Below are 72,089 nucleotides of genomic sequence, written 5' to 3' on the forward strand. Positions count from 1 at the left end.
ACCTGTATAGACTGTGCTGTAATATGTACAACAAAACCCTTTCTTTTCCTCAGTATTTTCTTTTGTAATTGACAAGACATGATTAATTTGTGCTATTTCAAAGACATCAGAAACATTCCTATTACATTCTTTCCTGTTGTTATGGATTTGTTTGTCTTCTCAAAAGATGTCCAATCCTAACCCATAGAACCCGTGCATATAGCATTATTTGGAAATAGGTTCTTTGCAAATAATCAAGGTAAGATGAGGTCATTAGGATGGGGTCTAATACAATATGACTGATGTCCTTATAAAAAGGGGAAATTTGGACAAAGAGATGGACGTGAGTAGAGGGAAAACCATATGTAGACACAGGGGAAATGCCATCCATAAGCCAAGAAATGGCTGAGGATACCAGAAGATAGGAGAGACATGGAGCAGCTTCTCCCTCAGAACCCTCAGAAGAAACCAATCCTGCTGACACCTTAATTTCAGACTTTTAGTAGTTACCAGAACTGTAAGACAATAAATTTGTGTTGTGTAAGCCACTGAGTTTGTAGAACTTTGTTATGGCAGCCACAGGAAACTTTTATACCTACAAATGTATCCTTTGTATGTTTCATTTACTATTAGTTTCCCATACCTTTCAAGGAGAATCTGGCAAAATTTTAAATAATTAACTTACTTTCAATCTTAGCTGCATTCCTTCTCTGCCTGATGCAGGAAAACACTATTTACTATTGAAGGATTATCTTCCCCTTCTCTTTCAATTTGTTTTAAGTCCAGATGTTTGTTTTACTAATATATTCCTCCTGATTCTGTGTTACAAGTCTTCTGGAATGAGATTCAATTTTTGAATTTTGACTGTGAAAAACATCCACTTCTTTCAAAAAAAAATTTTTCTTGCTCCCCTAAATAGAATAATTCCACTGAGAAGATCATCAGCTATTTATCCAGAATTCCAAAAAGCTGGATTTAACTTATTGTCTGTTTTGTTTAACTTTAGCATCTCATCATACATGAACTCCCACTTAGCATCTGGTGTTCTCCTACAGTGTAAGAATTACTTGGGGGGGGGGGTGCCTGGGTGGCACAGCAGTTAAGTGTCTGCCTTCAGCTCAGGGCGTGATCCCGGCGTTCTGGGATCGAGCCCCACATCAGGCTCCTCCGCTATGAGCCTGCTTCTTCCTCTCCCACTCCCCCTGCTTGTGTTCCCTCTCTCACTGGCTGTCTCTATCTCTGTCTAATAAATAAATAAGATCTTTAAAAAAAAAAAAAAGAATTACTTGGGGCACCCGCGTGGCTCAGTTGGTTAAGCATCCAACTCTTGATTTCAGCTCAGGTCGTGATCTCAAGGTCATGAGATAGAGCCCCACATTGGTTGGGCTCCAAGGTCAGTGCAGAGTCTGCTTGAGATTTTCTCTTTCCCTTCCCCTCTTCCATTCACTCAAGGGTGTGTGTGCTCTCTCTCTCTTCTATTCTCTCTCTCTCAAATAAATAAATAAATAAATAAATAGACTAGAATTACCTGCTTTTCTACTTAGGCTTCTATTTTTATTTTACTTCCTTTAGATTCTGTTTTTTTAATCAAGATACTCAACAAATGCTTGAGTTTCATGCTGATATTCTCAAACTTTCTTCCTGAAGTGTGTCCAAATCTTACCTAATAAACTAGTGCTATTATTCCAATAAACAGAGGATACCGTTATAAGGTATAATTCTATACTTTTCTACCTCCCATCCTTCTTATGGAAATCTTCTGATTTTGTTGTTTTTGTTGTTGTGAACATCTTGACTCATATATGAAATCATTTTGAATCCTGATCCAGAAAAGAAAGTATAACTTCAACTTTCCTAATTTTGATTTCAAAAGTAGTTAAGTATGGGCATATTATCTTTCTTTTTCCCTATTTTGTAGATTTCTATTTAAGACCTTCACCTTTTTCTAAGCAAATCCTCTCTTGCTAAACCAACATGCCTTCTTTGCTTTTTTTTTCATTTTCAACACAGTTCCAATTCTGACTAAAAAAAATAAAATAAACTGCTTTTTAAACTCATTTCATTCTTCACTATGTCTCTGTACAATCTTAAATCCAACTGACAAAGTGTTATGAGAACAGTATTTTTAAATTATCACTTAGCCTGTGGGTTTATAATAATTACAATGACTTTTTTTTTCTCTATCTCAGCTTAGTAGTATGATATCTCATGGTATCAAATCTCCATTCCACATTTTCTATTCACTGAACAAATCCATCCTACTGTGGTGTTGATTTATCCACAGACTGTGGGTTCCTGAAATCTACAATTGTAATCTGGGTGAATGTCAGAGCTATTTTGAAAACAGGGTGGGAGGTGACTACAGGAGCTTGTGGGAATGCCACAGGGATTTAAGACAGTTCTTTCTTTGGCTTTGAATGCTGTTCAAAGATAGGAAAATTGTGTAACAGGCCCCAAGCTGCTGTCAATCAATATCTTAAACTTTACATATCCCTAAAGTCATGTATTAGTACTCTTTGCTTTTTTAAATTTGTTTGTTTATTTTCATTTTAAAGTCTCATTTTGCATACCCGAGTAAGAAAAATAGGAACAAAGTTTGCAAAAAACTATCCCACTAATCACTATCACGGGATCTGCCTGTATTTGCTTTTCCTGAGATGAATCTTATCAGAATGAAAATATTTTCATCAATAACACAACAAACTTGTTTATGATATCATCTCTGCCACATCAAGATCTTCAGGCTCTTCTCACAGAAGTTTGCTTCAAAGTTAATTTCTTTTTAAATACACTCATATGGTTCCAAATCAACCTGTGATATATAAATTTTTCAAATGGCATATGATATCCTGATCTTCATTATTTTCTTTCTTCTCTGTCAAGAGAAAAACAAAGTACGATTTTTTAAATGGCTTTGCAAACCTTTGTACCATTTTCCCCTCTTTTTTTCCCGTCCCTGCCCCACCCCTGGTTTCAGGATTCTTTTGATTGAGTTGGCCATTGGCCAGTGGGAAGACTTATTTTTAGCCATTGATTTTTAACTCCCCAAACTAAAGGTAAATTTATACCACTGCAATAAATTAAAAGGCCAACCTTATGTTCAGCCCCATTTATAAAGTATATAGCAATAAAAGTATATTTTTCCCATTTTGGGTGCAAGTTGTCTTAGGGAACCTATCCCCTGACCCCTGAGCCTGGTGTACTTAGCTTAGAACTTGATAGTAGCTTGGCCTGCTGTTAATTTTGGGGACATTATAGCAGGGAGGAAATTGTTGGGACAGAAGAAAATTGTGAAAATATATGGTCACTTATTTGGATCAACAAATTTGGAAACAGGGAAGTTGAGGTGCACTGAGGAATGTTAGCATGTCTTATATGACATACATGTCTTAAATTCAGAGTAACAATGGAAAATGTATCCATGATATATAGAAGCATACTTCAGATCTGTCCACTTCTTTGTTGCTGTTGATATGTACTTCCATTGTCTTCCTCCCCTCATATTCCTTAACTTTTGTCTCAATAAGAACAAAGAAGGGGTCAGAGGCAGTTTCTTATTTCTAGGTATAGGTAAATACCTGATTTCCCTAACATAGCATCTGGTTAGCAAAAACTAGGAAGAATAATGGATAGGAGATATGCTGATAAATGGTTAATGTGCCCCTAAAAGCTGAATTTTAATTTTTGCTCATTTCTGTTGTGCAAATTCTCCCATCATGGCCAAAACCAAGCTACTAAAAAGATGTTGCTGAATGTAGAGTAAAACTGATGTCCACAGTTAATGGTCACAAGGTGGTACATACAGCTCTAATACACCGCTACACAATTTTGAGAGTTAAGGAATAGAGACTCTGTATTACATGCTCCTTCTGCTTGGCATGATAGACTATCAATTTATCTTTTCTTTAGCCAATGTTCCATAATGTTTCAAACACCTGCAACTTGACAGCACCTAATCTCAACTATATCTTATATCACTTGCTTCTGGATAGGAGCTTCTTTAAGGCCTCGACCTGCGATGCCTGTAAGAACTGCTAGTCATTTCTGTATTCATTAACTGGATTGCAAGGGGGGGTCAGCTTTGACCAATGGGCAATGGTTATGGGCAGGTAAATGATAATTTTTTTTTCCCTTCAACAGATAATTTTGAGTTACTCTTTACATCGATCATTACATGGGAGGTAGAGGGTTGTATGTGCTTCTACCAGGATTGGGTGGTAGTTTTCCATAGTGATTACTTGTCCCATAATGCAACCTGCACAAGAACATTTTGTCAGGCTCTGCTGTCTGGAGAAAATAGCCTAAGACATTCCAGTATCTTCCCTCAATTCAGTTATTAAAGTCCATGAGGGTAAACTGAGGTGACACTGAGCAATGTTGAGCCAGCTGGTCCTGTCAACTGCTGATCCACTTTCTGTCTCTATGGATATGCCTATTCTGAACATTTCATGTAAATGGTATCATATAATATGTGGCATTTTGTGACTGGCTTCTTTCATTTAGCATAATATTTTCAAGGATCATCTGTGTTGTAGCATGTTTCAGTATATCATTCCTCTTTATGGCTGAGTAATATTCCATTATATGACCATACTACATTTCATTTATCCATTTATAAATTGATAGACATTTGGATTGTTTTAATTTTGTGATTATTATGAATACTGCTGCTGTGAACATTTGTTTATGTGTGGACATATGTTTTCAGTGCTCCTAGATATAAACTAATAGTGAAATTTTTGGTAATTCTACATTTAACATTTTGAAGAACATCCAAATTTTTTCAAAGTGGCTGTACCATTTGCAAGTCTATTATCAATGTATGACGTTTTTCAACATCCTTACCAATTCTTGCTATTTTCTGTCTTTAAAAAAAATAGCTATCCTAGTGGCTGTGAAATGAAATCTCCTTGTGATTTTGATTTCCATTTCCCTAATGATATTGAAGTTTATTTCGTGCTTGCATTGCTTATTTGTATATCTTCTTTGAACAAATTAGATGTATCTTTTTTTTTAGTTGCTTGTGTGAGTATAAAAATGCATCTTTTTCATAATTTTTACCGTAGTAATGGTGAAGAAAGTTCTTTTTTTTTTTAAGTGGATTTTGCAAAACATTTGGTTATAGCTTTCAGAACAGCAGGGAAGACCTAGTGAGATTATGCAATAATAATAAGATCAATTCTAGCTCTTTATTATTTGAATATGTTTCCCACATGAAGAAGGATGATGGGACAAATTCATTACTGGCTTCTGAGAGCTAATATTCAGGCCCTATGGCTCTGTTCTTTTACAGAAAAGGCAATTAGCTGAAGATATGTGGCTTGCCTAAGATCACCCAGCAAGTTATTGGCATAGTAGGAATGTGAACACATGGACTCTCAGTTTCCCATCTGTTGCCTAGTTCATTTGGCTGCTTTATTAGGAGTGGGTGTACGTATGTATGTTTATGTAGTGTTTCAGGAATGAGCAAAGGAAAGTGGGATAGTTTGTGCATTGTTTCAAATAGACACAGGGAAGTGGGATGATAGCAATTTCTTTATGCACTAGCAAATATATGTAATGTGGTTCTAACAGTCTGAGAACTAGGATAGCATTGTAAATTATTATGCCCTACTTGAAGCATTTGGATATGTAATTCTACATTACTTTAAGTATATTTTAATAAACTAGTGAATACTGATTTTATGCCCCTAACTTTAATTCTTATGTAGATATTTGGAGGTGAAGTCAAAAGTTAATCTGAAGACAGATTAACATGTGGATATTGAAGGTGAAGTCAAATAAACATATGATATTTGAAGGTGAAGATACATAAACAGTGAACCCAGTTCATTCCTACCATGCTAATTTTAATTGTTACAATTAAAATAATTTATTTGCCTAAGATAAATGCCTCATGAAATGTTAAAATGTACATTATGTGTTATGCATTATTATGAAAGTACTAGCTAGATATACTATAATAGGTAGGAGAACAGTGTTCTGTATAGTAGGAAGAGAAAAATTTGTGCCTGTCCTGGACGGGGAGATTGAAAATAAAATCTCTTTATTCAACAACTACAGAAAGCACTGTATTAAACAAAGTTGCATATCCAATGAAGGGACAGGTGGAAAGTAGGGAAATAATAAGGAGGAGTTTCAATTAAAGAGAAGAAAGATAAAAAGGATTATGGAGAATAAACTAAAAGGAGGAGAAAACCGGAGGGTAAAAATGGGGGAAAGAGCAGTATGTTTGTATATATCTTTATTTCTGCAGCTTAGAAATGGTAATCAGAGTTTCAATGTGTTCTTTCCTTTAACTTCTCTTGGAACGAGAGCCTTATACAGTGATATAGAATAAGAAGGCTACGTTTTCTGAATATTGGTGAATATTGTACTATTGAGAGGATGATCGGCATATGCATATGGATTATGTGTATGTTGCCTATACCTCCTTTTTTTCTACCACCCCCCTCCAGCACTGAGAACAAGTACACAAATAAGGAAGAGAAAGATTATGGCTATATCATCCATGCAGAATAGTCTCCTACCTCTCCAAGTGACATTTCTCTCCTTTCAGCAATATGAAGATCATGAGGCATGATAATCATTTTAACTATATTGTACAAATGTAGGAGAACATGATCTAAAACTGGAGCACCAAAAGAAATATTATAATTGCTATGTTTTGTGTTTTTAAGAGAAATTATTATATTCATTTTCTATCTTTCTTTTTTTTAGTTTTTATTTAAATTCCAATTAGTTAACATACAGTGTAATATTAGTTTCAGGTATACAAATTAGTGATTCAACATTTACATACTATCTTTCTTTAGAATAAAAATATAGTCAGTAATGAAGTCAGTCATTAAGGTAGATTAAAGACTGATTCAGATGAAATGGTGGCAACTATGCAGTGTTAATTAATAAGTTCTTCCTAATTTCAAATGTCCCAAACTAAGAAGCTTTAAAGGGTAAAAATCTGACTTTTTTTGATGTTGATTTTTCAGAATATAATTCAATTTTCTATTAATGTACCACTTCATTTTAAGTGTTTTTATTATTTTTTTACTAGAAGTGCTTTATTTTAGAAGTGAATTAAAAAGACGAACACTATGTTATAAATCAAATTGAAGTCTATTGGGAATTTCCTAGTTAATTTTCATTTACTAATAGTTACTAATGACTAGATATAAAATTAGAAATGTCTACATAAATAATTACCAGTTTTTAATATATGAACATTAGAGTTGAAGTATTCTCTTGATAGACTTACATATCAGGCACCATGTCTTGATATAGGCTCTAATACTATATCCTTCTCTATAAAAAACCTTCGTAATCATCAGTAAACTGGGTTAGAAAAAAAATATGTGATTGTGTACCCATCATGTGAGCCTCCTTGATTTTTGAATACAAATCAAAATACATATCATTATATTTTAATCTCTCTAATTACTTGATGAATAAATATTGTACCAATAATCAAAATAAAATAAAGTCTAATGAAACTAAGAATGTAATGTAGGGAAACATGGTAAACAAACCGTACATAGAGAAGCAAGAAAAATTCAACACAGCAGCCTAACTCAAAAATTAATATTTGCTATTAGACTTTAAAGGTCTCTTTAAAGGTGCTACTATTTTATGAAAAGAACTATATGCAGTTAAATAAGGGACACAGATTAATTTGTTAGAGATCTTCAGCATGACCCCTGTGTATTTTCTGGGCCAACCTTGTCATTGATATGTATCCTCCAGAGAATGCCAGCTACTTAAGGTATTCCTTAACAACCTCCTTGTTATATTATGTAGTTTCTATTTTTACAATGTATGTGTCAACTTCAAGGATTTTAAGGTGATTCACAAACTTTAAATTAATAGGGTGAGTACAAATTCCAAAAACATGCCAAAAGGTAGAAACGAATACTTATTTTTGTTGAGTTGTAGCATTGTGCACAAAAGAGTGATTTGGCAGCAATGACAAGTGACTTAGCATATGACACTCTGAGGGCAAACAGCTTCCAGGGAGAGTAGGATTCCAGGTTTTTTCCTCCTAGATTGGGAGCTATAGCGTCTCAGATAAGTGACTTTCAAGCCTCAGGCAGCTGAAACTCAAGGAAACAGAAGATAACTGGGTTTGGCAATGATACCACATAAAAGAGTACAGTTGGACTTCTGGTAGCCTATTTTTATCTATCCCACTGTCTGCTGCTCTTCCCTAGAGATCTGCTTTCTTTTTCTCTACCATTTTCTATCCAAGAGAGTTAATGGCACACACAACATCAATAACACAACTAATCTGTGAAGTAGACATGAAAAAGACTATCCTAACAGAGGTATAGAATTAAAACATTGTAAAATAGGAATCAAGAGTATAGATTCCAGTCCCAACTATTTTTTTCTTGTGAAGGTCACTGAATATCATTTTTTAATATTTTTTAATGGGAGAGTTGTGGTATTTGATATATGATAACTTGTATCTCTACAATTCCCTTTCTCCTTTCGTTTGTCATAAATTTCTACAGTTCTTGTCATTATGTATGTGCTACTTGTTCCACCTACCTTTGCCATCAACTGTCATCTTTACATTAGTTCTTCTAGATATAACATATCCCCAAGTTATACTCTGTGTCTTTGCATACACTGGAACTAGACACTTCTTTTCATGTAACATGCCAGATGTTTTTATTAAAGTATATACTCTAATTTTCTAGTTATTTATACATAAAATGCATTCATATAATATACTTCCAAAGATTACAAATACATATTTTCCCACAATCACATATAGCCTGGTAGTTTATATCAAATAAGAAACCTAATAGTTTTGAAATTTATGGAGAGTATTTACTGAGTTAACACAAGAAATCTTTATGTAAAAAATCACGACTTAACAGCTCATGGAGCAAAATGTTTTCCTCAATAAATCCACCTCCCCTTCCTCTAATCCTGACATTTTAATGTCCCCTGCACTAAAAGTGCTGCAGAATTTTATGATGAATCATCCTGGTGTTCTACCAAATGTAAAAAAAATAAGACCACTATCCCTGTCTATTTTGAGTTTCAAAATTCTATCCTTTGCTTATCTTTATAGTATAGTTGCTTCTATTTTAATGAATCTATAAATGTATTAATTGCTTATGTGCTTCTGAATTTGACAGCCAATTATCAGTGATGCTACTTCAACCAAATTTCACATTGTTTTGATGTAATAGTCTTTCTCAATTTGTGTCTGAAATTATCCTTATACTTCAAAACATTTATTACCATGTGTTGCTTAGACTGAAAAATTCACTTTATTTTACTTTAATTATCTGTAGAAATTAAGTGAATTTTTATGTCTTCATTCTCAGTCACATGGCACTTTCCTGGGATCCTTCAGAAACTTTTCTTTTTCAAAGAAAGACAGGTTATAGTAAAGTAGGATCCAAGTATTTTATGATACTAATAACTGCAGAGATTTTTAATAGAATTATTCAGCAATATTATTTAATCTGTATCTATAAATTTGGAAACATTGTTGATATAGACACATTTCTTCACTTGTAAAATACTAACATTGGTAGTCGAAGTAATAGAAAACTTGAAAGTAGAAATAACTATTATATAAAGGAAAAGGTTAGGAAAAATACTTCCGCAAGTCCTAGAATCTCAGTCCTATAGACTTTTACAGGTGAGTTCTACTATGCTTTGAACAAATAAACACTATTTTATAGAAATTTTCAAAAAGGGGCGCCTGGGTGGCTCAGTTGGTTGAGTGTCAGCCTTCCGCTCAGGTCCTGATCCTGGAGTCCTGGGATTGAGCCCTGCATCAGGCTTCCTGCTCAGCGGAGAGCCTGCTTTTGCCCCTGCCCCTCACCCAGCTCGTGCTCCCTCCCTCTCTCTGTGTCTACCTCTCAAGTAAATAAATAAATAAATAAATAAAAATTTTTCAAAAATATAGGAAAAGAGGAGAAAGCTCTACAATATATTTTAGCAAAATAAGGTAAAGGAAAACCAAGGAAAGATAGTTAGCTTAATAAGCTAATTTCATATATTGAAAAAGATGCAAAATATCTAAATACATCAAGTCCCTTGATCTAATGGGAAATTAAAACTAATTAGCTATGATCAAGTGAAGCTTATCTCCAAAATGCACATTATTTATTATCAAAGATTTTATTAACATATTTCAACAAAAATGGACTATATCATGCAAATGAGAGTAAATGGTCAAATAGCACACAAACTGGACCTGTTCGAGCACCACTTAATAATTTTATTACTTTATATTTCATTTCATAAGCTACTAAAACCTTATGAAAACAAGAATAGTAGCAGTTTTATGGTTCCTCTTTGTCCATTCTACAGTAGAAAACAAGAGTCTCTAATGGGGCTGAATATCATGTTACAGGAGAAAAACTTCAGTCCTTAAGTTATAAGGCATTTACAATACATGTATGAGCAGGAGGAGTCAAAGCCTTGGGGTTAACCAAAATTTATTGCTTTAAGCATGGGATTGTATTTGTTTTTCTTGATTCTTTCAGAAGGGCAAAACAAAACCTTTATCTGGAGGTTAGCATGCAATGAATCATTGTGAATAAGTTAATACTTATCTTCAATGTAAAATTTTTTCTATAAATTTCAGTAATTTCTTACTATTATTTTAAACATAGAAAAAATAAAATAAAATGGAAGTAGAATTTATCTTTTAGAGCAATATTAGGTTTGAGCAGAAGGTATAGAGATTTCCAGTATACCTCCTGCCCCTGCATATGAATAACTGTCTCCATTATCAACACCCCCCACCAGAGTGGTGCATTTGTTACAATTAATGAACCTTCATTGACACATCATAATCACCCAAAGCACATAGTTTACATTTGGATTCTCTCTTGGTGTACATTCTATGGGTTTTAACAAATGTAAAATGACATGTATTCACCATTATAGTATCGTACAGAAAAGTTCCACTGCCTTAAAAATCCTGTGCTCTGCTTGTTCATCCATATCTCCCCACCCCCAAACCCTGGCAATCATTTCTACTGTCTATATAGTTTTTCCGTTTATAGAATTTTCATATAGTTAGAATAATAAATATATAGTATGTAGCCTTTTCAGATTGGCTTCTTTCACTTGAGACTATGATTAAGGTTCTTCTGTAACTTTCTGTGGTTTGATAGTTCATTTATTTTTAGTGCTAAATAATATTCCATTGTTTTAATGTACTGCAGTTATTTATCTAAAGTGGAAAGTTAAATATACATACATTGTATGCATATATATGTGTGTGTGTGTGTCATTAGTAGACATTAAGACCTTAAAGATGTAATAGTAAAAAGTGCAGTTTTTGTAAAAGAACTGACAAATAGATGAGAGAGAGCCCAGAAACAGATCCATGAACATGTGGTTACTTCATATTTGGTAAGAGGTAGTATATTGGGCGGTGAGAAAAGTACACATTTTTTAGTAGATGATATTTGGAAATTTGACTCAGTATATGGACTTTAAAAGTTGGATTACAAAGTCGGATAAAAAATTGCTTTACATAGATGTCAAAAGAAAATTAATGACATAAAAAAATAGGATATTTTTGTGACCACAGTGTTAGGAACATTTTTAAAAAACAAATCCTTATAGTATAAACAATGTGCAAATAATTTTTACTTTGGTTAGGTTAAAGTGAAAGATCTTAAATAAAAAAAACTTCATTATAGGCAAAGTTAACTTCTATATGACAGACTGGAAGTGATATAGGCAACGTGAAACAGAAGCAAATGATTAATGTCTATATTATAAAGGAAATCATTCAGTTCAATAACCAAAGGAAACATTTGAAAAAATGTACTCAAGACATGAATAAAAATAAGTTAGCATTTATATAACAATTATTGTGTACTAGACACTGTGCTAAGCATTTTACATGTATTAATTTATTTAACATTCTCAGAGTTATGGTTATTCTCATTACAGATGAATAGACTGGGGCACGGAGAGGTAATTAATGTATCCAAGTTTATTTTTATCTAAGTAAATGATGGAGGCAGGATTTGCCCTTAGACAGTGTTGGTCCAAGATCTGTGCTCTTTGTTAATTTATTACATTGCCTTTGAGGAAATATCTACATAGCTGATATATTCACAATCAGCTTAATCAGTAAATGTGGAAAAATATATAATAAAATAAAAATTGCATACCCTCTCGCAAGGAGCAGATTGGCAAAAATGTAAAGGCAGTACAATAAAATGTAAGAATATGGGGAAATTGGAAACTTTAAGCATTGCTGATGGGAATGTAAACTTGTACAGGCATTCTGGAGATGTTAATAACATATGGTAAAAACATATATGCAGATATCCCATGTCTACCAATTAGTCGCACAGTAGAGTGAGTATCCCCAAAAATCTTTCCCACAAGTCTACAGAGAGATATTAATAAAGATAGTCATCACAGTGTTGTAGTTTTAGGTAGCACGGAGGTGTAGGCAAATTACAAGTCCATTACTGGAGAGGTTCATTTACAACTGTGAGATCTATTTATGTGGTGGTATGATAAATGAATACATCAAACATAATGAATTATATTTATTGTATAAGAGCCTCTGTATAGTTCAAAAAACTAATGTTGAATGGAAAAAGTAAGAACATAATATAGTTTATAGGACAATACTGTTTATAAAAATGAAAACACATTTCAAAACAAAGCTATATGATTTTTAAAAGACATTTTTATATGTAATTCAGCATAATTTAGATGAATTGAAAATATATACATTAAATACATTAGAAAAGATGCCATGGGTGTGTGTGTGGCAGGGGTAGAGTATGGGAATTTACATTATGTGAAAAATGCAATTAAAATGAGAGTAGTTGAAAATGCAAGAAATTTTAACTTATAAACCTGAATATTTTCTGTGTTGTTTAGAGCATTAATATTTATATTTTGTTAATTGAAAATAAAATCATGAACACATTTAATAAATAAATATCCTCAAGTCCATTATGTGTTAATGAATCAAGAGTCAGTGTCTTTGTTATTTTTATTTTTTTAAAGATTTTATTTATTTGTTTGAGAGAGAGCACAAGTAGGCAGAGTGCCAGGCAGAGGGAGAGGGAGAAGCAGGCTCCCACTGAGCAGAAAGCCCAATGTGGGGCTTGATCCCAGAACCCCAAGATCATAACCAGAGCCAGGACCCCAGGATCATGACCTGAGCCGAAGGCAGATGCTTAACCAACTGAGCCACCCAAGTGCCCCATGTATCTTTAAATAAGCTTTTATAATCATATTAAAGTCAATAGCGAATGTTCTTGTAACAATTTAAAATTTATATGTATTTTATAGCTTCATACTTTAACATACCTCAACTTAATATCTTCCAACCTAAGGCTGCTAAAGCACTGGTCTTCCTTCAATAAGCAGCGTCACGAAGCAAACATTTATTTTAATAGGAGCCTAGTGTATTTTTATTTGATTAACAACAAAAAAATCTTTTAAAGAAAACAAATTTAAAATGAGCTTTTTCAAATTAAAGATAAAAATATTGTTATCATATATCTAAAGGTTTGATATTTTAATATAAGGCACTATGGAAATGAGATATTAAAATATCTATAGTCTTAATACAACTGATTTTATAACTTATTTTTTATTTTAATGCTAACTGAATGTAAACAGAATGAGAGTGTTTAATCCCTAACATTTCCTCTTGAGAGTTTTCCTTGATTTTAGATATGATGTGAATACTGGATGACTCATTCAATATGATTCAGTGCCCTTGAGGAAGGTTGAATAGAATAGCTCAAATAGGGAAGATGAATTCCCTATAGCATCTCAGAATGTAGCATTTTTAAAAGCTAGAAATATTTTTCCACACAATTAGCACAAAATCACATTGCCAGGGATTTGCCTTCAGGTCATTAACTAATATGTTCACTAACAACTTGCACAAAGTAGATTGAAAAAAAAAAAGATTTTTCTGTCTGAGTCAGAACTGTGACTGATTTGGAATTAAACCATGCTTACTGGAATTCTATCAATAGACTCCTATTTTCAGTATCTCTGTTGTAACCCTGTAATGACATTCAAAAATGTACTTTCTACCTCATATATTTCTTCAATATCTAAATATGCTTTAAACAAAATTTATTTAATTCTTTTGTATTTGATCCTTCTCTTACTAGGAAAGAAATGTGTCATTTATCATAGAATGGAAAACAATATGTGTGCTCTCTTTGTAAAACTTTAATGTGTGTTGATGTTGTGGTATTTATACTGTGTACAGAGGATCATATTAAATAATAATATTATGATAAAGAGTAAGAAAAGAGTCTTTAGGAAGAAAATTGTCTACAATTCATGATAAATTATGAAAAAATGTCCCCATTATCATGAAATTTCAAAAAACCAAAGCTTTAGGGATGATTTTGAGTGCTAATATACCAATTCACCCACTCTGTGTAGGATGAAAATTCTCTAAAATCAAGTCCTAAAAGGCTTGTCAATAGTCCTTGGATTAACATGATTTATCACTATAGGTAGGGCATGGAACAGTTTGGAAAACAACCTTATAGGGGCATAATCCCATGTTGCAGAATAGCAACTCAGTTCTTAGTCATGTCAAGGGGTGGAACCTGAAATTTTTACATATGCCAAAACTAGTATATAATATCTTCCCAGCTCATAAGGTATTATGAGAATTAAAAAGAGCTCATTTATTAGGAAGGAAAAAGTGATGTATAGTTGTGATTGTAAAGGATCTTAAGACCCACTCACCAGCAAAGTAACTTACTTCTGTAATTCAACCATTCAATTTAAGAGTGTGACTCAACAAGATTGCAGTTTAATTGCTCTGGATAGATAAAAAGCATTATAGCCCAAAACTCGTTCAGAAACATTTTTCACAGTACTACTGTATCCTAAAGATGTTGTGAAGACATTTTGGAATAGGTTGGGAACTTGAATCCCCACTTTGCACTCTTCTTAATGTATTCAGACAGACCATTGACACTACTACTACTACTACAGTCATCTGAGATAGCAGGAAATAATGGCAAGTGGCTGTAAGTTCCCATTTCCCAGAAGTGAACTGGAGAAACCAATCCCCTGCCAACTTGGACTTTCCTTTCTGATAGTGCTATCAGCCATCTTGATGATGATGATGTCAAGAGGACAGTTTAAGACGTTGAAACCAGCTGGAAAAAGAAAGTCAGCATCTCAGCCTTCTCTACAGAATGGAATGTGGTGGTTGAGAAAAATCCATCTTGACCAGAGAAGCTGATCTTATCTCAGAGATGCTTGGTGGGATTAGATCCAGTATACATCTTTCTCCAAAGATCATTGTCTTCTTCATATTAATATTTAGAGCTTTTCTATGGGATGTGTACTGGAACTGTTTTTCTTAATCTTTGTATATTAATCCATTTTACAATAGTAAATTTTGCTGTGGGGACTTTTTCTTTGTTTTAATTTAATAAAAACATAACTCTTTTTTGTATAGATTCTAGATTTTCTCTTTTTTATGATATGTCTAATGTGTTACATTATAATGTCCTGTATCTTGAAGTGTATCCATATGCTACATATGGTGTTACGGGCTGAAGTGTATTCTCCTAAAATTTATATGCTGAGTTCCTAACCCCTGAATACTTTAGAATGTGACAACATTTGGGGATAGGGACTTGAACGAGATAATTCAGGTAAAATGAAGTCACATGGGTGGGTCTTGATAAGAAACATTAAAATACAGACACACAGAGGGAAGACCATGTGAAGACACAGAAGATGACTGTAAAGAAGCCAAGGAGAGAGCTCAGACCACAATCCTGCCAACTTTTTGATCTTAGACTTGTAGACTCCAGAACTGTGAGGAAATAAATTAGTTATTTAAGCCTCCTAATCTGTAATACTTCATTATAGCAGCCCTAGCAAACCAATGTATATGGGTACAGATATCAATGTGTATATACTTTACATACCCATACAAGAATATGTTGTGTTTTGGTGGTAGTGATGGAAAGAAGTGGAGAATGTGCCTAACTTCACTTTATCAGATAATAATCTATTGTGAAGGTCACTAAGTGGCTAAGTCATCTTTTATTCGTTGTATTAAATAACAGTTATCACTTATTTAATTCCTTTATATATATATCTGCCTCAAATTTTGGAATTGTTCGCTTTCTGCACTATATAGGAGGCTGTATGGAAGTTTGCCTCTGGAAAGCCAAATTTTTGGACATGTCATCAGTGAAGGGGACTTGGAAACACAGTGAATTTTGTTGACTCTAATAGCTGACATCTGTGGGATTTAACCTAATTCCAGAGTTTACCCAGTGCTCTACTGCCTCCTTAAAGATTGGTTCAGGAACTGTGCGACACATGACTTAATGCTGTTGTGGAAGAAAATGGTTGGTCGTGAAGCCATTCAAAGAAGGCTAGATCATCTCTGATTTACTAATAATTGGCTATGTCTACCAGAAAAATAAATGAAGCCAATCTAGAATAACCCAGTTTTCTAAAATTAAACTGGACCCTTCTATCATATGCTGTTAACCGAGTATGAAGATAAACTTATAGATTATATGTGTCTGAATTTTGCCTATGTTGAATACAGATTTGAAGTATGATTTAGATGTACTTTAAAGTATTTGCACTTTTTTCTTGTCATATGTAAATAATTAGTAACACTTGTCATCTTATTTTCAGTTTAAAGTAATTAATATTCATTATTCTGAAATTTCATTTACTAATAGCATGATTGTTTATTCTTTCATCTAAATTAAAGAGCTTATTAAAATTTTAAATAATATTATCACTGAAGTTTTCAGTTAACCATGACATTTTCCTGATTTTGTAAAATGTATTTAAAGCAATTAATTTATAAGTGAATTTATTGTTACAAATGTATATAGCAAAACATGTCATTGTTTAACTGAAAATGCCTTAAACTTTTTTAAGTATCAGAATTTTCAATAAAATAAATTGCATAAAATAATAACAGAGAAGGAAGACAAATTTCAGTTTATCAGATGCTTATTGCCTTTATTGCCTCAAATTTTGTAAGAAGCCCAACATCAGTTTCTATAATTAATAAGCATTTATTTGGCTCATAGGACTGTGCGTTCGTGATTTAGATTTGGCTCTTCTGGGTTCTTCAACCTTATGCTGGACTTATGCACATGCCTGTGCTCAGATAGTTGTTGGCCTCCAATGGGATGACTGGTAGAAATTGAATCTGCTCAACAAGTCTCCTATCTCAAAGCAGACTAGCCCAGGAGTGTTCTGAGGGCAATGGTAGAAATAGTAGCATGTAAGTAGAAATAGGCAAATGTTTCTTTGAGGTTCTGCTTATGTCATTTGGTCACATCTCCATAGCTAAAGCAAATCAGGTAGTTTAGCTTAGATTCAGTGTGGGAAAATAATTGGAGTGAACATAAGGAGTGATGACATAATAGAACTGTTTTTGCAAACTATCACATTTGGGAAATTGAATCCCTAGTGTTCATAGAAAAGATTTCTAGAGGTCCTTTTGGTCTCATTTGTTATGGCATTATATGTTTTAGTGATTCAAATTTTACCTCTAGTTTTATATTCTAATGAGCTTAAATCAGAAAGGTTTTAATAAATTTTATCAAAGATATTAAAATTTTCCACTATGCAGTGGTAATAGTGATAGTCATTAGATATTTCTAGGAGGTGTAAAATGCATCTATAACACATGTGATTTTACTGTCTCAAAGATACATCCAAAGATTTTGGAATTTAAAAATAAAGGTCGGAGCAGAATATGGATAATACCAAATATTCTACTTTAATATTGTTGAGTAAACTTATCTTTTTAGTTATTTTTTTCAGAAATAATATATGTATCAAAATTAAGTAAATCATGATTATTTGTTTCATTTTGTTTTTATTTAGTAAAGTAAATAACAAGTAAATAAGCATAAATTTGTTCTCCTTTGTTGATCCAACTGTATATCCTTTGGCTTTTCACCATGAATTTAATTTAGTTTATTGTACCTAGTTCAGTGCAAAATCCGTAATTTCGGACAGCTGTATTATTTTCCTAGAATCCTTAACTGTACAGTGATTTCCTTTTGGAGACCCCCTAGTGGGCCATTTTCTTGGGGTTGCTGTCTAGCCTATTACAGTCTCTGAACATAAGGTATAGTATCCTAAACATAAAATAGCTGGTGATCTATTCTCAATTTCTTTTTCAATTTGTGCAATTTTCCAGTTACTTTATGCTTTTCATTCCCCATTACAAAATTATGTACTAATTATATTTTTTAAGAACATAACCATGATTCTTAAGTAGTTATATAAATATTAAAATATACACCTTGATAAAAATAAGATAATGATAATAGTGTTTTAAAGGAAAAAGGTCTTGCTTCATTGTTTCAATTATCCATTTATTTTTCCTGTTTAAAATATGAATCATTGGGGCTCCTGGGTGGCACAGCGGTTGAGCGTCTGCCTTCGGCTCAGGGCGTGATCCCGGCGTTATGGGATCGAGCCCCACATCAGGCTCTTCTGCTATGAGCCTGCTTCTTCCTCTCCCACTCCCCCTGCTTGTGTTCCCTCTCTTGCTGGCTGTCTCTATCTCCATCAAATAAATAAATTAAATTAAAAAAATAAAATAAAATAAAATATGAATCATTGTCAATAAAGTGTAGACCACTAATGTCTTATGAAATTCATTTGAAAAATAAGTAACTGATGCTATCAATATCTGAAATTAATTAGATAGTATTCTCTATTTAAAATGCACAAATTCAGGGATTATAAAACATATAGATTTCATTGTTTTCTTTAAGCAATTTTCAAGTACTTTGACTTTATATTGGTAAATGTTTAACAACTAGCTTTACTAAATAAAGAAAGAGAAAGAAAGAAAGAAAGAAAGAAAGAAAGAAAGAAAGAAAGAGAAAGAAAGAAAAGAAAAGAAAAGAAAAAGAAAGAAAGAAAGAAAGAAAGAAAGAAAGAAAGAAAGAAAGAAAGAAAGAAAGAAAGAAAGAAAGAAAGGGGAGGGGAGTGTGGGGAGGGGGAGAGAAGAGGAGAGGAGAGGAGAGGAAGGGAAGGGAAGGGAAGAAAAGGGAAGAAAAAGAAAAGAAAGCCAGCCAGCCTTAGTTTGGAGAATACAAAGTTGAAGATACCAATGTGACATCATGAATGCCAAGTTGGAAAAAGATGTGTACAGTCCTCCCTTTGAGCCAATTATGAACAGTCTCTCTTAGCAGGCTTAAGTACCCCTCAGTCCTTGAATATCTTGTCTCACTATTTTCAGATAATATAACAATATCTTCGGCTTATTCTTGTAGATCTTCGACAGGCACTGGGACTAAGTAGGGTACATTACAGGAACGACAGTGAACCGGAGACTGGTATTCCCTGTAGGTAAATCCCACTCTACATGAGCCAGAGACTTAGGTCAGAATCAGTGTACTTGCCAAACATAAAGGTGCTGAGGTATAACAATGAGGATGGAGACCGAGATGATACAGAGAAAATAGTTTTTGAAAATAAGATCCAAGATACTGAGTGGCACATTTCTGGGCTAATCCTCTACATGCAGTTTGAGGTCATACAGAGAAGGTAAAAGCGGGGGGTGGGGGGTGGGAGAGAAATATTGTGAGCCAGATTCCAAAGGTTTTAATGTCTGAATGAGGGCAAACAGGAAGTCTGAATATGAAGTACACGTAAGATAGAAGTGGTATCTCATATGTGCTTCACTGAGACAAATTCTTTTGTAGGAGGAAATAGGATAAAACTTTTGCAAACGGAGAAATGAGGAAACCTACACTAGCTCCATCTTTGCTGGTGCTTAAAAACTTTCACTTGAAAGGCATACTAAGCGAGCAGTATCATTGAGGTCTATCTAGGTTAAGAAGACATTGGAACTTTTAGAAAAGAGGTAAAGATATTGGAGGTTTGATAAAATGTTCAAGAGGGTGAAGAATGATGTGCAATTGGAATATATTAGAGGTTATGTAGAGCATCATGGAGTATAAATCAAAGTGAAGAAAGTTGGACTTGGGAGCCTGGAACTTGTGGCCTTAAATAAATGGGCATTGGTATATGGGTTTAGAGCTGATGGTGTCTTAAAGTTAAGCAACCTGTCATCTCTAAGATGATGTTTGGAGCATCCATGCAACTGTCCTCTCCTGCAGTTAATGACCACTGGACTGGAGGAAGGGCAATCCCATTGGAAACATTAGGTATTCAGGTGACCATCCTTTCTGGAAATGATGAGGAATGATCTAGAAATGAACAACGAAGAAAGAAAGTTCATAGATACTAACGTTCCTGCATTGTGAGCATCAGAATGCCCCTATTTTTCATCCAAAAGTATTTCCTCTTTTTAACACACAACTTCCATGAAATTGATATCTAACAAGAAATATGAAAAGTTTTTAATGTACATGTAAGTGTATCCAACTAATTATATGGGAAATATAGTTTTCAATATAGTATTTCATAAAGATAGTAACTGGAAATTTTAGTAGAAACTTTTGATTAGTCTGTAAGGGTAAAACATCAGACATTATGACAAGTGATACCAACATAAGTTGTTTTAACCCATTCCCTACTTACATAATTTTTCACTTGTAGAGTAGGCTATAAAGATTAATCAAAATATCTTTGGCAGTGCCAATTTTCAGGTTAGCATTTGAATTCAAAGAGGAGATATTGAAATTCTGATCAGTATGTACTAAGCCTACAGTTTAACCTGAGTTGCTGCTGATTTAACTATGATGCAATAATGACAGCTTTCTCACTGAGAGGAGCCATTGATAACTATACCCATGCCATGGACACTGCTCTTCTGACCTCATCACCAAAGAGTAAAATAATACTACGGCAGGGAATTTGTAGAGCAAGAACTCTTTTCTGTGAACAATAAAATATCAAAATTAATGTGTAGGCAATAAAGCCACATATTCGTGAATCCCTAGAACACCAAGGTGGCCATTCTCCTGCCTGCAGGCTCCTTCCATATTTTTTGAGGTAGAAACAATGATACAGGCTTTGCGTTTCTTCTCTGTCCCAACTGGACTGCACATCAGTCAAGCATACATCTACAAAGTTTACTTTTTAATCTTCTCCAAGGCTATTTTATTTAAATGGCAGCTATAAGTTCCAAGAGACAGTGGTCCGCAAACTGTTTTCACGCAGGTAGTCTTTCTTAAGGAATGAAGTAATAATGTTTTATCTTCTTTTATACTCTGTGGAATCATTAAAATCAGGGGACATGTCTTTTTTCACTTTTTATACCTAAGTGTAAACATCTTGCTTAATAGAGTGCTAATTACAGGCATTCAATAAATGTATGTTCGTCTTCTGCTGATGTGGCAGCACCTAAGGAAGACAAAAAAGTCTTCTCTTCGTATAGTTTTCTTATTCTCCCATTCCCTAACACCAGACAAGAATCAGAACGAGACATAACTTGTTATAGTCAATAAAACCCAATAAACATAGTGCTCAAATTTGCAATGACTAAAAATAAGGTACGGCACCAGCCCTCTACGCAGTTTGTATTCTAGTGTTCTGTAGCTACATATGTAACTCTAATAAATCCAGGAGTCCATGTGACTCCATTTTTGCATAAGTATTTTTTTTAAAGAGCATTCAATTAGATCAATTATCAACACTAATACTTCGGAAAAATCCATTTCTTCCTTCCCCAATTTGCATTTATTATGAACTACTCCACACATTCACATTCCACACTCCGAAACCCTGTTGTAAGCTTGGAGACTTGTTTTCTCACTCCTTCCTTTCTTTCTTTAACACATTTGTTAGATAGAATGGCCTCCCTCCCAGCAAGCAAAAGGACAATAACTGAAAGTAAAAATAAAGAGAAAATGAAGAAGTCGGTGAACACTCAATTTTTTGTATCGACTATTTTAAAAATTCCTCTTGTTATTTGATCAGCCTCCTCAACTAGATCACCAAAATAAGCATAAAAACACAGGATAGTCTTCTCCAGTAGATTTTTTTTTTTACAGTACGTATGAACAAAGTAGGCAAAACTTTATATTTCACTATATTCATAATTCTAAGAGCAAGTTTTGAGACAAATATTTCCACTGTGCTGTTAATTTCTTACAACATTCATCCAATGTTTTTGAAAGTAAAGGGCAAACCCCTTGTGCATTTGGTGTCATGTTTTGAGTGATATATCTTTGCAAAAATATTCTAGAATAATATATACCTCCAAGAGTAGTGTGAAATGTAATTAAACCCAAAAGAATAATTTCCATTTTTTTTTTTTTACTTTTCAGAACTTTATTTAGTTTCCAGGACCAGATAATGAGTACTGTAAATTTCGAGGCTTTTGACTTCAATCCCAACAACAGTATTTCACCTTCATAACTTTTATTGATTTTTACTGGAATGTCAATTGTCTTCATGGTTTGCTGGTTATGTCTTCAAGTCACAATTGTCCTGCTCTGTTTTATTCTTGTGCATTTTTCCAGCAAGTATGTTTGGTGTCTTCTCCCTGAAGAATCTTATTCCACTCTTCAAGGACCTTTGCCTCTTCCAGAAGGGCTTTTTCCTCCTCCTGAAGAGCCCTGTTTTCTTCTCTAAGAGCCTTGTTCGCCTCACGAAGAGCCTGTTCCTCCTTCCACAGAGCCTGTTCTTCCATCTGTAGTGCTATTCCTTCTTTCATCGGGGCTTGTTCCTCCATTTTTATTGCTCTCTCCTGGTGTTGCAAGGCTTTTATCTCCTCACGGAGAGACGTTATTTCTTTCTGAAGAGCTTTCGCCTCATTCTGGAAGGCCTTCTCCTGTTCTCTGAGAGCCTTGATCTGAGCTTCCCGGGCTTGATTCCGTTGCCAATAAGACTTTCTTTCTGTGTTCAAAGCATTAATTTTTTCGCCTGCTGTTTTTTGGCTCTCCAAAATCATATTTTTAAACTTCCATAGGGCCTCATTTTGCTGTCTCAAGGATTGATTTACCTCCCGGATCAACTGGTTGGCCATTTGGAAGAGTTTGTTTTCTTGCCGAAGAGCTTTATTTTCTCCCCAAAGGGACTTGTTTTCTTTTCTGAGAGCCTTGTTCTCGTCCCTGGCCACCTTATTGTCTCTCTGAAGATTTTTTTCCACCTCATGAGACTCATGTTTGAGCTTATTTTGATCTTGGGTGCAAGAGAAAAAAGAGGAAAACAAGTGCAATATTTTGTCTCTATTTATCCACTTTGATTGAGAGACAACCATTATTTCTTAGTGTTTTATCTGAGCAAAATATATACACTCCAAGTGTTCTGGGTTTGGCCGAAGGTGAACTAATGGTATTTACAACAAAAATGGTCCTAAATTTGTTGCGAATTTGTTCATATAGAATCGGTTGTTGTGCTGACTTGTACAGGTAATATAGCAGGGATCTAAACAAGGATCAGTCAGGCCCACTGCAGGAGAAAAACAGTCAAAATATGAAGGCAATTCAGTAGCTTGACTATTAGGTTGGTGTAACCAAGTTTAAATCTCAACACATGTAAATTGCAAATTAATAATTCTAGGATACATATTGAATATTGATCAAGGTTAACATATTGAATTGTTTGTGTTAAACTGAGTTAAGCTCTGAGTTAAAGTACTTCTACCAAGCTATTACTCTTCTTCTACTCTGTTAATTATTTATAATTATATTACTGGTTATTGATGTGGAAAAATATGTATTTATATAAACATTTCTGGCTTTGTAAGAATTAGAAAACATTTTTCAAAGAAGTTATACTCCGTAATTTTACCATATTTACTTAGATAGTTAGTAGTGTTATCAGATATTTAAACAGACATTCATGCTTACATTTCTGTGGTCTCTGAGTTCCCAGCAAGGCTGATTCCTTTTAATACTAGAAAACAACTAGGCAACATTTTATGTCATCTATAGTGATGTCATATAGTGTTGACACTAACGAGATAATGGGTGCTATATATAGTGTTTGGTTGTTTTTTTAGTCTGTTTTTTAGGAAAAATGTAAATTACAATGTAAGGTTATATTTAATGCTTTTCTGTATTATTAAATCAATATGTATATAGTCTTTGCTTTGATGTAAGTTATTATAATTAATTTCAAACATTGAGTTTGTTATTAGCAAAGTAATTTTATTTTATCCTAGAATTGACTAATATTAGGAAACACTATACAATCAAAGGTGAAAGTATTTTAAATGATTTTAAGATCACTGGTGAATAATTAGAACTGAAGGAAATAGCACTAGCAACATTTTAATTCTAGTAATCTTATCTAAGATAAATTTTATATTATTCAACATAAGTTCACTGCTAGAACATAAAGCAAAAGATTGTAATTTTTTGAAATGTAAACTTTGGATGAAATATTAAAATATTAAAATGTTTGTATTTACATACATGTCATGCTTTAACTATTTATACTTATAAATGTATAAGGTTTAAATTGGAAAATCAAGTATATAATAACATGTGTAAGACAAAACCACTCACATCTGATTAAGATTTGCCAATTTATTCACTGTACCAGATTTCTCAGTAGCTGCTTACATTATATCTGTTTAACAAGGTTGAAGAAAAGTAATTTTTTCTCACACATTTCTAACTCTATATTTAACTTAAAAATAGTAAAACAAAATAACAAGGAATGAAATTTAATGTAAAATTAAGAAAATCCATGTGAAGATTTTCAATTTCTTTGTTTTTAACTTGATGAGAGTGAAATATCCCTTTGATCATCTCTATCTATAATTGAATCGAGAAGGTATTTTATGTGATTATGTACCAGCTTCTTCTTTATATTACTGTTTCTGCTCTTTTGCTATTGCTACCATGGTAGCTAAAGATTCAGAAAGAGTTCCAAAAGACAAAGAGCTCTGGACATTCTGTATTGGAATGAATAACTTTTGAGGTTTAAGGGCAAACTAAGAAAGAAGAAAAAAATCTCTGTAGCCCTGATCTGTTGAATAAATTGAATTCATAATTTAAAACTTGTTCTCAAATTAACTACAAACCCAGATGGTTTCATCGGTGAATTCTTCCAAATGTTTAAGAAAAAAATACTATTAATATATCCATGAATCTTTTCAGATGATAGAAAAAAAATGAACAACTTTTTGTTTTGAGAACACATCACCTTACATAAAAATCTTACAAGGAGATTACAAGACAGAAAAACTATAGCCTAAAATATCTCATAAACACAGTTGCAAAAATCCTAAACAAAAGATAAGCACACAAAGTTCAATGATACATAAAATAAATTGTATATTATCACCAAACTGGGTTTAATTCATGAATGTAAGATTCAGTTAACACTGGGAAATCAATTAATGTAATTCACTACGTTTACAGAACAAAGGAAAAAACTTTCAGTTTGTACCCAGATGAGAAAAGTAATGTCAGGAAATTCAGAGAATAGCGTTTGATAAAACTCAACACAGGTTCATGATTAAAAACAAAAACCAAGCCAACAATTATCATCACCAACAATATTCTCTTAGTGTAATAGGAGTAGAAAAGAACTTAATTCAGTTATAAATTTAAAACAAAACAAAACAAACAAACAAAAACCTGCAGAGGCATACCAGATGATGAAATACCAATAGATCAGGAATATTCAGGATCACAAGCTCTGAGACGCGTGAGGTGATAACAATGAAGCCCTAAAATCTCTTAAATTGTTCCTAATCTTAAATTTTGTGTTCCACAAGTGATTTGAGCTCCCAAGATTGGGAAACTAGCACAAAGAAGACACAGAACAAGTTGGAATGAAGCATGATAAACATGATGTCATTGGGGTTTTGTGGAACCATTCCCAGTTAGCATTGTAATAGTCTGAATTGTGTTCCCTCCAAATTCATGTTGAAGTCCAAACCCTCAGTACTTCAGAATGTGAATATATTTGGAGAGAAGGCTGTAAAGAAGCAATTAAGTTAAAATGAGGTCATTGTGTGGGTCCTAATCAACATGACTGTGTCTTTACAAGAAAAGGAAATTTGTGTATAAGAAAGACAGAGAAGGAAGAGAAAAGACTACCATGTCCAAGCCTCAGAAGAAATGAACATCTTAATCTTGAACTTCTAGCCTCCAGGACTGTGAGAAAATAGGTTTCTGTTGTTTAAGCCACCCAATCAATGGGACTTTGTTATGGCAGCCCTAGCAAACTAGTAAAAACATCCTTCTTCTCTGCTTAAGTTTTGGAAGGAAAAAAAAATGGAAGATATTGACCGCCAACTGAGTGATTTTGGCCCTCTTACATTACCATTTTGCACAGTTTTCTAATTTCTAATTTCTCTTTGAGTCTGTGGTTTCTGACACCCAGTTCTATATTCATTTTGGTCTCTAGCTAGGAACCCAGTATTTACACTGCCTTTTGAGTGAGCATTTTCAGTCATGCACCACAATGGCTCCTTATTCTGTTGCCTCTTATGGAACTGTTTACAGTTAAGAAATCGGCCTCCTAGGGGGGTTTCTTTCTCATGTGAAATTAACCAATTTAGAACCAACTTGAGTTTCTGTGGTCTTTGCACTGGCTAGAAGACTCAGGGTATGCCCTGTTCACAGTTTCCTTCTTGACTGGGAATATTAAAAAAAAGATTTGGGGCTGCTAATCTAGCCCGACCCATATGACCTTTGTATTCACATTTTAAAGCTAGAACCTCCCTAGTATTGTGAAGTACACACAAACTTTAGCTGGCACATGATATAAAAGTAGCAAATATTCTGTAAATCAAATTTTAAAATATCTTTAAAGATGTAAAGTTCTCTTGCTTCATCTCTGCCTACTTAGGAAATGCTGAACTTGTGAAGTAAGCAATGAAAGTATGCATGCTGAAGCCACCTGAACTGACTACAAATACTGGTTGTTAGCTTGCAGGATCACAAGCAATCTAGCTTTTGCAGAGGGTAGCCACGAAGTCTCCATGTCTTTTGCTTGCTAGACCCCAGCAACCAGCCTTTACTTATCAGACCCCAATGGTCGGGTTCTGCTTGCTGTTAAGCCCCAGGAGGTCTGTCTTGCAGAGCACTGTAGACCACCTGGGGTGCTACAAGGTGGTCCCTTGTAAGCTTTCTCTGAGGTCCAAGCTACTTTGCCAAGTTTATAGATGTCCAGCACTTATTGTAAAGTCTAGGCATCTTTTCTTAAGGTGATGCCTTTACCCAAGGCCCTGCAGTCACCACAGAACTGGCTTGAACATCCTGCACAGACCTCAGAAATGAAAAACAACAACAACAACAACAACAACAACAGAAACCCTGCAACTGTAAAAATATCAGCTGGATAAACATAAGTCTCTTCCAGGTTTAAAATACCTTGCCCACAAAGTAAAATCCAAGGCCTAATGCCATTTATCCTGTACACATGGGTAGCCTTAATCACTTCCTTAAATTTCTTTTTTGTTTTATGTTTTAGAATGTCTAAAGAGAATATCAAAGTTTCAGGTCTCTGAAATTAACTCCTCAAAACTGCGGATATACCAGGGAGGGGATGGAACCTTGTAAAGCATAAACTTCTCAGGAAATCATTTAATAGTAGATACCTCCTGTGGGTAAGAAAAGTTATACAAATTTGAGTTAATCAGCCCACCTACCCAAGGCAGAATGAGTAAAGTGGTGTTGAGGGGTCAGAAAATACAGTAATTGAGAACTTTCCAATAGATATGAAAAGAAATGTCCCTTCTCACCCCCGAGAAGTAACAAGTGAACAGAGAACTACCATTGGGGAAAACTGTTGATGGAACGGCATGCAGGAACAGGTATGAGAGGCTTCAGTTCTGTAAGAATAGGGGATTAAGGATAAATAATGCAACCCTAAGAAGTTTAGGGCAGTAGCCAGAAAATCAGGAAACTTGGAAGTAGGATTTAAATTTGCCAGACCAGGCAACGACAGACTTTTGGTGTATCTGTTTGAAAAGGTCAACATTGACTTTGATTGTGGAGATCAGTTAGGATATGTTCCAATTTAAATATCACTTTCAACCTTAAAATTCCATTATTGCCTTAAAAAATGACAATCAAAGCCAGTAACAAGCAAAAACAACTGTTAATTTTAACTTGCATTCAAAGAACATTTCCTAAAGTTACGAAAACAAAATACAATCACCACAATGGTTTGTTTAAGTTAAGCGACTATCTAATTACTTTATGGAAAATTACCTTCCTTCCTTAAAACACTGTGAGGCTGCCAAATCTACTCCTCTTGTAGTGCGGAGCCTCATGCTATTTGGCTTCCGGGCTCCATCTGCATCTGTCTGCATCTGCTTTCATCCTCCTCAAACTCTTCTCAAAAGGAGCACAGAGAATCTGCAATTCATGTCAGGGCACCCAGCCAGATTAGAAGCTGCCAAATATCAACATCAGGTTTTGTGAGAAAAATTAAGTTACTTAAGCCTTCTCTCTAGCACAGCAATAATGTTGGATGAAAGGTTATGCAGTTGGAATCTCTATTTCTACCCTGCTGGGAAAAGATAATTTGGAAGTGAAAATGTGAGGTTATGATGTGATTTGGACATTTTATGGTGACCTAACCTTTTCAACTGCTATTCTTACTGTGTCTGGTTATCATGTTAGTGATTTTTTTTTTTTACTGTTTTTCTGCAGTTGTCACACTACAACATGGAAGGTAGAATGTGAATAGCTTCACATATTAGATTTTTAAAGGGTTTTGTGGTTCTCTGCACATCTTCAATAATTCTTTATTCTGATCAGCAAAAGTACTGATATGCATGCATTTTCATTCTTGTTATTTTCTTCCCAATAAATGATTTGGCGCTGATTTATGATAGCAATATTTAAAATTTGAGAATGAAAGCAATAGGAAACCTCAAGGGCCAGATATTGAATGGGACATTTGATTAATATTTTCAATATTAATTTTGCTCATCAGTAAATGTAATAATGATAGCATATCCTCAGGCTTACTTTGAGGTTTAAACAAATTAATATATGTAAAAAGTTAATAATAGCTAGTGATGAATAAAATTAGTTGCAGTTATATTAATTATATTAATGCATATTTTGAATTCCAAATGAAAATTAAAAACAGTAACAACAGCAGAAGTATTTTAAATGTTTGTCATAAAGGTAGGAACAAAATGAAATTCTAAATATAAATATCTATCTATCTATCTGTAAAATCTAAAAACAAAATATTTCTGTTACTTTCTCAAAGTCACTTGGTTACTATGAAAAGGCAGAACTCCAGATTTTGGGCTACAAATATGTGAGTGTTTTATGTTATGAATTTTCACAGATCAAATGGATATCAGAATCTTAGAAATCTTGGATGAACTTTTTCAGACTGCACTGGGTGGAGCATGATTTTTGTTTTCTTGAATACTAGGTATAATTAGCTGATACCTCCAAAGTACTTCATCATTGTATATTTGAGTATACGCATGATTTTTATAAGATGTCCCAGAAAAGAGGACTGATACAGTTTAAGATATAATAAAATTAGAGCAGATATACAGACATGCTGTAAACCGAGTGGCCTACTTGCTGAATAAAAAAAGGCCTTATTTTATGTATGAGTGTAAGCAATAAATTATCACAGGCAGTAAGGGAGTTGATTTGGTAACTTTATCACTCAGGATCTTCCGTAGGTCCTTAACTGTGTATGTGTGTGAATGTTGTGTGCATTTTCCTTTTTCCTTACGTATACCAAAGAACAGTTTTCATGCCTTATTTACTTTCTAAAGAAACGTTTTTGAATTTTTTGAGACCTTGACTACAGGATACTTTCATCATTTGTTCAGCTTTCTCTAAAAAAATATGTAGTTAAGAAGAGATCTTAAACTATTTCTAGCAGGTCACATTGTCAATATTAATATATCTCATTTAATGAGCCTTAGATCATAGATCTATGGCCCACAAGATCAGAAGACTGAAATTATAGAATGGGTATCTCAAAGTCTCAATCAAAAGAGAGAAGAGACATAAAGATTTTGAGATAAACTATTGCAAACACTTCTCCATATTCTTTCTAAATCATTTCTATCCCACAAATTCTTATAATGCAAAAGGCAGAAAGACAGGTTCATTTTAGTCTTGTTTATTATTAGGTCCCATGTCTCCACTGATTTTTCATAATGGGCAACTGCACCAATTGGTGCTGCCCTGTGCTTTTAAAAAATCAAGTTTTCATATTTAATGTTAATGAAATGTAGCCTAAAAGCTAAAAGCGAGGTGTACAAAAGGACTGTTATTCTAAAGTAATTGGTTAGGGTAATTTAAATAATAAAGGAAATTAATTATGTAAATGTCCAGCTCTTCTCCCCATTCAGCCTTGATGAGCTTCAGCAGAGAATAGGAAAAGTTGTGCATCTTTTTTTTTCCCTTCATACCCTATGAGAATAATATTCACTAGCTCAATGAAACCGATGCATTTCTGAAAATAAATATGCTGTAACATATATTGTATAGAACAGAATATATGAGTCTAACATATTTATAAAAGCAACATAGATATTAAAGGTTGAAAGAATAGAGGTATAACTTTAACAATAGAGAAATGGTTTATAACTCAGAGTAATAATAAGAAAGTGCCTTTTTATAGCATCTAGCATAGCTTGAAGGGAATTTAGAGATAATTGAATCCACCATCTTCACTTCAGATAGAGATGCTGATGTGGAGAAAAGGCTAAGCCTCATGCCTAAGGCCGTATAAATGGTTAGCAGCAGACCCTTCGCCAGATTCAAAGTATTTGACGTGGAGAACAGTCATAGCTAACTTCAGTTTGAGTGATACAGTTGTTTTATTTCTTCTTAAATAGTGAAAATTCTGCTACGAATTTTTATGATTTAAGGACAAAAAGGCATTTCAGTAAGCCAGATAAAATATAATTCTATAATTGCTTAAGCAACCCATGAATTCATTTCTCTATGTGATGTAAGGTCACAAAGTACTTGCTTGTGTTTGTAAAACTCCTGTAAAAATCCTTAGCCATGATTTACACATTCTCATATTTCTCTGAGGGAAGTAGAGAAGAAATAAAAGTAATTTTGAGCAGACCTACACTTGAGAATGACAGCTACAGGAGATGACGGAAAAGGAGAATGGAGGCAATTTGTTTTGACTTCATGATGGGAGAAAACCTATTTTTTTCAGGAAGTCAAATCCACTAAAGAAATATATATTGTACTTAAATCAAAAGCACATAGAATATTCTTGGGGTGCCTGGGTGGCTCAGTTGGTTCAGTGTCTGACTTGTGATTTCGGCTCAGGTCATGATCTCAGTGTCCTGAGTTCAAGCCCTGCATGGGCCCCATGCTCAGTGTGGAGTCTGCTTGAGATTCTTTCTCCCTCTCCACCTGCCCTTCCTTCTGCTCATTCTCTTTCAAAAAAAAAAAAAAGCATATAGAATTTTTTGAAGTGAATCAAATGTGATCCTTGTCTTTAAGTTATGAACAATTAATTGAGAGTATCAGGAAAAACATGAAGCAGAACATTAACCAAGAGCACTCTGAAAAACCACTGATAGAGTACATGGCACATAATTAGTGCTGAGCAGATATTCTCAGATACTAAATTGGAACGAGATAAACACCGTAATAATGATTGTAGGCTAACACAAGGAAAGAGGTATTTATGGTAGGGCTTGAATATATAGGTAGGATTTTAATTACTATAAGTTGACAGAATGAACACATGAAGGAAGCAATGTGAGAAAGACGAGGAAGACAAAAAAATAGTAGGCATTTCAGTAAGCAGAATTAAATATAATTTTAAAAGATCTCTTCCTTTACACTGATCATATACATTCATGTAAAGAATGCAGGTATGTCATCTCTTACCTGAAATGAACATTAAATTGGCCTAAATTCTTTAGTTTGTTTTCATTTCCTCTGTAAAATTGCTTTCATTTCAGAATTGTGCTTTTTTGATAATGTAGACCTAACTATGTAGTAATGGTCTTTAATACATGCATGGTTATTGCTTTCCTTTCTCATGTTGCTTATTCTTACGTATGTTACCAACATTTACATTAGTCATGTCTTTAGAGATAAAGCATGACCTGTAAATTTCCAAGTTTGCTTTGTGACAGCCTGCTGAATGATATTAGACTAATTGTAAGCAAAGAAAATCAGCTCTTTCTTACCAAAAGACAGATTGCCTTAAGTAGAACAACAGTTACGAAAATCAAAAAAATAAAAGGCTCAACCCAACAGATGTTGCTGTTTCTGCCAAATATTGCTCTCTCTAAGCCCCAGTTCTGAAAAAGTGTGTAAGTTAATCAGCAGAATATAATTTTATTTACAAAATTCATATTGATAATCCCTCTCAGTGTAATTTAAATTCTTAGAAACGTCTAATTGTTAATCTTGTTTAACACTATCTTAAACTCAAAAGTTATATGTGACCTTGTCTTTTTTAAATTCACTCATTGACAAAGAGACTTTTTTTCACTCTTTAATTAAATTGGTTGCAGTATTTTGTTGTGACCATATTGTTGTCGTTGTTGTTGTTATTGTTTGAGTAGACTCAAATGAGTTTTTTGACATTGAAGTGTCTCTTTCGGGACGCCTGGGTGGTTCAGTTGGTTAAGCGTCTGCCTCTGGCTCAGGTCATGATTCCAGGGTCCTGGGATTGAGTCCTGTATCTAGCTCCCTGCTCAGTGGGGAGCCTGCTTCTTCCTCTGCCTGCTGTTTCTCCTGCTTGTGCTCACTCTCTCTCCCTCTCTAACAAATAAATGAAGTGTCTCTTTCATGGAAAAAAAAGTCACAGGCCCTATGTATACCTGTCTTTCCCTTAAAAACTTGTACAAGTTACCTATTCTGTATACATATAAGTATGGTATAGGCATAGGTATAGATATGGATTGATATCAATTTATATATATATTTGAAAATGTCCCTATGTATACATATATATTTGGATATATTTGGTGTACATTTATGTGCATATTAAGGAGGGTTAGTGCTGTGATGCAGTGTGGTGTTCAAATCATGCTTTATTGAAATATATGTTAGTATAATTTCAATGAAATAGTATTGAAAAGAATTATTAGACTTGGTTGAAAGTGATTGTAAGTTTAAGAAATTGAAGCAAGAATTGTACAGAATTAATTTGAAGAGTTTAATAAGTATTGGAAGAAAAATGTTACTGGAAGTTGATATTGAGCGAACAGATTTTTTGTTTTAAATTAAAAATGCTTAAAGTTAATTAATTAATTAGTTTATTAATTAAAAATGCTTGACCAGGTGCATGAAGTAATCCTCTTGCAGGGAAGGAGAACCTACAGTGTGTGTGTGTGTGTGTGTGTGTGTGTGTGTGTTTGTGTGTGTGTGTTTATGTGTATATGTATGTGTAATTATATAGAAATATTTAGGATTCTGTGTAATTCATTTTCATTATTTGAACATCTCTTTTGAACAACTGTGAGATGTCTGTTACTTTTCTGGAACCTGATTTTCCTAAGTGCCCTTCAGTCCTACTAGTTGGACTTCTCTAAGAGTTTTCTCCATCCTTGTATTTGGCCATTGCAAGGGTAGAACAAGGCAAGCTGCAACCTCAGTGAGGTAAAGTGGTTAAGAATAAGTGCCCTGCTCCCACAACTTTTATTCAACGTAGTATCAGAAGTCCTAGTCACAGCAATCAGACAAGAAAAAGAAGTAAGAGGCATCCATATTGGTAAATAAGTTAAACTGTCACCATTTGCAGACAATATGATACTATACATAGAAAACCTTAAAGATTGCGCACACACACACACACACACAAACTACTAGAAGAAACAAATTCAGTGAAGTGGCAGGATACAATATCTAAGGCCCAGAAATCAGTAGTGTTTCTATACACTAACAATGAAGTTGAAGAAAGAGAAATGAAAAACAAAAAGCTCACAAACAAACAAAAACACCATTTACAATTGCACCAAAAATAATAAAATACCTAGGAATAAACTTTACCAAAGAAGCAAAAGACCTATACTCTGACAACTATAAAACATTGATGAAAGATATTCAAGCTGATACAAACAAATCGAAAGATACACCATGCTCATGGATTGGAAAAATTAATATCGTCAAAATATCCATAATATCCAAGGCAATCTACAGATTCAGTGAAATCCCTATCAAAATATAAACAGCATTTTTCACAAAACCAGGACAAATAATTACTAAAATTTGTATGGAACCACAGAAGACCCTGAAAAGCCAAAGAAATCCTGAGAAAGAAGAACAGAACTGGAGGTATCGTAATTCCAGATTCAAGTTATATTACAAAGTTATAGTAATCAAACAGTATGGTACTGGCACGACAGTAGACATATAGATCAATAGAACAGAATAGAGACCTCAGAAATAAACCCACATTTATATGATCAATTAATCTATGACAAAGGAGGCAAAAATATACATGAATTATTTTCAATAAATGATGCTGGAAAATTGGACAGCTACATGCAAAAGAATGAAAGTGGACTATTTTCTAACACCAAACATAAAAATAAACTCAAAGTGAATTAAAGGTCTAAATGTAGGGCCTGAAGCCATAAAAATCCTAGAAGAGAACATAGGCAGTAATTACTCTGATGTTGGCCATAGCAATATTTTTCTAGATAGGTCTCCTAAAGCAAAAGAAACAAAAGCAAATATAAACTGTTTGGACTACATCAAAATAAAAAGCTTCTGCACAGCAAAGGAAATAATTAACCAAACAAAAAGACAACCTACTGCATGGGAGAAGATATTTGCAAATGATATATTTGATAAGGGGTTAATATCCAAAATATGTAAAAAACTCATACAACTCAACACCAAAAAACAGTCTGATAAAAAATGGGAAGAGAACCTGAATAGACATTCTTCCAAAGAAGACATACAGATGGCTATCAGACATATGAAAAGATGCTCAACATCACTCATCATCAGGGAAGTGCAAATCAAAACTACAATGAGATACCACCTCATGCCTGTTAGAATGGCTAACATCAAGAAGACAAAAAACAAATGTCAGCAAAGATGTGGGAAAAAAGGAACCCTCTAGTGCTGTTGGTGGAAACGTAAATTGGCATAGCCTCTATGGAAAATAGTATGGAGGTTCCTCAAAAAGTTAAAAATAGAAATACCATATGATCCATTAATTCCACTACTGGGTATTTACCCAATGACAATGAAAACACTAACTCAAAAAGATACATGCACCCCTATGTTTATTGCATCATCATTTACAATAGGCAAGACATGGAAGCAAACTTGGTATCCATGAATAGATGAATGGATAAGGTATATATGCAATGGAATATCACACAACCATAAAAAAGGATGAGATCCTGCCATTTGAGACAACATGGATGGACCTACAGGGTATTATGCTAAGTGAAATAAGTCAGACTGAGAAAGACAAATACCATATGATTCCACTCATAAGTAGAATCTAAAAAAAAAAAAGAACAAAAAGCACAATCAGCAGTATAAATACAGAGAACAAACTAATGGTTGCCAGAGCCAAGAGGGGTGGAGTTTGGGCAAATGCGTAGAGGGGAGAGAGAGATACAGGCCTCCAGTTATGAGAAGAGTAAGTCATGGGAATAAAAGGTAAATCATAAGGAATACGGTCAATGATACTGTGATAGCAATGTAATGGGACAGATGATAGCTATACTTGTGGTGAACATACCGTAATGTATAAATTTGTCAAGTCACTACATTTTATACCTGAAACTAATGTAACACTGTGGGTCGACTGCACTCAAAAATAAATAAATAAATAAAAGAAATGAAAAAAAATTTAAAGTAAATAAAAAAATAAAACAAGGAAACAAACCAAAAAACTAGATAAATAAATGCCCTGCTTTGATCCAGAGGAATCAAATTACTTTTATCCTCCCTCTTGTGAATGCAAAGCAAAGTTTAAGGAATTACATAGGAATGTAAAACTATATATATATTTTTTATTTCTCAGCAGTCTCCAGAGGTCTTTCAGCATGGCCTTATAAATTTCTTAGGACACAGTAGCTGCAGCAGAAGACTGAGCAGGGACAAGGGTGTGAAGAAATATGGCCACCAAAAGCCATTACCCTTTGAAACTGATCCAGCAAATAAGAATAGCTATGTGTTGGCTAATTGAATTTAAATAAAAAAAAAAAAAGAAAGAAAAAGAAAAAAGAATAGCTTGTGGAATATGCTTCTACCAAGAACATCCAAGAACTATAAGAAGCAGGCACTATAAGCTGAGTACCAGGAGTTGCTACCATGAGAGGAATGAAAGCTTAGTAATGATTCTGCATGCAGCCATCTCAGGAGCCATTACTGACAGCCACAATGGGGAAAAGTGCTGCCCATGAGGTCTCTCTCTAGTATCAGAAAATTAATGGTTTGAATAAGGAGATATTATTGCTCAGAAATCTCTGCACCACTGGCAATAAGGAAGGACTATCTCCTGAAAGAGATGGCCCACTTTTTTTTTTTAACTCCTGTGGCACTTAAATTATTTATTAGTATTATTTTATTGTTATTATTTTATTATTATTTTGCTTTATTCGATTCACAGATAATAAATAACTATTCAGAGAAAAATGAAAAACCCTTTTTTCCTTAGAAACCAGATGTTTTGGATTCTTAAATACATAGACTTTTAAAACAATCTGAGACAGGAGAGAAAAAAAGACCTAGACTTTGAGGGTTGAGTTGATAGACCATACGGTCCAAGAAAAGATTTTATGAACTGTGATACACTGAGAAATAATAACAATTTCATGTTTTTATGTTTGATATGCACTAAAAGTACAAATATCAGATTATTTTAATTCAAATGTGTTTTAAACTTTATATGAAAAATATGTTTTTTAAGATTAAAATCTTTTCTAGAGGAAATTTTTACTTCTGGTTATGAAGAATAACTTACAGTAGACCAATCCTCCCACTAAGAACAACTGTAGAGGTTAGGTACAATTATTAAAAAACAAACAAAACAAAACAAATAAAAAAAACACAGCTGTTTGGAAGCTGTCGTAGAACAAAAAAACAGCCAGGATTAAGCTAATTTGAGTTTTAATTTCCCCATTTAGAGAATGGGACTAGTAGTTTATACTTTATAGAAAGTGATGATAATAATGCTAATGATTGCTTATATTTATGCAATACATACTTTATGTCAGGTATTGTAAGGAGTGTATTGATTGCTTTTGCCCAACAGTGCCATGTTACTATTACTATAATCTCTATTTTACAAATGGGAAAACATCAAATAAGTGTCCAAACCTGCACTTAAATATAATTTTCTCTGGCTCTAGGGATTTAGTGTTTAATCAGTTTGTCATGTAACCTATCTACATATAAAAATAAAATAGGTCTAGGGATTTAGTGTTTAATCAGTTTGTCATGTAACCTATCTACATATAAAAATAAAATAGGTCAAGCATCTAATGAATTGCCTGGCTCACAGAAGTCCTCTATATCCACAATAAGCTTGTTCCGCCTTACATACCTAGCTCCTGGTGTTTCCTCTGCTCATCCCTTGTCCTGTAATTAATGCTCTTTACTCATTGGTTTTCAAGATTTGTCTTCTCATTTTATTTACATTTCTACATAAATATCACCTCCTCAAAAAGTTCATTCCTGGCTCCAGTAACTAAAATTGCCTCACTGTTATTTCCACCTCCTTACTTGCTTTATTTGCTTACTACACCAACCATCCCTTAATTTTATTATCATGTGCAAATATACAAATAAACACTAAATATATGATGTGTTTCCTTCACACACTGTTAACTCTATATGGTAGGAACATTCCTTTTTTGTTTTGTTTAATGTTATATGCTTCATACCTAGCACAGTTTTTTTTTTTTTAAAGATTTTATTTATTTATCTGACAGAGATAGAGACAGCCAGCGAGAGAGGGAACACAAGCAGGGGGAGTGGGAGAGGAAGAAGCAGGCTCATAGCGGAGGAGCCTGATGTGGGGCTCGATCCCAAAACGCCGGGATCACGCCCTGAGCCGAAGGCAGACGCTTAACCGCTGTGCCACCCAGGCGCCCCCTAGCACAGTTTTTGATTTATAAAATGTTCAAAATATGTTTATTAAAGTAACAGTAACTACTGTCAAAAAATCCAGAAATAGCAAAATTAAAACTGTAGAGTCAAGAAAAATAGCATTTATTTATTAAGAGTTTATTGTGCATATAAGGACAGTTGATAAACTGGGAGATTTTAGATTCAAAATTTATTTGAAGCTCAGCGGTATGTTTCAGGATGGCTTATGAAGGGAAAATGAGGAAATTGTTTAACCTTTACAGTGATTCGTTACTATACTGGTGGCTTCCAGATGGCAGGTGATTGGCTAAAAGTGATTATTTTATACTATTTTTAGGAAGAGGACTTAAGGTTTTTTGTTTGTTTGTTTTTGATTATCAGAGGCATTTACAAGGAATAACCTAAATTAAGTCTCATGTTAATGAAATAAGCTAGATTCAGTTTTGCTTATGTGGCTTAAGTAGTTTTTTCTGCTCAGGGAATTTTTAAGCCCAGGCTCCATTTTGTATTAACACTACTTTTGTTATTCAAGTTATTATAAGTTGAATTAAGAAATTATGTATAAGAATAAATCATTATTTATTATTATTATTTATTGAATCATTATTTCCATTGAAATACTTTAGCACAGAATAAAATAATGGAAATACTATAAAGTATAATGGTTGTATTAGTCAAGGTTCTCCAGAGAACAGAACAAATAGAATATATTAATTATAGGAATTTGCTCGTATGATTATGGAGGCTAGAAGTTCCATGATCTACTTACTGGCTATAAACTGGAGAACTAGGAAAGCTAGTGGTGTAATTCAGTCTGAGTCCAAAGGCCCTAGAACCAAGAACCAATATCTGAGGGCAGGAGAGGATGTATATGCCAACTTTCACAAAGAGAGCAAATTCTCCTTCCTTGTCTTTTTGTTCTATTCAGGCCCTCAGTGAACAGACTGAATGATGCCTACCTGTGTTGGTGAGGGTGATCTTTACTCAGTCTACCGAGTTTAATGCTAATCTCTTCTGGAAATATCCTCACAGATACATCCAGAAATAATGTGTTACCAGCTATCTGGGCATCCCTTAACTCAATCGAGTTGACACATAAAATTAATCAGCACAATGGTAATGTCATAAACTGTGAAAATATTGTAATTCAATTTCTAAACACAAATATAGAAACTATAGATGTTAAAATTGTCTCAATCCTTTAGAGTTTTGAGTTAGTTGTTTTGTTTATTTGTTGGATCCCAAATAAAATAAATGATTACCATTCTTGTCACTCAATATATCATTTGCTTTTTGACTATACTAATTTATAAATGAGGAAACTAGTATTTTAAGTTGCTGAATTATTATGTGTACTTTAAAAGGTTTAATCAAAATTAAATTTATACCCATGTTATGGGTTTGAAATTTCTTTAATTTTGAAAAGTGCTACTGGGTATTTACCCCAAAGATACAGACGTAGTGAAGAAAAGGGCCATATGCACCCCAATGTTCATAGCAGCATTGTCCACAATAGCTAAATCATGGAAGGAGCCGAGATGCCCTTCAACAGATGACTGGATTAAGAAGTTGTGGTCCATATATACAATGGAATATTACTCAGCTATCAAAAAGAATGATTTCTCAACATTTGCTGCAACATCGTCGGCACTGGAGGAGATAATGCTAAGTGAAATAAGTCAAGCAGAGAAAGACAATTATCATATGGTTTCTCTTATCTATGGAACATAAGAACTAGGAAGATCGGTAGGAGAAGAAAGGGATAAAGTAAGGGGGGGTAATCAGAAGTGGAATGAAGCATGAGAGACTATGGACTCTGAGAAACAAACTGAGGGCTTCAGAGGGGAGGGGGGTGGGGGAATGGGATAGGCTGGTGAATGGGTAGTAAGGAGGGCATGTATTGCATGGTGCACTGGGTGTTATACGCAACTAATGAATCATTGAACTTTACATCAAAAACCAGGGATGTACTGTATGGTGACTAACATAATACAATTAAAAAATATTATTAGAAATAAAAAAAATAACAAATAATACCTTCATACAATAAAAAACATATCTAAATATTTCATGACTAAAGCATATATTAAACATATATACTTTTTTTAGTTTTCTGCCTATTGTGTTATTCTATTATATATTCAAGACATATTGTGTCAATATAGCATTTTCTCTCTCCCATGGTTACAAAATGTAGTTTGTTTGGAAGGGGACAGAAAACTGGGATCAAGTCACAAAGTCATTTTACCTGTCACAGACTAGGAACATACCACAGAGAGCAAAACTGATGGTACTGTGCATCTGTGCATTCAACATTTCATGGCTCAAAGCCACTAGACTCTTTTCTGCATGACCAACTGACTAATTGCTGTACTTGGCCTTTTCTATTCTCTTCAATTAATGCAATGCACAATTGCACATAGCAACAGAGTCACCCATACAGAACAGAATCTGGGCCAGAATTAGGCTCTAAATCCCAGAAGCACCTGTTACAAATATAAAGCATCCAGATGGTCCAGTCTTTGTGGGGAAGTGTCAAGCATTGACTTATCTGTCTTTCTTACTTTTGGTTTAAGGTCAAAAACATGATCTGTTGGAAGCAGGAAGCCAAATAAAAATAGGAAAAAAATACCTAGGATAAGTATAGAAACTTCTCAATTTGTTTATCTAAATCTTTATTGCCCAGTGGAGCTCATTGTTATCATTTTCTAAGCATACAAATGGGATTAGTCTATGATTACATGGCAGGCTTAAGTATAATTAGATAGATTTATTTAAACACAGCTGTAAATCATAAAAAAATGTGAAATATTTGATGATTGTAAATTCAGCAATTTGTGTATTCAAACTTTAGTCTTCAATCAACTTTATTGTTCTGATTTTGTTTGAGATTCTAGAAAATGCAAACTATTACCTTAGCTTAACTCAGCTTTTTATTGTTTTCATTTATTTCAAGCATACAAGCAAAAAAAAAATAATGATGTTACATTATGATAGGTTTCAAGTGAATAGTAACTCTCTCACTGTTATAGTATTTAAATTGTACCTTTTTGTGCTTTTGTCACATGCATAATCCTTACAATAACAATTAAAACTTTAGTGAACCATTTAGCTATTTTGTATTATAAAAAAAGTTAATGTGATACATAAAAATTTTGCTCCTTCTCCCTGTCACATTCTACATGGTTTATCCTAAACTTCTCCTGTAATTAATATTTTGTGAAATTTACCTACAAGAGAACAAATTTATTTGCTGAAAATAACCACTCTGCCCATTTGTTAAAAACTGAGTAATTTGCAAATACTGCAACCAACAGGATAAGTGATTTTTGTTTATTTTCCTGCTTATGCCAAAGCTCTAAGGAATTTTGTTACTAAAATGATCACACTAGCTGCCTCTTATTTCACAGTTCAAATGGACATGACACGTACGGTATATTCTACAGCTTTTATTCCAGATCACAATTACCAATGGACATTAGTTCTTTTCCCCCTTTGATTTTTTTTTCTTATAAAGGAATACATTTTTAAAGACAGTAACGTCTGAATCATTCTTTATTTTCTTACCAAGATTAAGTGATGATAGTAGTTGTCACTGGACATTCAAATCCCAAATAGATACACTTTGTTATCATTTGGAAATGTTACATATTCTGCTGAAGTGTACTATAATTTTAAACAGTTGAATTAGAATATCTATGGATATCGAATTGTTTAGATTAATAGATTTTAAAAAAGATTTATTTACTTATTTTAGAGAGAGAGAATGTGTGAGGGAAAGGGCAGAGGAAGAGAGAAAATCCCAGGCAGACTCCCCACCGAGCTCAGAGCTGGACTGTTTCATAACCTGAAACCTCAGTTTCATAACCCTGACATCATGACCTGAGCTGAAATCAAGAGTCAGACACTCAACTGACTGAGCCACCCAAGATTTTTCACTTTATAAAACCATTATGTAAGAGCTCAAAAGATTAAAAAGCAGTTTACTTAAAAACATGTAAAATGTATACCTATATGTACATATATGTAGAATATATGTAGAAATCTGTATATTCTTATAGAAAAAGAAAATAATTGTACTGAGGACTTAATGTTTCTCAGAATAAATTTATATAAGGTGCTCCAATTTCTAACCAGCATTTGTTTTGGTCACAATACCTTGTTTAATAATTGATTATAGGATAAGCAGTATACTTAAATGTGAACATTTAAAATCACATTAATAGTGAAACTATTTTAATATTATAGCAAAAATTATGGGACGCCTGGGTAGCTCAGTTGGTTAAGCCTCGGCCTTTGGCTCAGATCATGATCCCAGGGTCCTGGGATCGAGTCCCACATCGGGCTCCTTGCTCAGAGCGGAAGAGGGAGAAGGGAGAGGGAGAGAAGCGGGGAGTCTAGTTTTACCTCTGCCTGCCACTCTCCCTGCTTGTTCTCTCTCTCTCTAACAAATAAATAAATAAAATCTTTAAAAAATATTATAGCAAAAATTATAGAGCTTCTGCATTGAAAAATCAGATAAAATTTCTACTCAAGTAAAATCAAGAGTTTATTTTAATTTTATTCTGAAAGATAATGTGCAAATAGTACTTATTTATGAGCTGGACATACATGCTAACCTCACTCTAAAATAACAGAAATAGAAATAATCTCTTATGTATATTGCTTGGTACTTGTCAAAAATGAGAATGGAAAATAGAAATTTGGCTTCGCAAACTACCTACCTATCAAAGAAGGAGGGAGACAGCCAACTACCACTTCCAGCAATGACAGTAGGTTTTATTCCCAAATTTCTGCTGGAAATAACTAGAAAAGCTACATAAAATATATTAAGGTATATTTGAAGGAATCAAGGAAGTAGAATTTAGGAAGAAGTTACAGACCAGAATCTTTGAAAGGGACCAGGACTACACAGGAGAATGAGGCATTTAAAACGTGTCTATTTGTGAAAGCATGGCTGAAAAGATGAAAAGCTGAGCATAACTTTAAATACGTTTGATTTGGGAGAAAGGCTATACTATGAACTTAAATAAACCAGTCTATTTAGGGACTGAAGACTAATTTTGACACATCTCAAGTTCTCTGTGGATTAAAGTGATCTGGTATTGTTAGTGTCCATAGCCTACTTGTCTGGAATCCAGTGAAATGCTTTCTGGAGAAAGATAACATTACACAGAGCCTCCTCAAATTATATCTAACATTTTCGCAGTATCTAGTGTTGATATAAAAAATTACTAGATGCAAGATTGATTGTATGATGAAAGACAAGAAGACCAACAAATAATTAAAAAAATATAGAAGCAAGTCAGGTGATATCAATAACATTTACAAAATTAAAAAAAAATAATTTTGCTTGATATGACTAAGGAATTAAAAGGTAATATCAAGAATTTTGGCAGAAAACTAGTAACCATAAAAAAATGAAAATCTAAAATAAAGTACCTAATTATGGGTTTATCAATGGATTCGACAGCACTGAATATGTATTATCATACTGATATATACAGTCAGCTCTCACTATTTGCAGATCTCATATTTGTGAATTCACCTACTTGGTAAAACTTCTGTGTAATGCCAAAATCAATACTCTCAGTGTTTTCACCATCTTGCATGGACATGTGCTCGTGCAAAGTGGTGAAGACTTTGAATCGCCCGTGCACACATTCCCAGGTGAGCTCAAACAAGACAGCGCTCTGCAAGAAGGCTGTGATATGCCATATGGAGAAAATACATGTTAGGCTTCATACGGGCATATATTGTCGTACTGTTAGTCATGAGATTATTGTTAATGATTCAGTAGCGTATACTAAATAAGGTGTCTTTAAGCAGAAACATGCATAAAACAAAGTTATTTATCAGTTAGTTGATGAAAATGTTTTTAGGAATCCAGCCCTGTATTTCCGTAAGACCAGTGATTCGGTATTTACTAATTCAGTGTCCACAGCACCTTTATATTGAGCCTAACTATCTTGTGTAACAATAATTGACTGTATTACAAAAGAAAATTTCCAAAATAAGCACAGAGAGACAAAAAGTTACAGTATTCAGTAAATCAGGATGGCATTAAAGAAGAAGAGGAAGAAGGAGGAGGAGGAGGCGGGGGCGGGGGGAAGAGCAAGTGAGAGAAAAAGGGAGGGAGGAAAAGAAAGAGAAAGGGAAGAAGAAGGGGAGGATTGGAGGGTGGGAGGGAAGGAGAAAGAAAGAAGAGAAGAAAAAGAAAAAAGAAAAGAAAAGAAAAAAGAAAGAAGGAGAGAGAGAGAAAAGGAGATGGAAAGAACGAAAGGGAGAAGGAGAGAAAGGGAGAAAGAAAGAAAGGGAGGGAGGGAAGGAAGGAAGAGAGGGAGGGAGGAAGGAAGAAAAAAAGAAAAACAGTATGGAGATCCTCAAAAACTTAAAACTAGAACCACCATATGATCCAGCAGTCTTACTTACTTCTGGGTATATATCCAAAAGAATTGAAAATGGAATCTGAAAGAGTATTGGCGCACTCATGTTCATTGAAGCATCATTCACAATAGCCAAGATATTTGAAGCAAACTAAGTGTTCAACAAATGAATAAAGAAAATGCTGTATATACATACAATGGAATATTATTTAGCCTCAGAAATGGAGAAAATCCTATCATATGCTATAACGTGGATGAACCTTAAGGATATTCTGCAAAATGAGATAAGCCTGTTACAAAAAACAAAACGAAACAAACAAACAAACAAACAAAAAACAAATGCTGCATTCATTCACTTATATGAGGTATCTAAAATAGTCGGACTCTTAAAAAGAGAAAGTAGAATGCTGGTTTCCAGGGGAAGGGGAAAAGGGGATTTATTCAATGGAATTTTTTATTTTTTTTTGCAAGATGAAAAGCTTCTAGAGCTCTATTGCACAATATGCTTGTAGTTAACACCACTGAACTGTATATTTAAAAATAGTTGATGCTATATGTTTCTAAGCACAATAAAAAATTAAGTTAATAATTATGCTGGTGATTATTCTGTCAAGAAATTTTATACTTGCTTTACCCTACTCACTTGAAATATTTTTTTCTTTTTTATTTAAATTCAATTTAATTATCATATAGTGTATTACTAGCTTCAGGGGTAGAATTTAGTGATTCATCAGTTGTGTATAACACCCAGTGCTCATCACATCATGTGCCCTCCTTAATGCCCATCACCCAATTACCCTATCCCCCCTCCAACCTCCCCTCTAGCGACCCTCAGTTTGTTTTCTATAGTTAAGAGTTCCTTATGGTTTGTCTCCCTCTCTGTTTTCATCTTATTTTTCCTTCTCTTCCCCTATGTTTATCTGTTTTGTTTCTTAAATTCCACATATGAGTGAAATCATATGATACTTGTCTTTTTTCTGACTGACTTATTTCACTTAGTATAATACCCTCTAGTTCCATCCACTAGTTGCAAATGGCAAGATTTCATGCTTTTGAACAGTTGCGTAATATTCCACTCGTGTGTGTGTGTGTGTGTGTGTGTGTGTGTGTGCGCGCATGTGTGTGTGTGTATACTACATCTTCTTTATCCATTCATCTGTCAATGGACATCTGGGCTCTTTCCATATTTTGGCTATTGTGAAGATTGATGCTATAAATATTGGGGTACAGGTGCCCCTTCAAATCACTATGTTTGTATCCTTTGGATAAATACCTAGTTATGCAATTTCTGGGTTGTAGAGTTGTAAGGACCTCATTGTTTGTGTATAGAAATGCAACTGACTTCTGTGCATTGGTTTTATATCCTGCAGCTTTGCTGAATTCCTGTATCAGTTCTAGCAATTTCTGGGGGGAGTCTTTTGGATTTTCTACAATAGACTATCATGTCATCTGTGAAGAATGAGAGGTTGACTTCTTTGCTGATTTGGATGCTCTTTAGTTCTTTTTGTTGTCTGATTGCTGAGGCTAGGACTTCTGGTACTATGACGAACAGCAGTGGTAATAGTGGACATCCCTGTTGTGTTCCTGACCTTAGGGGCAAAGCTCTCAGTTTTTCCCTTTTGAGGATATTTGCTGTGGGTTTTTCGTATATGCCTTTTATAATATTGAAGTGTGTTCCTTCTATTCCTACACTGCAGAGAGTTTTTATCAAGAAAGGATGTTGTATTTTGCCAAATGATAAATTTATAGAAATTCATCACCATATATTTATTATATAAGGCTGGTATATTTAAAATCCTATCAGTTAAGGGGGCATCTGGGTGGCTCAGTTGCTTATGCATCCGACATTGGGTTAGGTCATGATCTTGGGTTCCTGGGATTGAGCCCTTTGTCTGGGCTCCGTGCTCAGTGGGGAGTCTGCTTCTCCCTCTCCCTCTGTTCCTCCCCCTGCTTATGCTCTCTCTCTCAAATAAATAAATAAATAAATAAATAAATAAATAAATAAATAAATAAAATCTTTTAAAAAATCCTATCATTTAAGAAAAATAAAACAGAAGCATTGTATAAAGAAATAGTTAAACAGCTTAACTAAAATGTTAAAATATTTAAGTCAAACTTGGAAGAGTGAAGTGCACATAAAGTTAAAATAGAAACAAATTGAAGAAATGACTTAAATGGCTAAACAAATATTATATAAAGAAATTAATTTAAAATGCTGAAATAAAAAAAAGAAATTCCAGTGGATTAAACACTAACTTAAACACTAAAAACTAATTTAAACACTATTCTAACACTAAAATAGAAGTACATACACATTTCAAATCTTGTATTCTCTATTAAAGACAAATCCTTAATTTTTTTCTTCCTAGGAACTTATTCAATTACATTAAAAAAATAGTATGACATGCATTTCTGAAAATCAATTTCAGGTTTAAAAAAATGAAAGAACATTCTAAAAACAAAGACCTGGATTTTAGTGGCTTATTATTCTCACTCTTTGCCCAAAGTCATTCAGCCATTCCCTTGGATGTGCATATATTTACTGCACATGCTTTGAGGGTATTGACATAAACGTGAATATAGCTGATGGCTATACATTTGGAATAAAGATGGACTTTTAGTTCTCTAAAATCTGTCATAAAATTATCAAATCCATCAATTTCTGCATAGCATGAGACCAAAGTGATGGCTGATGCATGGAAGAGTTCGTCCATCACCTTGGCTGTTTTACTTGTGAGAATCTGATAGTTACTCAGATGCTGTTATGGTTCCAAACCCATTTGTGTGCTCCTTGGTGAAAGTGACCATGTCACAGGCATCCTTATTGCAGGAATTTCATAGAGTATATTGTAATTAGTGGCCATTTGAATAAAAATTAAATGAATTATGAATTTTGAAAAAGGCCTTTTGGCATCAATAAAATAGTCACAGCCAAAAACTAAAAATCCAGATGTCTGGAAGGATAGTGAAAAAATGATTGTGAATACATAATTAAATACATAATTAAAATTATTATTAAGATGTAGAGTTAAACAAAACTTATAGATAGTATTTGGGTAACTTCTTAATTGTGTTCTTTTCCTTTTATTTATTTTTCACAATATGTTTACTATGTATTTTCTTAGCTCCTTACCCCCAAAATATTAGAAAAACTCATATTAACCAACACCCCTCTTTGCCATTCTGGCTAATTGAACTTGCCAGTATAACTTTCAAATAGAAAATTGGGGGCAGAATAACATACACTCCCCTTGGAATTTAAGGCAGTGATAATTAGGAAACTCTAACAGCTTCATAAGGCATTGCAAGAAACCATTGGAAGTCATCTTAATATTTCAGTACTTTTACTGAAAATTTTAAAACATAATAGGCAAAGAATATTTAGAATATTTAGTGGCATTAAATATTATTATAAGACCATAGCCAAAACATATTAGATAATTGTTGCTTTGTTTCATATATATAGATACATAATATTTGCTGCTATTTCCAATTTACATTCTGAGAACAGAATAAAGATACTTTTTGTTTAATTATTCATGTCTGTAAATTCAGGAAAGATACAGTAAATTTCCTTGATAGTGAATATCCAATCTACATGTGTTGTGCTGTATAATAACAGAACATATGTAACATTTTCTAGTATGATTTGCAGATAAAATTGGTAACAACAGCTTGATATAGTAAATATATTCTTTTATGTTTTTCAAAAAAATGACACTCAATCCTTAACTTCACAGATGTGATTATTTTTCTTCTTGTTCATTTATGCTATTGAATTTTATGTTCTTTTCAGTGTGCATAGTCAGATGATTATAATGGTATATGCTATTTCAGACTATAGTGTGAAACTAGTTGTGTGACTGACTGTGCACTTAGACATGTGGCTCCTGTGGTTAGGAGTAAGAATATCACTTATGATTATATATTGATTATATGCCCAGAAAATTGTGTCTCTGTAATATGAAAGGTTAAAGTTAAATGCTAATGTTAAAATTTTATGTTTGTAAAAATACTCAAATTGGTTTATGCTTGTGTTTATGATTGTGAATTGCAGTTCAAATGATCACCTTAAAGGAAGAGTTGATTTAGTTTAAATTTTAAGTATGAAAACACATACTCAATGTTATATGTGCCTAGTCCATTCAAAGCATCTGTTTTTTTTTCAGTGCTATATTGTTTTTTCTTTAGTACAAAGGAATGTAATGGCCAGCAAAATGCCCCAGGGGACTGTTATAGCTACATAATTCTAATATACCTATTGGAAATTCCTATGGTTAGCACATTACCAACTCAATGTATATGAATGATTAATTTAATAGCAATAGCATTTATAGTCACTCTATGTTTTCTAGCTGTCTTTAAACAGTTGACGTTATTGTCTTTCAAAATAATGCATGTTCACTATAGAAAATTTAGACTACTATAGACCAACAACAAAAATGAAAATAATTTATAATCTTTCCACAGAGATTATTTTTTTGGTGCACAGAATGGTTTTTAAAATAATTCGTGTATACACATTGCCTGATTTCATGGAACTTGCCATATTGTGGAGGAGATGGATGTTTAAAAAGATAAAATAATTGTTTTTTTTGGAGAAAATCCACGCAGAAAATAAAGTGTGAAGTTAGAATGGAGAGAAGGACCTGGATTTAAATAGAATAATCAAGGAAGCTCTTCTGTAAAGGTGATGTTCAAGCTCATAAACACATGATGAAGGAAGATTGCTGAACAAACAGAAGGAAGAGAGGAAGAGCATTATAGGTTGCAAATGTCCTGTTGTATGAAAGATCCTGGCATATTTGAGACAGTAAATCTAAATGTTAATGCTGTTGGGCATAGTTAGCAAGCAGAAAGGTGGGTAAGAGAAATAGGAGAGAGATAATGCAATGCATTCAAGGATGTGGTAAAGTTAGGATTTTATTTTAGGTGAAAGAGAACACCAGTCAAGGGTTGTGAGGAGAATATTTAGTAGGCTCACAAAGTCAGGCTCAGGTTGACTGTGGCTGGGACTAGAGTGGAAACAGATCTGATTTATTTTGAAGGAAGTATTGATAGGATGTGGTAATGGATTGGAAGCTGGTAAATAAGTGAGAAGGGAGATCATAGCTCTTCTAAATTTATAGTTTGAGCTAGAGGATGTATGCTAATCTTCTTTAGAGAAATCAGGAAGACTAGAGTTTGGAAAGAGGCAGATTTTGTGAGAAACAAAGATAAAGAGTCTCATTTTAATTATATCAAGTCTTAAATATCTGTGAGATAGCCAAATGCAGGTATAAGGGGGAAGATTATATATACACATAAAATCAGAGGAGAGATGTGACCTGGAAATATAAATGTGTGAATCACAGCATAAATATAGTCTTCAAATAGAGTGGAATTGAGAGCTCACCTAAGGAGTGTTGAGAAGAAAAGTGGTGAATTTGATAAATGAAGAAATTCAGTATTTCAGTGCAGGGTGATTCCTAGGCAGCAATGTAGGTAATAACCAGTCTCCTAGTTATAATGTTGATGGAAAGAAAGAAAGAAAGAAAGAAAGAAAGAAAGAAAGAAAGAAAGAAAGAAAGAAAGAGAGAGAGAGAGAGAGAGAGAGAGAGAGAGAGAGAGAGAAAGAAAGAAAGAAAGAAAGAAAGAAAGAAAGAAAGAAAGAAAGAAAGAGAAAGAAAGAAAGAAAGAAAGAAAAAGAAAGATGGAAGAAATCTGTACAATAAACCATGATTTGTTTAATTTTTTTCCTAAATTTATTTTTTGTTTTTGAAAACACTTGAAAACTGTATAGGGAGGCTTAAGCAATTCACTCATACCAACTGACATATTTATTCTCACATCTATGATTTTATATGATTTACCTCATATTTTTCTTTGCCTATATTTTTGGTATATTTTTCAAGTATTTCTCAGAAATAAAAGATTATTTAAGATCCTTCTGACTATTTAAGACCAAGTGCATACTTATGGCTCATTTCTCTAGCAGAAAGTACAGCTCCCAAGACTTGGTGAGGGAAGATATAAGCACGTATTTGTTGAATCACTAAATTGTCTGATGTCTATGTTCAGAGATTCCTAATCTTAGATAACATTTTCCTGTATTAAGGAATGCTGTCTTTCAAAACATGGACAAAACTTCACAAGTGGTAGCATTATCCCTTTCCTTCTATCTCTAATAATACCATTTTAGTATTGAAGTAAAATTCCTTTTTAAATAATAGATCTTTAGTTTGCTTTAATAATTATTTCAAAAAGTTCTAAACTTTTTTTTAAACCTGGAGAACTGATATTTATATTCTGCCTGGTCTTTAATGTAGGGAGGGTTGAGGGTGCTATTTATGAAGACATTGACAATATATACAGAGGCACATGCTGGCTCTCTGTGGCCCACTATAGTTGGGGACAATTCACTAGATTTGTGTTTGGAAGCTTTCAGGAGTACAATGCGCAAGAAAAAGCAACTATGATAATTTTTATGGAAGAGTTTTTCAAAGTGACTCTTTCCGTTTTGGAGGCTGATTTGGAGGTGAGTGAAGGACATCTGTATATAGAAGAGATTAACATGAATCTTGAAAGGAATGAAAGCAGACCCCTCAAACAAAGATTAGCCACGGTGTTTTTAAAATTGGATAAGCTGCTTATGAAGCAGGCTTATGTCAGTATCTTAGGTAAAAATAACAAGAGAAGACTCGCTGTGCCTTAAATGATCATTTAGATGATTATATAAAATACGGTTTTATGAAAGGTCGATGTCATATGCAGCATTGAATGTTCACTGTTATCAGTTTCTGTTAATGACTATTTATACTTTCTTGTTGAGAGTGCATGCACGGATGCAACACAAACTGCTTAGTATGTTTGAGGTAACCATATAATTTGTCAAAATTGAGATACTTTGGAAAACAAATTTGGCACTGTTAATAATCATGTTGGGCAACTGGCATAAACTGGAATCATCCTGGGTAAACAAAGATATATAACCATTTCAATTGTACAATTTCTCAAGTGTTCTGAGTATAGGGAGTAACTTGCAGTAACTCCTCAATGCAGTAACTTGAATCTTCCTTGTAAGGGGTCTGTGTGTGTGTGTGTGCATGTGTATGTGTGCGTTTGTGTGTGTATGTATATGCATTTAAAAGGCTTTTTTTTTAATAGGAAAGGTTTGGTTTAATTGAGAATTGATCAAGAAGTTATTCTGCAAATTAAGAAAAATTAATCAATAGCTTCCTTGACTAGCTCAATTGTGAGAGCTATAATTGTAAATTGTCTGTAATTGGGCACTTTTCCCTAAATGCATATTAAAATTTTGCCAATTATTGAACTGAAAATACTGCCATAATGAATTTAATCCTTACAAAATAACAAATCCATATGGATAAGCATATATCTATTTTATATCTGTTTTTAAAGTAAAACATTAGATCCCATATCAGAAATATCTAGAACTCAAGTCATTAATTCAAAACCATGCATTTTTTTTAACCAGAAAACAGCACAAAGATTTGTTGTGGAAGTAAATTAAAATTACAAAAAAATACAAATGGTTATTAATATCTTCACTGTTGCAGGCACCAATTAGTATGTTATCAGTCTCCGTCATGTTAAAGATAATTCTCTAGGCCATACCAGCCTGGAGGGGAAGTTAGGGCAAAAGATAATTATAAGTCTATTTCATTATAGCTCAGCTCCAGGGACTACTTGCTAAAAATGTAGTTTTGATCCATATCACTTTTTTACTCAAGCATAAGAGGACAGTGTGATTTCTGAGGTGTTGAAAGAACTTCCATTTCTTGGCCCATATGATTAAGAGTTCTCCCACTCTCTAGTGCTCCCTGTGTTTTCATTCAAATCTTGTTCCTTGAGACACCATGGTTAGAGGCCTTCTCTAGCACCATTGTTAGAGGCATTCTCCAGCTGTGTTCTGTGCATTTATATTTACCTGTAAAATGGACAACATTTCTCTCCATCATGACCATTTTTCATAAAAGAGTGATAATCTTTTCCAAACTTTCTTTTGTCAAAGCAAAAATTGCCCTGCACAATCTTAAACAGGCAGGGAAGAGTTTATTCAAGTCTATTGCACAGGAGAGAGAGACCAGAGCTCAGTCTGAACTTGATTCCTTTGGAACAAAGGGTGGGAGTGTTTTTAAGTGCTGGCGTGAGGTAGTAGAAACTATATGTGAGCTAGTAGAAACTATATAAGAATGTTAGTGGAGAGGTTGCTCCGTGAGATGTGTTGAACATATTGAGTTATTCTTGAATTTGCAAAAGGTTTCCTTTATGATTAGGCCACCTGTGTTTGCTAATTAGCCTTGTCAGTGTTAGGCTCCTACCCTCCCATAGAGACTGAGAGATAGGGGTGCCATCTTCTTTGATGTATTTCATTTCCTATAGATGGTTCCAGGTCCTTGAGAAAGATATTACTGGATTTTAAAATTGATGAGAATTTTTAAAGGATTGATATACATCTCAAAGGGGTAGAGAAAGAATTTATAATTACAAGTTTGTTTGTTTTAAGTAAATGCTCTAAAGAAAGAAATGTCAGGAGCCTAGAGTCAAGAAGCCTGTCTAAAGTCAAGCTGAGGGGGACATTAAGGTTGCCATTTTGGTCACCTTTATGTTATCACATAAGGAATGCTTATCTTAGGAAGCTCAGATCAGCTTAAGGGCCTATCTTTGGTTTTTCTTTAAAGTAGAGCAACTTAGTCCTAGTTTTTCTTCTCAGAACCACAGGCTATTGTACCTTATAATTGTCCTCATGCTTTATCGACCTCTTACAACTTTTCTAGTCACCTCAGCTCCTGCCACAAAACAAAACGCTATTATCATTTTCATCTACCAGCCAAAACATCTCTGTCCCCCCCTACTAGGTCAATCCAACTAAGTCTTGCACTACTTTTCAAAAATATTGTCATATTTTATCCCAGTCAGTAGCAAACACTCTATGGAGTAAAAATACTGTAGAATGTAAATACTTAACTTACAAATATACATCTTCAATTACAGATCAGTATGATATAATCAATCAACTAAATATGTAGAAAATATTTTAAGAATTTAAAATATTTTTTATTTTCTTTAAACAAGTGGTAACTGAAATGTCCATCGACTGATAAATAGATAAAGACAATGTGGCATATATATATATATATATAGTGGAATATTACTCTGCATAAAAAAGAATGAAATCTTGCCATTTGCAACAATGTGGATGGAGCTAAAGTATATTATGCTAAGCAAAATAAGTCAGAGAAAGACAAATACCATATGATTTCACTCATCTGTGAAATTTAAGAAACAAAACAGATGAACATGGGGAAGGAAGAAAAAAAAAAGAGGGAGGCAAACCATAAGAGCCTCTTTACTATAGAGAACAAACTGAGGGTTGCTGAAGGGGAAGTGGGTGGGGGATAGGCTAAATGGGTGATGAATATTAAGGAGAACATTTATTGTGATGAGCACTGAGTGTTATATTAAGTGATGAATCACTAAATTCTACTCCTGAAACCAATATTACACTAGATGTTAAGTAACTAGAATTTAAATAAAAACTTGATAGCTGAAAAAAAAAAAAAGCTAGTGGTAATTGTGCATTAATTGGGGAAAATGGTATGATGTGAAAACATAATTAAACATAAGAATTATGTCATTAATTAATTAATAAATGAAAACATAAGTGTTTGCTTGGCAAGGAGATGTAAAACAAAGATAACTACCCAATACAATTTAGATTGTTCAACTGATAGTTGAAGGAAGGATATTCTAGCCCGTAGAGTTGGAATACTAACCCAAATTAAAATGAACTCTTTATTATTTATTTCATTTCTTAATGAAAGTGAAATTATGTAGGTAATTAGATCTATGTACTTAGTAAATTATCAAGATACTAGGTGGACTACTTTAGATTAATTAACAATTTCATCTTTAAGGCTATTTCTCTGATAGCATTAGCACTCATAACATCAATAGTAGGCACATTGTTGAGATTTGGATGTATGTTGTGACCTCAAACACTTATTTATTAACTCTGAGTAAAATAATAGCAGAAGAAACATAGCATTTAAACTCAGACAATCAGGATTTAAATTCAAATTATGCCATTAGAGACTTAGGGTTTTGAAAAACTTGATGTTACTCTTAATTCCAGAAATATGAAATGGTCAATAAATATGAAAGTACTGTTTTTCAGCATTAGAAAAGAAAGATACATTTAAAGAGCAATAGCCATAAAAGATCTTTTTCTAATTTGTACTGAGAACAAGGTCAAGACAGAAGGATTCATTGTGATAACCAAGGCAGAATTCTTAGCCCACAGAGTTTGCCATACTGGGAGTTACAAACAAAGTAGGTAGGCAATTCCCATATAATGTCCTGAAACTTATAGTGTGGGAAGTAGAGTGCTACACTATCAGGTTATGGGAAGAAATTACATAGACTTAGTAGGTAAGACTCAAAGATAAATAAAAGTACTAGATGTTACAGCCGAAGGGGATGATATCATGTGAAAAAATCAGAAAGGTAAGAACTTGGGACATTCCTAAATTGATTTCGTTCTTTATGTTGAACTATTTAAACAGACAAATGATATTAAGCTTGAATTTATAAAAATTAACCTTCTTTTTTAGTGTAGTGGGTTCTTTGGAAATGGCCAAGACAGGAAACAGAAAATCCAGATAAGAAGCTGTGTAATTAATTAAGGGCGGATTCAATCTGTTGTCCACTCATTCCTTTCCAAAGTATTTTTTTGAAAGTCTGCTATGTGAATTAGTCTAAACTAAAGGAGACATAATGGATATAAAGCAAATTGAACAAAAAAATATGAGTAATTTCAGAATTAGAAATGGTTGGATTTGGAGATTGTATTTATCGTGTGTGTGTGTGTGTGTGTGTGTGTGTGTGTGTGTGTGTGTAGAGTGGAAGAAGAAAGAATGCTAATGATGCTGGAAAAACCAAAGGATGCATAATATTGAACAATTATCATTTATGTTCTAATTCTTCAAAATTTTAGCACTAAGAAGTTCTCTCTGGGGTATTTAGCACCTTATGGATACTAACGGGAAGGAGATCGTGTATCTGAAATTTAATTAGTGAAAAGCACTTTCCTAACCCCTCTCTGATAAAGCCTTGGCTGATTCATTATTAAGTCTATCAGCCAAAGATCACCCAGATAAATCTGAAGTCCCACAAATTCAGACTTGTTGATTCACAGCAAAAGAAGATGATTCAGAGCACTGAGGAATGCACTCAAAAAATGAGAACACAGATTCTTTTACAAGGTTCATGTTCTTGTTGAAGGATTTTGTGAAGGGCCTAGAGAAGCAGGGATTAGTTCTGAATTGGTTGCTTTTCTCAGAAGGATTAGATTGACTAGGGATTAATGGTTTAGCAAGTAGAGGTCCCTAGGAATGGACAGGAATAGCAAAATAGATGTGGAACATTATAGGGAAGAAAGCAATAATCAATCAAACAGGGATTATTATGACATTTTACAGCTGCTGTGTGACCTTAAGAAAAATGTTTTCTGTTTATTCTGCAGCTATTTGATCTATGTCCACGTCTACTCCTATGCTGATCAATGGCAGGGCTGCATTTTTTTAAAAAAATCTAACCTGATTTTCATTTATTTCTGAATGGTTTTCATTCCTTCTTTGCTTTCTGAAAATTCAGTCAGTCCTCTTTCCCCTCCCTCCCCAATTTTGATTCAGGGACCAGAGATTCAAGTAGAAGGAGAAGGTCTGTGGAAAACCCATTCTTCTAGTAAGCCCCAATAGCTGTGGTATCAACATTCATGTGGGAGGTGGGAGCTGGCAGAGGCACAATTTGTATACGCTCCTCTTACCACAACTGATAGCAGGTCTCAGAAAAATACTGTGATTTTGACTATCAGAGCTGCTTTGGTCTATCCCGAACTCTTATCTCTGCCCATTTCCCACTCTAAACATTTGCCCACAATGCTGGTAATGTCCTAGTGAACTTTGGACAACTCTTTTCTGTTACTTCCAATACAGTGTTGTACTTGCTTCCACAACATATATACCAAATTTGGAATAATGCAATGTTGTTCACAAGATAAGAGTAACAAAAGGGGTATCTGGATTTATTTCCTGGTAAATCTGGCTTTAGCATGGCCTGAAGCTTATTTATTCTAAATAAAATTATTTTAGAATTTTAAATATTACAAAAGCATCTGACCATGTGATACATTTCTAAGGCCCCTTTCAGTGGTCTTAAAAAGTATCCTTACAAATGAGGAGGCTGGATCTTAAGTTTTACTAATGTAAGAGTAAATCCAACCCAGACAATTTGGAAGTCAAACTTGGAGATTTAGACAGAATGCCTTATTCCCCATTGACTATTGAACCCTTATTTGGAACTAATATTTGCCATACATTCTTTCAAGTTCATTCTCTTCTATTCCTGGGCTACTCTATAGTGATGTGTCATCTAGATCAATAGGTTTCTTTGGACTAACTTCCCTATTAGGTATAGTTAAGACTTTATTAGATCTCTCCGCTTATAAGTATTTTTTTAAATATTTGTTCTAAAATCAATGAAAGAATAATGAAAACAAATTGTGAGTGAATGAAGATAGTGAAAAATAGGAAAGAAGCTCTTTTGAAGAACAGCAGAGAGGCATGGTTATCATACAGATCACAAGTCAAACGTTGTTTATACATATATTGCCTTTATTTCAGGTAAGATATAATAATATCTGGTTTAATTGCATAATTTCTGACTATAATCACTTAATAGATTTTTGCCAGTCTTTAAATAGTTTGAGTAATTCTACTTAATGAGAATATTATAACCAATTTGCAATAGCTGTCAAAATACAAAAAGTAATTATAAGAAACTCATGTATACTAGATTACCTTAATCCACCACAAGAAATAGTCAAATTGTTGAAGGTAGTGGACTCTTTTTAATGCAATGTACAAAACTTTACAAAACTAATGTATTATCTTTTGTAATAATATTAGAAATTTCTTTTCCATGATTAATATCATTTTAATGAATGTTTCAAGGTTAAACAAACTGGAATTATTATCTTATACAACAAGAATTTAAGTAACTTCGGACGTTACTGGATTCCAGGTTGTGATTTATTTAGTAATCATGAAGAAATAACTTATGCATGGCTTAAACTGAGCTATAGGCAAAGAAATAGCAGAGAGAGATTATTTCCTCCTGCTCTGTTATCCTTCTTCACTTCCAACTTCTCTCCAGTTTTCCATGCTCTTTGTTATAATATATACTAAGCCTTTATCTCAGGATGGTCCTCCCACTGTGGTTTACTATTTATATAATCATAACTTTGAGGCATCTCACTTTAATAATAAGCAAAGTAATCCTGAGGTCATCTCTCAGCTCTCCTTTGGAAACACTTGAATAATCCATTTTCTTGTACACACTTTTGGTTTCTTAGTTTGTCCGGGGTTTGTCAGAGAACACTATTGCTAATCAGTCATGTATAGTGCCTGTGTGTCTTTTTTGTTGTCTTCTGTTTTGTTTTGTTTTTTACCAGAACTAAGGGCTTACTTACAGGTATACTGCTTATACAGACAAAGACAACTACATAAATAGTTAATGTACAAATCAATACTTAATAGAAAAATAGAATGCTTATAAGTATGAATATCCATAGTCCATGGGCAGGCATAAAATCAACAGAAAAAAAAATTGTGATTATTCACTTTGTGTGTGTGTGTGTGTGTGTGTGTGTGTGTGTGTGTGTGTGTGTTTACCTATCTGCAACATGGGTACATAATACATAGAACTTACATTTCTACTTTCAAACATCATAATGGTAAAAAAATTATTAAGGGATGTTTGGCTGGCTCAGTCAGAAGAGCATGCAACCCTTGATCTTAAGGTCCTGAATTTGAGTCCCAGATGGGGTATAGAGATTACTTAAGTAAATAAAAAACTTTAAAAATTTTTAAAAAGAGAAAAACTGAAGCCTCATTCTTTACCACTAAGTGAAAGTGTGTTTCCCCCCCCATGTGGTTAATTAAATATTTTAATTACTGAGAAATCATGTGTAATGTAAATGCTGCAAAATAAATTCAGACGTGTTATTATTAAAATGAATGATTTTAAAAGTAAAAAAAAAAAAAGGTGGGGGGCACCTGGGTGGCTCAGTTGGTTAAGCCTCTGCCTTTGGCTCATGTTATGATCTCAGGGTCCTGGGATCGAGCCCCACATCCCTCTGGTTCTCTGCTCAACAGGGAGTCTGCTTCTCCCTGTCCCTCTGTGCCCTTGTGTTCTCTCTCGCTCTCACTCTCTCAAATAAATAAATAAAATATTTAAAAAAATGAAAGTAAAAAAAAGTTAACTACTTTAAAAAAGAATTAGAAAATGTGACTCTTTTACTTATAATTGTGTATCACTTTCAGCTTAACAGTTCAGATAAAGTATACTGCCTAGGGTTACATTTCAAAGACTTTGTAAATAACTTCTAATTATATCTGTTATTATTTTATTATTTTTAAATGACAAAGTATGGTTTACTCCTTGATTACAAACATATTGTTTATAATATTTATCCTTCTGTGAAAATAACTATAATCTTATGACTTTAAGGAATATTCAATGATTATTTGTCCAACCACTATATTTTAATAATAATAGCAATAAATAATTAAAACTGACTGATAGTTACTCAGACTCTGCTTGAATATCTCCTTTGGAAAGTAACTCGTTATCTGGAAGAGGAAAGTGACTCCTTGGCCTGAAAGGAGAAATGCAGACTATTAGAAATCTATAGTTGATGCAAAGCTCAAAACTGTTTTTTGGCATGACCCATTCATTAAGGATAATACCTATAAAGCTAATTCTTCTGTATCACAGTAGATCTTGAAGCATTCAACACAGATATAAATTTTCCCTTTGTAAGATTTAAATGTCCCTCATATCTTTAAGAATTCCTCACACAACACTTCAAAAAAGCCTCAATATGCTCATTGTTCTTCCCTGAATAGGATTTATTTTGCTTTAGTATCTTTTAAGAGAAAGTATTTATGACTGAAAACAATGCCAAGTTATAAGCAGAGAGCATCCTCTGCTTTAATACAATAAAGGAAATGTTTGATTACAATAAAGAAGGCAAAATTTTGCTCTTGTTTCTGTCTTGGCAATCTCAGACCATCAAGACATGCGAATAGAAAGAATAATTTGGCTGGCTAATGACTTTTATATCATTTAAAAGATAAACTGTTTAGTTATTGATTCAACATTTACTCATATGAGAGGTTATATTTTGCATGTGGGAGGATGGAGAGACAAGACATCTGGAGGTACTGCTCAGCTTCTCCAAAGCTGTCACTAACAATTTATTCATTGCTGGTGGTAATGCAAAATGGTATAATCAATGTCAAAGACAAAATGCACGGGACAATTAAGGGTATGCTTTTACTCAGGTTATTGAAATAGGGATAATGTTCATTAATGAACAATGTCTCAAAGAAAAGAAGGGAGACTGAGGTTTTAGAGAGGCAGTTAAACAAGGGAGTCATCCTTGAGTCTTATGAGAGTCATCAAGAAGGAAAGGAAATGGTTTTCATTTCAGGATACATGAGTGCAATGTGGTCTTTAAAGTTAGTTATTCCCCTGGGTATAAGAGGGAGGTGGGAATTCTTAACCACTTTCGCTTTCCAAGAGCACAAGGCTCAGGTAAAATTCAATGTTGTCACCCGTATGATAAAATGAAAAAGAGAAATATTAATGTAAAAGATTGTATAAAAGTAAAGAGCCAGAGGTGCCCCGAGGTAACCATTCCATTGGATTTCAAGAGATCAGCAGAGGAAAATTACTAAGTTATCAGCACTACTCATTGAGTTTATTGAAGCTAGTATATTAATGCTCTGGGGGATGATATCTATATTTTTGGTATAAAGGCATACATAATCTGAACATTTTACCAGAGACAAGACAGTGGTTTGTGTAGGGAGAAATCCAGTCCATGCATTGTCTGTTGTAGTGATGAGTCTTTTGAGGTTTATGTCAAGTTATCAGGCTTCAGATTGGAGGGCTTCCTCAGAACCTGGGAGAAGTGGTCAGGCAAAGGCAATCTAGACTACTGATAGGGATCTGGGCAGTCAGGATTTAGTTCTTGTGAAGATGAATCAGATGAAAATGAGAAAAAATTGGAAACATTTTTCTTTTTTTGGAGAAAATTTGGACAACTGTAGATAGATATTGAAGAAAACTGGATGAATTAAAAATTTGGTAAGGATGGAAAACTTAGGCAAGATGACAAGATCTAACCCAACTTATGGGTAGATACAAAAGCTAGGTTTTTTGTTAGTTTGGTTTCCACACAATGGGGGAGGAAGTCAATTACATCGCTATTAGACAAGCCAGAATTTGTACATTCATAAGTTACCTGCACTTTATGAAGACCTGCAAAATAGTTCAAAGACAATGAACAGGCTCAGGATCCAGAAGGGTATACTATAGCTTTCCATTGATAAATCAAAATGTCTCTCTACAGTCATTCCCCACCCCTACAATTGATTAAAGATAATCTCAAGGAAAGATTATTCTTTATCACAGACACAAAAGTCTTCAGACAAAATATATAATAATTCTGAGATCTAATTAACTGTGAATATATCAAGCATATGTTTAGAAAATACCAAGAATGTATTAGGAATATCAGTTAAAGATATTAAGTATGTAATAGATACTGAACATCTGTATATTAATAAAATCCGTAAATAAATGATGTGACTCCCCAAAAGAAAACCACTTACTGAGAAGGTGTTAAATTAAAATGAAAGAAGTTGGGACAAGTTAACATTTAAAAAAGGTAAATGAAATTATGACAGATAGCACTATACTGTTGTAGGACTTCAGTAAAAGTGGATCTAAACTCTCATATATAGAGACATATCATAAACTATGAGGGCATTGCTGACTTTCTAGGAATTTCCCAAACATCATACAATTTCTTACCTATTTACACTAATAATGTTTCTCATGCAAATTTAACTCAGAGAAGGGTGAGTTTCTGTTTTTATTTGAGAACTCTTTTCATGTGACACATTAATAGTACCATATCAAATAAACCTAATTATTTCTACTACCTCCCTTTCAACAAGTTAAAGGAACAAATTGTAACTTTCTAAGGCCCTCTGGGAAATATCAAAGACAATTTTAAGTTCAAAAGACAAAATTAGGATTAAATTTTCAGTAGATAAAATATAAAAAGTTGTCAGGAGATCTGAACACTTAAGATAGAATCACAAGTAGCTAACAAACAATATTTGGCAGCCTATTTGTCCAAAGTAACAATAAAAGGTTTTAAAAGTAAATAGAGGATGCCTGGGTGGCTCAGTTGGTTAGGCATCTGCCTTCAGCTCGGATCATGATCCTGGGGTCTTGGGATAGAGTCCCGCATCATGCTCCCTGCTCAGCGGGGAGCCTACTTCTCCCTCTGCCTGCCTCCCCCTGCTTGTGCTCTCTCACTCTCTCTCTCTCTGGCAAATAAATAAACAAATAAATTATTTAAGAAAAAAAAGTAAACAGAAGAACATGACTAATAGAACCTTCACTGTTCCCTAAGTGAGAAACTTTTGTTTTCTTATGTAAACAAGGACATAATAAAACCAGCATAAACATTGGAAGTTTGTTCTGGTAAGACACCATACCTGTTATCTAGTCAGATTAGACAGAAAGTAAAAAATAATCTTTTCCAACCTTTTATTAAGAGTAATAATACAAGAAACATTTTTTAACAGAAAATAAAGTTCTGGTTTTGCATCAATATAATATTTGATTCTAAGGTTTTTTTTGGAGATTGATTGATTGATTGATTGAAGTAGGTTTCCATGCCCAACATGGGGCTTGAACTCACAACCCTGAGATCTAGAGTTGCATGCTCCACCAGCTGAGCCACCCAGGTGCCCCTATAGGGGGCTTTAAAGCAGATTTGTAGTCCAATTTGGTAAAAGCCCATCTGGAGATAGGAGAATATTACACACTTCCAGAAATTTAAATATATAAACTCATATAGAGAGGTCATAGCTTAAGTTCTAAAATTTTCACTGAAGGCCAAGCATACTCACAGAAATATAAAACTCAATGGCTTATATCAAAGAACTGTTCTTTTCCCATTAAGTACAAATTCTTAATTGATTTGAGCTCAAAATTGACAAATAAAAACAAAACAGATTCTCTGCTGCCTTTCACCCAACAGAGACAAGATCTTTATAACCATCTATTTAAAGAGATCACCAAATGATCAGGCTGTAAAACCAAAATAAGCTGGCACCAGATACAAAAATAAATTCTTGCCATATCCTTTTTGTCTCTTGGAGTACTCAAAGGTATCGAAGTCAGCTCCTGATCAGGAGCTCACCATTGTGTTCTCTTGGAGTCAGGAGTGGAGTACAAGATCAAGAGGCTTTGTTGACTCAAGGCAGTAATAGAAGTCGAAAAGTGATATCCAATCCATCTAAATTATGGTGCCAAATTCTCAAAGACAAAATGCACCAGACAATTGGGGAGATGGTTTTATTCAAGCTGTGCAATAAGGACAGCATTCATTAATGAGGAATGTCTCAAAGAAAAGGAAGGTGGCCTGAGATTTGTATAAGCAAGTAAACAAGGAAATCATCTGACAATCTTATGGCAGTGATGAAGAAAAATGAAGCGAATAATCTTAGAATACGCAAGAATAAAAAAGATCCTTTGTGGATAGCTATTTCTCTGAAACATGAAAGGATGGTGAGGAGAGAGTTTAGAAAACAAAAGTGTTGGGTAACTTCTTAATCTAGCACTGTTTTCTAGGACGATAGAGCTCAGGCAGTAATTATGACCCCACAGTTACTTTCTCAGATATTAACACAAGTAATTAAAATATATGCCTACATAAATACTTGTGGACAAATACTCGTAATTGCTTTATTTTTAATAGCCAACAACATGTGAAAGATTCTACAAATTGTAATATATTCATGTAAGAGAATAAAGAGGACCTCAGAATCAATTTATAACAAGATGGATTAATATCCAGACTTTTAACAGGGAGAATGAAAATAGAAAAAAAATACTGTATATTGTATGATTCCATTTATATGAATCTCTAGAACAAACAAATCTAATCAATAGTGATAAATAGTGATAGCAGATTGGTGGTTGTCTGCTGAAAAGATTAAATGCAAAAGTGTACAAGGGAATTTTGTGGGATGATAGAATTTGCTAGGTTACCGTGTGTGTGTGTGTGTGTGTGTGTGTGTGTATGTCTCTATACATATATATATATATAGAGAGAGAGAGAGAGAGAATTTAATATATAACTATTTAATTGAATAGTTAAATATTACTCTATGTATATATGCCATAAAACTATAGACAAAATATGTGTATTTTTAATGAAAATTGTATCTAACTTATATTGATTTTAAAAACATATTTGAGAAAATTAACATATTTTTATTGTATTTTAAAATAATAGAAATGCCTGGGGAGAAAAAGTTTGTTTTGTGCTTAAATACTGACAAAAAATAAATAATTCACTTGTTCATTCTCCTACAAAAACCATCTTTCCTTTCATACAATTTATTTTCAATAAACATTGATATGTATTACAGTATAAGGGAGACCATATGCAAAGTGGTAAAGAGTAGAGCTTTAGAGTGAGATTGCCTCAGTAGATCTCTCAAATTCTCTGTAAATGGCCATGATAGTAGTAGAATCTGTCATATATTACTAGGGTTAAATGTTTTAATATGTGAAAAGCACTTACTTATGTACCTAGAATATACTGTTATATTTGTGTTATCTATTTTTCTTGTCTCTTCTTCTTTTATAATTATTGAAATTGGTAAAAAGACAAAAAATACAACTCTAGCACTGCATTAAATATGTAGGCTATAAAAAGAAAAAAAATAGTACAAAGACTTTCTCCATAAGCATGTTGTAAGTCCTAGAACAACTATTAGAAAACAAACATAATGAGGTAGAGCCTTAGCTAATAGAAGCAAAAATACTCAATTAATTTAACAGAAGTCATTTGATCCAACAAAATTACACTCCTAGGTATTTACCCAAGAGAAATGAAAACATATGTCCACAAAAACATTGGAAGTAAGCCAAATGTCCATCAACAGATTTTGTATAAACAAATCTTGGCATATGTATATAATCCATTACTAACCAGCAATAAAACAGGAACAAATTAATGATACTATCATAACAAAATGATTAATCTCAAAAATCTTATGCTGGATGAATAAAGCCAGAAACAAAATACACAAAATGTATTATTTCACTTATATGAAGTCCTCGGACAAGCAAAACAAAATATCATGTTACAAATCAGATCAATGTAGACTGGGGATAGGAGTGAGGAAGGTTTGCCTGGAAATGGTTATGAGGGAATATTTTTGTTTGGTGGCTATGTCTTATATTGTTTCAGGTATTGGTTATATAGGTGCATACATTTGTTAAAATTCACTGAACTAAACATATAATATGTTTGTTTTCTTTTATGTAACATATACTTCAACAGAATTCATTAAAACAGACACATCAGGAGACAGAGTTTTTAAAAATTAAATTAATGTTTCACCAGTATATATAAGATATGATGAAGTCAGGATCATGAATGATATGACCTATGTTTTACTGTCTAATGAATAGACAATAACTGCATTGATTTTGGCCCCTATGAGACATTGAAGGTACAAGATTAAAGAGCAATCTTTGAACAAGATTCAATAGAAGCAATAAATGTAATGGAAAACCAAGAAAATTGGTGTCAAAATGAAAAAGAAGATAAAATTTTATGAGAAGCGGGTGCTGCATCTTTTACATATTTCAGAGATATCTGCATTTATAGTATTGGACACTTACATCATTAGTTGCTGTGGAGAAGTTATTAATGTAATGATGGGTCAAGAATCCAAATTGCTTTGGCTTGAAGAGTGAATGAAAGGCTTTAACAAGAAGATAGTGAAGACATCCTTTGAAGAACAAAAAATAGTTGTGGAACTAGAGAGCTTGTGTAACTAGACAGTTGTAGACAACTGAGTATATTTATATGCTCAAAAAATGCATGAGGATGGGGTACAGGGAAAGGCATGAATGGCTGAGTACTTGATTTAATGTTTAGGGATAATGTCTAGGTCAAATAGAAGAGTTAATACTGAACCATAGAAATGACAATTTATTAGATGTGATATAAAGGAATAAACAAAGTTGTGAAGGCAAAATCTTTTCATGTATCTTCATGTATGTAAGATATATATGGAGAAATTTTCCATCTGTTCTCTGTAAATTTATTTTTACTTCAATTATTTCTTAACTAAAAAGCTCTCAAGGATAAAGGGAACTATATTTCTTTTGTGTTCACTGAAGGTAATTATTTAATACCATAAACCCTTCATGTAGTTTATTAATCAGAAAATGCATAATTTAATAAATTTCAATAGTTTTTAATATTTGGTTTTTTTAAGATTTTATTTATTTATTTGAGAGATAGAGGGGGAGAAAGAGAGAGAGAGCACGAGTGCACGTGAGCAGCGGGTAAGAGCAGAGGGAGAGGGAGAAGCAGACTCCCTGCTGAGCAGAGAGCCTGGTGCTGGCCTCAGTCTCAGGACCCTGATGTTATGACCTGAGCCGGAGGCAGCTGCTTAACTGACAGAGCCACCCAGGTGCCCCTTGAAGTTTATTCCTAAATAAGAAATAAAAGAGACTTTGTGGAAATAAAATATATTGTTAAAGATATGTAAGACGTGGAAAGCAGAAGAAATGGAAGAGGGGAGGGCAGGATGGATCAACAGAAGTGCAGAAAGAGAGAGAATGAGAGAGAGAATGAATGTGTTCCAAGGTCAACAGTGTGGAAGCAGGAAACATAGGCATGTAAGAAGTTCAAATTTCCTTCTAGACGAGCAGAATAGAAAACCCAGAAATAGACCCACAACTATATGGTAAATTAATCTTCGACAAAGTAGGAAAGAATATCTAATGGAAAAAAAGACAGTGTCTTCAACAAATGGTGTTGGGAAAACTGGACAGCAACATGCAGAAGAATGAAACTGAACCACCTTCTTACACAATACATAAAAATAAATTCAAAATGGATGAAAAACCTAAATGTGAGACAGGAAACCGTCAAAATCCTAGAAGAGAACACAGCAGCAACCTCTTTGATTTTGGCCATAGCAACTTCTAACTAGATACATGTCCAGAGGCAGGGGAAACAAAAATGATCAAGATACAAAGCTTCTGCACAATGAAGGAAACAATCAACAAAACTAAAAGGCAACCTATGGAATGGGAGAAGATATCTGCAAATGTCATATCTGGTGAAGGGTTAGTATCCAAAATCAATAAAGATCTTACCAAACTCAACGCCCAAAAAGCAAATAATCCAGTTAAGAAATGGGCAGGGGGCGCCTGGGTGGCACAGCGGTTAAGCGTCTGCCTTCGGCTCAGGGCGTGATCCCAGCGTTATGGGATCGAGCCCCACATCAGGCTCCTCCGCTATGAGCCTGCTTCTTCCTCTCCCACTCCCCCTGCTTGTGTTCCCTCTCTCGCTGGCTGTCTCTATCTCTGTCAAATAAATAAATAAAATCTTTAAAAAAAAAAAAAAGAAATGGGCAGAACACATGAATAGACATTTTTCCACAGAAGACATCCAGATGACTAACAGACATAGGTAGAGATGCTCAGCATCACTCAGCATCAGGGAAATACAAATCAAAACTATGGTGAGATGCCACCGCACACCTGTCAGAATGGCTAAAATTAATTACCCAGGAGACAACAGGTGTTGGCGAGGATGTGGAGAAAAGGATACCCTCTTACACTGTTGGTGGGAAAGCAAACTGATGCAGCCACTCTGGAAAACAGTATGGAGTTCCCTTAAAAGTTAAAAATAGAACTGCCGTATGACCCACCAATTGCACTACTAGATATTTACCCACAGGATATAAAAATACTGATTCGAAAGGGTACATGCACCCTGATACTGGCATTATCAACAGTAGCCAAATAAAGAGCCCAAATGTCCATCAACAGATGAATGGATGAAGAAGAAGTGGCATACACACACACACACACACACACACACACACACACACACACACACACTGGAATATTACTCAGCCATCAAAAAGAATGACATCTTGCCATTTGCAATGACATAGATGGAGATACAGAGTATTATGCTAAGCAAAATAAGTCAGAGAAAAACAAATACTATATCATTTCACTCATATGTGAAATTTAAGAAACAAAACAGGTGAACATAGGGAAAAGGTGAACAGAGGGAAGCAAACCGTAAAAGAGAAAGGCATGGGGTAAACTTACATGCAAATTCTTAAGTGAAAGAAGACAATCAGACAGGCTATATACTATATGATTCCAACTATATTACACTCTAGAAAAGGCAAAACTATGAAGACAGTAAAAGTATCAGTGGTTGCCAGGGTTTGACAGGGCAATGGGTGGGGGAAGGGATGATTGGATATAGCACAAAGGATTTTTAGAGCAGTGAGAGTATTCTGGTACCATAATGGTACATACATGTTGTTATACATTTGTCAAAGCCTATAGAATGTACAACACTAAGAATGAACCCTAATGTAAACTATTAACTTTGGGTAATAATGATGTATCAGTCTAAGTTCATCAAGCAAATAAAAATGTACCCCATAAAAATGGGGAGGCAATGCATGTGTGGGGGTAAGGGATATATAAGAAATCTCTGTACCTTATGCTCAGTGTTGCTGTGAACCTAAAACTCTTCTTAAAAATAAATGCTAATTTTAAAAAGTTTATACTTCAGTAGTTAAGAAATACATTGTAGAGAACATTTCAGAACACTCAAATTTGGCTTGCTTTTACTTAAGAAGCTTATGAAAGTATTTCCCAATGGCATTTTGCAAAAGGAAAAGTTTTATTGATACTAGACCCCTCACAAAGTTGTTTTTGTGGAGTTAAATAAATTTATTTTTTAAAACTTTTGTTTACATTTATACTTGTGCTCAACAGAGAGTAAAATGGTAGTTATTCCATGCAACTCTCTTCCCTAACATTAGGAGTTATATGGCATACTTATTCTCCACAATGATTGTAAACAGCCAGTCAAGATACTGCTCTCTTTCTTTCTCAAGTACATCTATCAGCCTGTTCCTAATAGCCAGGCATAACTGCTGCAAAAGTTGATTTAAACACCTTCTATATAAGTCTTCAGTAAGTTTTTATGCAAATAATATGGAACAAGAATAGTTGTATTAAAATAACTTAAGAATAAATTAACTATTACATTCAAATAGTCCAAAATCTTTTAAGAACTATTTCATCTTCACTGTATTGAACATAATAGTGATTGAATGACTTTTGAATCCCATAGCTACGTGTTAAAATGAGGGGAAAAACTCTCGATATTATTTGCTTCATCACAGAATTCTCTTTACATATGTTAATATTCTGATGTTACATATATTACTATTTGCTTTCCTAACTGCTTCACAATAAAGTATTTACAATAATACTCAGAATCATTAAGACTCTACTTGTAGTTTTGGATGACATGCAGTAATATGTTTATAAACCTAAAGAAAGTTTAGTAAAAATTTAATTAGTATTTATGACTGTAAACAGTATTCAGTCATGCAAACATTATATTTGGGAGAAGTACTTGGAAGAATTTATTCACTATATAAGAGTTGGCTCAAGGAGATTAACTACCATTTTTGAGCTGGAGCAATAAACATGTCTGTCCTACATTTATTTTGATTGTTAGAATATCTAGCTAATGAAAAAATGAATCTGTAGAAATGTTAACGTTTTGAACAGTTTACCTAATAAATAAATTTAGTTACTGGACTTATCCTAAGTGATAGTCTAGGAATTCTTTTCTTTTTTTTGAGGAATTTATATACTCCACTTTCTGATACTATAAGTTTCAGTTTGATATCACCAGTGAAAAATATTTACTGTATAAATAACTGAGGCTTTTAGCCTGTCAGAAATAACATTGGATTGTCTTATGACCTTTGTGGACTTGTAGTTTAGCACTTCATACTTTATCTTGCTTTATATATAGGTATGCTACCTAAAGTGGAATGAAAAATGGTGTACTTTTGTTGTTGTCATCATGTAAGGGAGTCATTATGTGTCTTATTTTAGTATGGCTTAGGATATTTTATATACTTCTTTTATTCTAATACCTCTACAAATGCAGATGATACATCTGATAAACTTCATTTTTGTCAGAGATAGAAATAATATAAAAGGATTTTCCTTTTATAGAAAAAGGTGCTTACAGTTAAAGCACTTGAATATTTAATATCCTGGAAATGTAAAAAAAAAAGACTAATATAAATGTTAATATTCAATGCAAGAAAAATTTACATTACATAAGAAAGAATAATAGAGCTGGATGTGTGTTCCATCAGATTCTCTGCTGTTTCACCACACATCTCTCTTAAGTTCCCTAACAGTCATCATTGTTGAAATTATTACTACTGATACTGTCCTCACATTGCAGACATTTGAAATTTAGCTTTTCGAAACTTACTTTCCTCTTGACCAAGACTCAGTGCCAAGTACCTTCCTTATAACACTGGATCAAGTGCCCAGCTTTCTCCCACATTCTGGAACCTGTCTGACTCATGACCAGAATCTAAGCACATTCTTAAAATAAACACTTATTGATGGATTGATTTGCTTAGCAGCTTAATAGTAAAAACAGTGGTCCTTTATCATACTTTGTCATTTACCTTTTTAGGGCAAATAATGTTATGAAAAAATATACAAACTTATATGTGCACACACATACACACACATTTCTGTGTGAATAAGTAAATATAAATACACTTAGAGATTTTGTATTATATGTAATTATATATAATCATATAAGTATATATTCATAATTCATATATGTATAGACTCTATGTTTATTTTATATTATGGAAATACACAGGATCTGTGTGAGTTCTTTGGCTTGGGTCTTGGTATTACTGATAAAGGGACATGCTAATTTACTTTAATGTTATATTAATTTAATTATTAATATTGGATATTTATTAATTGGTTACTTAAACACCTAATAACTTTTATTGCTTAGATGGTGAAAAAACAATATGTAAGCTACTTAGGAAAAAATGGCATTCATTAAAATAATATTTTATGGAGAAAACACGTTTATGGTTTTATTTTTATTAGCTCCCCAAATTTTTACCTTAAATGGTGCATAGTTCTCAAAACCTGCCAGGTTATCTTCCTATAACAAAATCTAAAGGAGTTTTTAATAGTGCTTTTATTAAAAGAAAACACTGTTTTTGCTGAGATTGAATAAATCCGTTCGTTTAAAATGAGTGCTAATATAAGCATATTTTTCTAAACAAGTTTGAAATAGATTCAGAGATAGAAAGGAGGGTTGCATTAAAAATTACCAGTTCCCCCTCATGCTGAGAAACAAACAGTACTTCACTGCTGTTGAGAATTTGAGACTAGACTCTGTTCTGTTCAAGTCAGGATTCCACTATAAAATTCCACATTTGGTTTGTCCAAATGTAGTTGACTTCTTTTGCCTGCCCTGTGGTGTTTTCCAACCCTGCCATCTGTGCTGGGATTATTTACATTAAATTAGAACACTTAGCTTTATTCCCTGGATGTAATCTGGCTCAAACTTCACTTTATAAGTTGTCACCATCAGTAGATTTCTACTGAGATTTGCTACCTCCAGTATCACCTGTAAAAATGTTAGTTGTACGCTCTCCCCTATCACTGGGATTTTTTTTCCCCTTTTCATGTCCCTTCAGCTCCTTATAATTTGAGCGTTTTGTATTTTGTGTTTGTTTTTTCCCATAATGCCCCTTTTGTGTACAGATACTTCTTGTTTGTTAGTACTAAAAACACTCTTGTGGTTGCAGTTGTTCCTGCACAACAATTTCTATTACTAGATCTCTAGTCACACAAGTAAAAAATACAGGGTTTTAGAAATTGAAAAACAATTCACCCCACACTTTTAGCCCAGAAAAAAGTTTTGTAAGGTTTTTAAATCTAGTTGTTCATTTCACAGAAAATTAAAATAAAGAAAAAAGAAAGAGGAAGCTGGTACGAAGGGAAAATTGATGGCGGCAAGAAAAATTAGTTCACAAAAAGTGATATAAAAGAGTGGTATATTATAAAATATTTCCAAGTTACATCAAAATGTGGCCATTTGGTATTGGAAAAAATAGTCATGGCATATTCAGAAGGTTCAAAGAACATCATTGAATTAATGCATAGCAGTTGATGTTCTTAGTATACAAATTAAACTGTCATATTTTTTTTAAAGTAAATTCCATGCCCAACGTGGAGCCCCATGCAGGGCCCAAACCCACAACCCTAAGATTGAGACCTGAGAACCAAGATCAAGAGTCGAACGCTAAACCAACTGAGCCACGCAGGTATCCTTAAACTGTCACAATTTTTTAATCTTTCCATTCACTCTTTCAGACTGCAGAATAAAACATATCAGAGTTAAAACTCTTTTTAAAATTTCATGCTCAGTGAAGTTTCTTTGAGGTTGAAGAAAATCTTTATATCAAAATTCACGCATTCTCAAAGTACAAGTAATCTGTTTACTGGATATAGTTGGTAGTGCATTATCATTAACATGTTTGCATTCTCTGTTTTTTTTTTTCTATCATTTCTCTAAATATTATTCTCCATTCTTCAAAATCAGGGTTGTATTTTATTTATTTCTATACTTTCTAATGTGAGCCTCCCTCATAAATACTTTGAAGTGATACATTTACCATACAAAATTTCTAGTTATTTTCTAAAACTAAAGCAATAAAACAGAAAAGGT

The 72,089-nt window shown here is 33.7% G+C and overlaps 1 protein-coding gene across 1 annotated transcript; it reads right to left on the minus strand.

The window, feature by feature from the left end:
- Nucleotides 1-22,315: 22,315 nt before the first annotated feature.
- Nucleotides 22,316-23,181, minus strand: LOC123800997 (uncharacterized). Its single transcript, XM_045810922.2, has one exon. It carries the CDS (start codon nucleotides 23,156-23,158, stop codon nucleotides 22,397-22,399), a length of 762 nt encoding a protein of 253 aa, XP_045666878.1. The 5' UTR covers nucleotides 23,159-23,181; the 3' UTR covers nucleotides 22,316-22,396.
- Between the last annotated feature and the right edge of the window lie 48,908 nt (nucleotides 23,182-72,089).

This window comes from Ursus americanus, chromosome 10 (genome assembly GCF_024610735.1).
Source record: "Ursus americanus isolate L20-20 chromosome 10, mUrsAme1.1.p, whole genome shotgun sequence".
Taxonomy (NCBI): domain Eukaryota; kingdom Metazoa; phylum Chordata; class Mammalia; order Carnivora; family Ursidae; genus Ursus; species Ursus americanus.

Bases quoted from the DNA above. Each gene is read 5' to 3' on its own strand.
- LOC123800997 (XM_045810922.2), bottom strand. From the start codon at position 23,158: ATGGTTGTCTCTCAATCAAAGTGGATAAATAGAGACAAAATATTGCAC.